General features: G+C 37.5%; 3 protein-coding genes and 1 long non-coding RNA gene across 7 annotated transcripts; 3 read left to right on the top strand and 1 right to left on the bottom strand.

Annotated features, from left to right (window-relative positions):
• The first annotated feature begins 5,878 nt into the window (after nucleotides 1–5,878).
• Nucleotides 5,879–7,113, top strand: LOC121242443 (50S ribosomal protein L33-like). The gene is made up of 2 exons (XM_041140298.1): nucleotides 5,879–6,222; nucleotides 6,804–7,113. The coding sequence occupies exon 2, from the start codon at nucleotides 6,809–6,811 to the stop codon at nucleotides 6,980–6,982; it is 174 nt and encodes a 57-aa protein (XP_040996232.1). The 5' UTR covers nucleotides 5,879–6,222; nucleotides 6,804–6,808; the 3' UTR covers nucleotides 6,983–7,113.
• A 2,537-nt stretch (nucleotides 7,114–9,650) lies between these two features.
• LOC121241657 (probable 1-deoxy-D-xylulose-5-phosphate synthase, chloroplastic) lies at nucleotides 9,651–14,814 on the top strand. 3 transcript variants are annotated; one of them, XM_041139533.1, is made up of 11 exons: nucleotides 9,651–10,106; nucleotides 10,404–10,538; nucleotides 10,641–10,805; nucleotides 11,028–11,178; nucleotides 11,575–11,846; nucleotides 11,939–12,212; nucleotides 12,599–12,906; nucleotides 13,182–13,463; nucleotides 13,557–13,841; nucleotides 13,987–14,152; nucleotides 14,326–14,814. In XM_041139533.1, exons 1-10 carry the CDS (start codon nucleotides 9,969–9,971, stop codon nucleotides 14,134–14,136), a joined length of 2,160 nt encoding a protein of 719 aa, XP_040995467.1. In that variant the 5' UTR covers nucleotides 9,651–9,968; the 3' UTR covers nucleotides 14,137–14,152; nucleotides 14,326–14,814. The 3 variants fall into 3 exon arrangements, with proteins under 3 accessions (XP_040995467.1, XP_040995476.1, XP_040995460.1); XM_041139542.1 differs by lacking the exon at nucleotides 14,326–14,814 and having other exon boundaries at nucleotides 10,410–10,538; nucleotides 13,987–14,295; XM_041139526.1 differs by lacking the exon at nucleotides 14,326–14,814 and having other exon boundaries at nucleotides 13,987–14,295.
• Nucleotides 14,815–17,216: 2,402 nt separating this feature from the next.
• Nucleotides 17,217–17,907, bottom strand: LOC121242409 (heavy metal-associated isoprenylated plant protein 19). The gene is made up of 3 exons (XM_041140276.1): nucleotides 17,869–17,907; nucleotides 17,638–17,722; nucleotides 17,217–17,512 (listed from the first exon to the last, which is right to left on the bottom strand). The coding sequence occupies exons 1-3, from the start codon at nucleotides 17,905–17,907 to the stop codon at nucleotides 17,217–17,219; spliced, it is 420 nt and encodes a 139-aa protein (XP_040996210.1).
• A 1,590-nt stretch (nucleotides 17,908–19,497) lies between these two features.
• Nucleotides 19,498–26,838, top strand: LOC121242456. 2 transcript variants are annotated; one of them, XR_005935896.1, is made up of 3 exons: nucleotides 19,597–19,767; nucleotides 25,892–25,955; nucleotides 26,482–26,838. It is a non-coding gene; the product is annotated as an uncharacterized LOC121242456 (long non-coding RNA). The 2 variants fall into 2 exon arrangements; XR_005935897.1 differs by lacking the exon at nucleotides 25,892–25,955 and having other exon boundaries at nucleotides 19,498–19,767.
• Nucleotides 26,839–52,498: the final 25,660 nt, after the last annotated feature.

Raw genomic sequence — 52,498 nt, 5'->3', positions numbered from 1 at the left:
TATTTTATTTTTTAAAAATATTTAAAAGTGTAAAAAAAATCTATATAAAAAATAAATTAAAAAATACACATAGAAAAGTACATGCTAAGCCCAGCGGGGTTGTAGCATGACCCTTTAAACTTTATGCTACAATTATATAAAAAAAAAAATACAATAAACATATAATAGCAACGTAAAAAGGAAATTAATTGTTTACAACAAAAAAAAAATTATTGAATTCAATTACTTACATAAGATTATAATGAATTTGTTAATGTCAACAAATTCATATATACAATTTTTTTTTTTTTTTATGTAATTTTTCTCCTAATCACCAGTTGTTGTCGATCTTATAAGAACTTTCATTGAAACAACAGTTTTGGCTCTTGATAATGCGACATATATTATCCATGAGAAAATACTAGTTGAGACAAATATATTCTAACATAATCTAATGTTTATCCTTGTGATTTATTTATTGTCATTGCAAATTTTAATTTGATAGAAAATTGTGTTATTTTAAATAGAAACCCATTACTTTTTTTGTATTTGGCAAGAATGGAGTTCTAGGTATAAAAATCATTTTCCCACTGTGATAACCAATTGAAAATTTTAAATCAGTGAAAAGGTTGCAACAAATTAACCATGCGCCATTGCATAAACCTTCTAAAAGATTTATATTTCTATGTAGCGTGATAAGACAATTTTTCTTAAACAATAATTCTTGTAGTAGAAGTCCATTTGGTGTTAAAGTATTTATAAAATCTTCCATAATGCTTTGTTCATATGCATTAACTTTTTCATCAAAACTGTAATATCACATCATTTTACTGGGAATGTCTTGAATGAGTATGGCACTTATTTCATCAACTGATTACTTCTTTGGTGGCTCGATTTGTTATTTAGATCACATTATCTGAGTAATTAGAAATATCTTCAAAAATAACATCCAATAAAGAATTTAAAGAATCGATATTGTTGTTGTAAGGAATAAGTATTTCTTTGAGAATTTTGATCTTTTAATCAACAGTAATTGGTGTTGTACCATTGTCAACTTGAATTAAGTAATGAGAGAAATAATGATCTAATCTCACTCTCATATTTTCTGTTAATTTGATTTTCTTCCAATAGGTCATAGTAACACCCCGGTCCCCAATAAAGTCTTTTCAAAATTTTCGAGGAACCGATGTGTTTCTAAACTTGAACTAAAAAAAAACTTTTTTTCTAACAAAACATCTGGTACAAAGATTCCTTATAATACCATCTTTATTAAATACTTAAAATCTAAAAAAGAGTCTGGGGAAACACTTATCTAAAATAATAAAATCTCTTGTACTTGTCAAAATAAATTATTAAACTAAAATCATGAAACTATGTATAACATAAACTGTCTAGACTTGTGTTGCGCTTCCCTGTGTCAAGTCATGTCTTGTAGTCTCATTCTCATAAAGATCATCACATAGGTTAGTTAAAACATAAAACATACAAAAAAAAAAAAGTCGAATACTCAATAAACAACACATCATACAATAAATAAAATAAATATAAGGTTTCTTGAAAAATATGCATAATCATAAATACATATATAAATAACATGAATATGATGAACTTATCTTTCATTTGTCATACACCGTTACCTACTGTTGACTCATGTGAGTTAGTGTTAGTGAATCTAAGTAGATTCCAATTCTGCTCGTAACTGCGAGTTGTGAAATCTATATATAAGGAAGATACACTAGGTGCACTACCAGGATGTATAACCTAGCAATGCAATATGCCCATAACATATGGCACCGTCTTCATAACATAACATAGGCCGTTACGTATCTTATTATCTTATCATTCATACTTGCATACTTGTAATATCATAGATTTCAAATGAAATCTCATTCTTTAATAAAATGTCGTGATACATGTTTCTTCACATGAAATTATGATTTTCTTTTTGAATTATTTTTCATAAATCTTCGATGCATAATTCATTTAATAAAATCATGAATTTTTATAGATATTTTAATTCATAAATCATGAATTTTCATAAAATATTTGATGCATGTTTTGCAACTATTACAAAACTTATGCATAAAATCATGATATTTACAACTTTATCATGACTTGGGTACATAAAAGGGGCTTCCAATTGAGGGTGTACATGTATAATAATTTTATAAAAGACATCGTTTACTGTACATACGTGTAAGGATATGATCATGCTACTTACCTCATAGCATTGGCATTAATCTAATATTTCCGGCATGAAATCGATCACGTGAACTAGAAGAAAAGAGAAAACGTGAAGGATGCTGGTGGACTAGAGGTACCCTGCGTGATTTTGGGTAAGTAGAAACTATACTAGGGCTTGAAGAGGAATGTGAAACACGTAAAGTGCATAGGGCTGAGCATATATATAAGGAGTCGATTTAAGAGTTTTAATGTGAAGATGATTTGTAGAATTGTAAGAGAGTTCTATTGGGACATGGATCCTAGTGGAAGGTGGAGACGTGCATGGCTTCGAGTTTGAAAAGGCAATCAGTTAAAGAGTTTTAACATGAAAATGACTTGTAGAGTTGTATTCCTATTGGAATAGAATGCCGATAAATTCGAGTTCGAGTTGGACTCGATCATGATCATTCAAGAAAAGAACTTGAATTTAAAAATATGATCTAGTAGTTCATATGTATGAATGTAAAAGAAATAGTTTTCATTAAATCAACTGTTTTTGCAAGTGTAGAAACTTTTATTAATTTGTTCTTAACCATCTGAAGAGACAACAGTTAGAAGCAATTTTATTCATATTGTGTTAATAAATATTTACAAGAAATGTGAAAATATGTATTGTATATTTTGTTTAATTCATTACAATCATGCATTATAATTATTGTTTAAAATATGATCAAAACATTAATTACAATTAACTTGCATATACGTCAATAATAACATTTAAGTTATTTCTAAAATAATAACAATAATAACATTTAAGTTATTTCTAAGAAAAGTTATTATTTTGTGGCTAATCACAAAGATAAAGAATTTAAATGAACCAAAAAAAAAAAATTTAAGTATTACTATTTTCTTCAAAGAATAGGATATTATAGAGTTACAATGATGACAATGACAACATATAATAACATTATTAACAAACATATAGAATAAGTCGTTTTAACATGAGAATGAAAAAAACATATTAGAAAGTAGATGACAAATAAAAAAAACGGTGGAAGTGATGGAAACTAACAACAAGCGCAATAAAAAGGAGTGAATCACCAATAGAAGAAACATATGAGTGTCGTTTGGATTCGAAGATGAGTTAAGATGAGTTGAGATAAGTTGTGAATAGTAGTGAGATGAGTTGTGAATAGTAATGAGATTTGTGAGTTAAAGTTAATGAATAGTAATGAATAGTAGTGAGATGAGCTGAGATGAATTGAGATGAGTTGAGATGGGTTGCGAATACAAACCGGGCTCGAAAGAACACATTAAAAAAAGGACACATAATATTTTTATATTTACATTCATTAAATATCACTATATTAAAAACTATAAGAGATTTAGTGAATATGCATATTTAAATTATTAAAGAACTATAATTTTTTACCGGATCAAAATTTATGACTATAGTAATAAAATTATTATTGTTAATTTTAATAGTTATAATTCGATGCATATGTTGTATATTTGTTACTTCCAAAATAAATACATAACGTGATAATTTTAAACTTACAAACTACAATACTAAGTTTCAAATAATTTAATCATATAATTATAATATAGACTTTCATCATTTACAATTAAGAAAAAAAATTTAAACAAACTATACTACATTACAGATTTTAAATGTAACTAAAATAGTGTTATTAATTTCAGATTACCTATTAAATCAAAAATTAAAGGAAATAATATACTCCTAAAAATTTGAATTAAATTTTTTTAATATTTACTTTTGTTTTTAGAATTTTATGGACAGTTGGTATTAATTTAGAAGGAAAAAAGAACAAACTATAAGCAAAAGCCCAAAAAATCAAAACTAAAGCCCAACCCTCCCTCTCCAGTTTTACTCGACAAGCCCAACCCACATATACATTTCTTAAAGAACACAATATTAAGAACAATAAGAGATTTAATAAATATGTAGATCTATTAACAGGAAAAAAATAATATATAACTAACTACAGGTTTGTACTAAATTATAAAAATTAAATTAAACGAAATAAAATACTGCACAATATTAAAATTTAATTTTTAAAGATTTTTTTTATTAGAATTTTATGAACAATTGATATTAATTTGAAAGAAAAAAAAGAAAAGACTAATTTAATTGTTAAGTCCAAACTTATTTCTAGGATCATCAATTGTTCACTCTCTCTTGGCTACTTTTCTCATTTTAACAAATGACTATGGAAGTCAGGTCAAACCTCTCATTCACTCACGTTTTTGACAATTAACTTCTATTGGCACTTACTCACAAAAGTAAATGTGATCATTTTTCACTTTTGAACATTCATTTCATAGGTAGTATTGATACACTAAAAGTGAAAGGATTATCTTTAAAAACCTACATAGGATGGTCAGATCTTCAACAAAATGAACCACCACCATCATCATCCATATACAATAATAGAATAACAGATAAAATGCCAATAATCAAGACCCCCGAGAGAGGGAGAGATGATACCAGTGATCCAATGGCAACTAAAGCACGGAACTTTGAATCAACATCTACATTTTCCTCTTCTGCAATCTGCCAAAAACCATAGCTGCCTATAGCTAACATCCAAATTATTGGCCTTGAGCCCTTCTCTAAAATAATTAACATTAAGAATTCATTGAACATGTCCTATCTAATATAGTAAAATCCCCTCGCCACCAAAATAAGCTAGTTATATCACAAAAATGTCAACTAAAGTGCTAGCCATTGCTAAATGAAAAATCTGAATCATTCAAGGGTCATTGACTTCTAAATATAACCAGTCTTAACAAATAAAAATCAGAAATAACTTCTTTTTAGAAAGTTAGAAAATAACTACAAAAGAAAGTTAGAAAATAGCTTATGAATCATTCAAAAGAATATTGTCATTAGTTGCTGATGATGTAGATATTGTGGATAAAAATAGACTCAATGAAATTTTACAATTCCATCCACCAACTTTCCAATTTCAAATAAAATGTACCATATTCATCTAAGTTAAGATATTGGATATTATTTTCGACATAATGCCAAATGATAAAAAAAATATATTCTATTTTACTCTAATAAATGAATAGCATGAAACTGAGAGATTCTTAGAAATTAATACACGTATATTTGTTTATATACACGTATATAGGGTTAGGAAAGTTACCTAGGATGGCACCGCTTAGTGGATAGCTGGAGTGCGAATCTTCCTCGATGTCGCACAGGTGCGTTAGGGTTAGGTTTAGGTTTGGAAGAGAGATTGGGCAGGAGAGAGATTCTTGAAAGGAGAAACGAAGAAGAAGAAAGGGGAAGAAAAATTGAGAAAAGAAGAGGAGCAACGATGAAGAAGATCGAGTGAGTACGGGGAGGAACGAAGAAGAACTCAAAATCACCATGGAGAGAGCAAAGAGTTCTTGGGAGGGAGACGGATCGAAGAAGAATAAATCAAAACGCCGGATTTTGATTAAGCAAGGCAGCTATATGAGTGGAAACAAAGCGCACCGTTTTATTTACTCCAAAATAGTATATTTTATTTTCACGTAAAATGTCGTCCACGGAGAGGCCTCAATGTGCCTGTGTTTAGAATTTTCCCACATCTAAAATCCAAAAAATTAAAAGTGAAGCCCAACCCTCCCTTCCCAATTTTAAACGAAAAGCCCAGCCCATTCACCCCCTCACCCCAATTTCCATCGTTAACCACCAAACCCTTAAAACTTCATTTCTCTCTCTCTCTCTCCCCCCGTTAGTGAACAACACTGCCCCTTCTCTCCTCGCGTCGCCGGCTCGCCGTGGTTCCACTAACAAAAGCCGCCACTTTCTTCCTCTGTTGGTGTGTCTCCGTCTTAGAAACCCTCTGTTCCGCCTCCATCTCTTTTTTTCTCTCGCCGTCACTCAGTCCCATTTTCTCCTCCCTTTTCTCTGTTCCATCAGCTTTCCACCAAGAGCAACTGCAAGCTTCCAGAAATCACACAAAACAGCGTGTGATTTCAACAGAGACGACGAAAACGGCAGGCATTGGGTCTGGGTGTAAGGATCATTGAGATCTCCCGACTCTCTGTTTCTGTAATCATGTGAGGAATTTCTTATTTTCTTGTTTAGATTTAAACATATTACCGATGGTTTTTGAATTGTTTGCTCTCGTGTACACTGTACATCGGCATGATTTTTTTACTCAACTTGTAGAAATTCCAACATCGGTATGATTGTGTTTAGCTTTCGTTTTGTACAAATCCGAGTGTTCATTTTTGTAATGGTCTGAGGAATTTTTTTTTCCTATTCTTTAGATCTACACGTATTAGATTTTTTTTTGGATTTGGTTTCCTTTCGTGTATATGGGTATGTTTTATTTAGTGAATTTGTAGAAATTTCAACGGATTGTGTTTGGATTTGCCTTGCTTTCGTCTAAATGGGTATCATTTTTTTGCTGAACTTGCACAAATTCAAACAGAATCTGTTTACCCTGGATTCGCACTTATTTAATAGAGGTAGATGTTCTGAAGCTCAACTCCTAGAAATGCTTTGGTCACGTGAAGTTTGAAACTGTTGTGTGTGTATAGTGAAAGGTCATGTGCATGCAATGCTTTACAGAGTTTATAGCATGGGTAGTTTTACCTGTAAGTAATAAAATTCATTTTCATTTCTTGTGTATTAGTAAGCATGGGAAACAAGAAGAAGACTGCTTCAATTTTCATACGACTTGTATCGACTGCCGGGACTGGGTTCTTCTATGTAAAGAGGAAACCTACTAAGATCACCGAGAAGCTGGAATTCAGGAAATATGATCCTCGGGTTAATCGTCATGTTTTGTTCAAGGAAGCAAAAATGAAGTGAGAAATACATCTCTGTTTTTCTCATATACTCTTAGTGGTCAAACTTCTGTTTCTTTTTTCTGCGGACAGTTATGATTTAACTTGCGATAAATTAAGTATAATTTGTTGTTGAAGAATGATGATGCTTTTATTGCATTAAGATGCTCTCCATTTCACTTAGGCTGTAGTTTGGTTACTCAATTTAGATGAGATGAGATGTTTTGTTAAAAGTTGAATAAAATATTGTCAGAATATAATTTTTATTTTGGGATTCGAAAAAGTTTAATTGTTTATTATATTTTGTGTGAGAGTTTGAGAAAATTGTAATAATGAGATGAGATGAGATGGTTTTGTGTATTCAAACCAGGCCCTTAGGATCCATTTCATACTCCAGATTAGATTTCACAGATCCAACAAGTACAGGTTGTTGTTGCCTCTTTCCCATCCATCCTCTCTCTCTCTCTCTCTCAATGTCATTAATATAGCATTTGACACTTCGAAGACATGGCCCTCTGATGAATTTGCAATGATCATCATGGCTTAAGTGCTATGTAACTACATACACCATGGTATATGTAGGTGATGATTTTCACATGGGTGAAACTATGTTACTTTATGTATTAGGATCATTTAGTGTTACTTATAGAAAAATGAATGGGGGATCTAGTGTTACAATTATAATCTTTTAATAGAGTTTGTATTTGTATTGTTTTTGAATTTTATGATTGCAATCCAGATTCCAGCCCAGCGTTTATTCGAGTTGTTTCTAGGTTTTTCTCAAGGATGACCCTGAGAAAAGAGGTTTTCATAGGAAAAAAAATCATCGACACTTGTATGCATATTTGGAGTGCACTCTAACATTATCCTTATTTTTAATATCAAACCATTGAATCAATCAATAAAAAATAATTTGAGATATCGAATATTAATTTCCTCATGACGACTTGATAGATCACTTGCAAGGTTACGAGACATCGAACCTGATCTCACCGCAAATTTAAGAACAAAAATGGTTTGTTTCATTTAAGTCAGGTACCGCACTTTTTTTTTTCCTCCTCTTTTTTTTTTTTTTTTTGTTATCCTGAAGTCTACCCTTTAAAGTTTAACCTTTGAATGAGTTATTGGTCTTGAAACTGTTGAATTTATTTTTAGTGCAAAAAATAATCAATAAATGTGATTAATATTGTCCTTTCCTCTATCTTGTAAAAAAAAAAAAAAAATAGAAATGATATTTATAGTATAGAGTGTTTAAGTGTTGCATATTTTTTTTAAAAGTAAACAAATATAAGACAGACATAAAAAAAAATTATATTTTTATTAGTTGATACCCTTTATTTTTTTTATTAAAAAGTTCGATGCACATATTATGTTTATCATACTCTTGTTTATTTTGCATTGAAACTTGAAAGTCACGTTTAATCAATGTTTTGAATACCGTATTGGATGTCGTATTTGTCAAGACACTAGAACAAAATATTTCGATATCGATACTGTTTCGAAATAGTTGATATATGAATAAATTATATATATAAATATATATAAATTATATTTTAAAATAATAGTCTGTATATGAATAAATTATATATAAATACATATGTACATAAATTATAAATAGTTTAGTTTGAATTAAGAGTAAAAAAATAAACTTGTTATTTCAAAAAAAAATTATAGGCTGAAATACAAGTCAGTATGATCGGTATTTGAACCGTTACAAAATATATATAATACCTGTATTAGCTATTGATATGAAAAATTTCGGTCATATCAATTGGTATGGTACAAATTAAAAACACTGCATTTAATGCCGCCCGGCAACCACCACCTTCCATGGTCCCCACATCAATTGATTTCCTATTTGCTGATAACTTGTGTACCAGGCTCCAATTCAACAAGATGCCTGCATGAGTCTCACGTGTTTGCCTCATAATCAACTCATTTATTTTCTTTGAAAACGAGATCACATCCTTGGTCACGAGGAAGTTGTCGAGGAGGCCTATCCTATTATATGTACATTTCTGACCATGATTAGTGATTACAACAAATAAATAAATAAATAAATAAAATTTCGTATGCAGCACAAAATGAATGAATGATTCATACATAATTAGAGGTCCACAAGTCGATCGTCCCTACCCTATTTAGAACCTGTTAGCAATTTCAACATTCCCTGTATTTTAAAATGAAAACACCATCCTGTTATGGTACAGAAGCTACTAAGCTACGAACCCGCTCTATGGTCACTTTCCAGGCTAGCCGACCTAAAAAAAAATTTGCTTATTATTTTTTACTCCACGTATTAACATGTGATTTATTATTATTTTTATTCTATAAATATGTTTATTTAAATAGAAAATCATATTGCATTGTCAGAATTCCACCATTGTTTACGTGCTTAGACCCACCCAATCAAATTCAAATAACAAAAGGTGTGTTTTTTTTTTTTTGGCCCAATACCATGGTGTATTAGAACTTTGACACCTCACCTCCTCTCTCTCCTTTCCTGTCCTCCGAGTTAACGCGCATTCGTATCAATGAATAGATATGGCATCAATGAATAGATATGCCATATCCATCTATCTGTTCTATCCGTTTGTGATTTCTGATGACGTGGTCCAATCCAAATCGGCCCTCCAATACTTTGTCCCAAAACGTTGGTGCTTGCTGGTAAGAGTATAAATATGAAATCTGGGACTTTATAGGCCAGTTTGGTCTTGGTACAGCACCTTTATTTCCACTCACTGTCAGCCACACGCTCTCTCTCTCTCTCTCTCTCTCTCTCTATGTGTCTCTTGTTTATTCGACTCCACCAACGCCAGTTACGCCACCACCACTGCCAGCACATCTTAGTGGGGGAAGACTAGCACTGACCAGTTCACGCACTCTTCTTTGTGTGAGAAAGTGAATTCTACCTTTTTGCTTTTCTCGGTTCCTGATCATGTTTTGACCTCTAGGAAGAGTCTTGAACTTCTTGGGGTCCTTTCTGTGTTCTTGCTCTTCTTCTAGTTGCAATGGCTCTCTGTGCATTCTCATTTCCTGCCCATGTGAACCAGGCAACATCTCCTGACGCTCAAAGATCACCTTCGTTCTCATCTCACTTTACTCGGGGAACAAATCTGCTATGCCCATCTCAGGAAAAGCTCCATCATGTATGAATTATGTTTATATGTTGTTTGTCATTACGAAGCACCCTCATTACGTATATGAAAGAATACCCATGTTGCTGAACTAAGTTGGGAAAAATGGGTGGTGTTCATTTTGTCGAGTATTTTTCCTTTTGTTATTCTATACTTCGGTCGAACTTTAGTTATGTTCTGTTGGTGAGGAAAGCTCCTCGGGATGATATCTCCCTTTTGTTTGATTTGAATAATGTTGTTTTCAAGTTTTAAAAATATAAACTTGCTCAATGATAAGAGATGGTTCTTTATATTCTCCCTCATGACTAGGTACAGGTCAGGAAAAGGCCAGGAGGAATTTTTGCATCACTATCAGAGAGGGGGGAGTATCATTCACAGAGACCACCGACTCCACTCTTGGACACCATAAACTATCCGATTCACATGAAAAATCTATCAACTAAGGTATATCTTAAACGTATGTCTACGTCAATTTCATTTCAAGAGGAGGTTCCCATGTCTGTATACGGTTTTTATCCAAAATTTTCATACGAAGCCTCGATGCAGGAGTTGAAACAACTTGCTGATGAACTGCGGTCAGATGTCATCTTTAATGTTTCCAGAACTGGAGGTCACCTAGGCTCGAGCCTGGGTGTTGTCGAGCTCACTGTGGCTCTCCATTACGTCTTTAATGCTCCTCAAGATAAGGTGTTATGGGATGTTGGTCATCAGGTTCTAATCTTACCTCCTTGGGTTCTCCGTTGTTGTAGCTTTTGTTGCTGGCGACACCTGTCCAAACTGGCAAAAACATAAGAATATAATAGAATAATTTTTTGTGTAAACATAAGACTATAATAGAATAGTTTTGAGTCAATCAACTTTGTGGTTAAAGGTGTTTTTTTTTTTTTTTTTTTTTTTTTTTTTTTACTGATTGTTCCTTCTATGGATTTTCAGTCTTACCCACACAAGATCCTGACTGGGAGAAGAGATAAGATGCACACTATAAGGCAGACAAATGGGTTATCAGGATTCACAAAGCGCTCGGAGAGTGAATTCGATTGCTTTGGTACCGGCCACAGTTCTACCACCATCTCAGCAGGACTGGGTAATTCTCTGCTCTGCTCCAACTAAGTTAAAGAAAACATTAAATTGAATACGAAGAATACCAAAATCAGAACATCAACTGAGCTTAATTGTTCCAGCTTATGGCTCTGTTTGTCATATTTTTAGACTGTGGTGCGATGTGAGGAAGTTCCGGAAAACTCTTTAATCGTGAGATATTTATTAATTTAGAAACCTTCGAATGAGCGGATTTATATCATGCAGATTCTTCACAGAAGATGCTAACTTCAGTCATAATATCGCTCGAACTTTTTCTTGAAAATACAATCTAATTAATTCTCAATGGCTTGCTAGTCTCCCAATCTTAGTTGAAATTCATCGAGCATAAAGTGCAGAATCTCTTTGTGGTTTTAACCTTCAGATGTCGTTACGGTTACAGGAATGGCTGTAGGGAGGGATCTAAAGGGAAGGAATAATAATGTAGTTGCTGTTATTGGTGATGGCGCCATGACAGCGGGGCAAGCTTATGAAGCCATGAACAACGCCGGTTACCTTGATTCTGACATGATTGTTATTCTCAACGACAATAAACAGGTTTCTTTACCTACTGCTAGTCTAGATGGGCCCATACCACCTGTGGGAGCTTTGAGCAGTGCTCTCAGTAGGTTGCAGTCTAACAGGCCTCTTAGAGAATTAAGAGAGGTTGCCAAGGTACGTAACAATAAACAAGAGCAATATGGGAACTTCAATTCAAAGATCAGATTCAAATTGAGATTCCTTCTTTCTGACTGAGGTTGTTGTAGGGAGTTACAAAACAAATTGGTGGTCCAATGCATGAACTGGCTGCTAAAGTTGATGAATATGCTCGGGGAATGATCAGTGGCTCTGGATCAACTCTGTTCGAAGAGCTTGGACTTTATTATATAGGTCCTGTTGATGGTCACAACATCGATGATCTAGTTGCTATTCTCAAAGAGGTCAAAAGTACTAAAACAACAGGTCCGGTTCTGATCCACGTTGTCACTGAGAAAGGCCGAGGATACCCGTATGCAGAAAAAGCAGCAGACAAGTATCATGGTAAATACAGAACGCCAATTCAAGTTTATGGTTTTTTATTATTTTTTTTATAGAAAACTATTAAAAGGGGGGTTGGGTGAGAATCTTGTTATGGGAATTATGGATTTTGATTTTACCCTAAGCATTTTCTTTTCACTGGGGGTTTTCTTAGCATTTGAGTGCACAAATTGATGCTTTTAGTTCTTACTTGATATAAACAGTCTTTGAACCTAACGAGATATAAAGAGACTATTAAAACAATTTTATTATTCCAAATGCTATGAAGAGCAAAATTACCATCCTTTAAAAGAAGTTTAAAAGTTTTGTCATGAACACAGCGTGACAAAAGTTAGTTCTACTTGATTTATCTTGCTTGTTAATGAATATAATTATGTTCTCTTTTACAGGAGTGGCCAAATTTGATCCAGCAACTGGAAAGCAATTCAAGTCCAAGGCTCCTACACAGTCATACACAACATACTTTGCAGAAGCTTTGATTGCAGAAGCAGAAGTGGACAAAGATATTGTTGCAATCCATGCTGCAATGGGAGGTGGAACAGGCTTGAATCTCTTCCTTCGCCGTTTCCCAACAAGATGCTTTGATGTTGGGATAGCAGAACAGCATGCTGTTACCTTTGCCGCAGGTCTGGCCTGTGAGGGCATCAAACCATTCTGTACAATCTACTCATCTTTCATGCAGAGGGCTTATGACCAGGCAAGCCCGAAAACTTCTTTAACTTTCTCCTCATCACTGTTCAGTTGAGAACTTGATGTGATAACATTCTATAATTCCAAACTTCATATCATATATGTATATAGGATATTGCGGAAAGCTGTATTTGATGAAAGTCGTACTGGTACATATGGCTTAGAGGGGGATCTTACATATTTTTTGAGATCCACCCTTTAACAAAAAAGCCAACAACTCGGTTTGTCATGTCAAGACTCTGATTAGATTTCTAAGAATTTATGCTGCGGGTTCATACACAGGTAGTACATGATGTGGATCTGCAGAAGTTGCCAGTGAGATTTGCAATGGACAGAGCCGGACTGGTTGGAGCAGATGGTCCCACACATTGCGGGTCTTTTGACGTCACCTTTATGGCCTGCCTCCCCAATATGGTGGTCATGGCTCCTTCTGATGAGGCAGAGCTGTTTCACATGGTTGCCACTGCTGCTGCAATAGATGACCGGCCCAGTTGTTTCCGCTACCCAAGAGGGAATGGGATTGGTGTTCAGCTACCGACGGGGAATAAGGGCATTCCTATTGAGGTAAATTTCAACCAAGTCTTTACTGTATCAACAGTGAAGAAATATTTCAATGAACATCTAAACAAATTGGAAATGTTGGCACGTTTCTAACAGGTTGGGAAAGGCAGGATACTGCTAGAAGGGGAAAGAGTGGCACTCTTGGGCTATGGAACAGCAGTTCAAAGCTGTTTGGGTGCGGCATCTTTATTGGAATCCCATGGCTTAAGTCTAACAGTTGCAGATGCACGCTTTTGCAAGCCATTGGATCGTGCCCTTATTCGCAGTCTAGCAAAATCACATGAGGTCTTGATTACGGTTGAAGAAGGATCAATTGGGGGATTTGGGTCTCATGTTGCTCAGTTCATGGCCCTTGATGGCCTTCTTGACGGCAAAACAAAGGTATGAATTTAAATAATATTATGTCATGATCTACATATAGAGGATTGGAACACCAAGGTTATGAAATTTATTATATGAACTCACTAGTGGTGAACTCAACTTCTAGTAACTAACTGACTTTGTGCCCTCAATAATACCTTTGTAGTGGAGACCTCTGGTCCTGCCTGATCGGTACATCGACCATGGATCGCCTTCTTACCAACTGGCGGAAGCTGGTCTTACACCATCTCATATCGCAGCAACAGTGTTCAACATACTTGGGCAAACAAGAGAGGCACTGGAGATCATGTCATAAGAAATTTTACAAAGAGGTCCAGTTTCACTCCCAACAATGTACAAATTTATAAAGCTGCATTAGTTCATCATTTTACTAAAATAGTAGTCATGTCCCCGTACAAATTTAAGCTAGCCAAGCCAGTGCAATAAATAACAGCACGAACTATTTAAAAAGAAACAGGGATTTTCAGTTATACTCTAATTGCAGAAGTATCGATGATCGACGTGTAAAAAGAAAAGAAGAAAGCTATTGAAGCTGGCCTCTAGCATGCAGCTTGGTCAATTGATTAAGTGATCAGGTGTGGACCGTTTTACAATCCAGTTCTTAGCATTCAAGGTATAAATCAGGCCTATATTTCATTTCTAGTCACAAAATAAAGGATTCTCATCTGGTAACCTACAACTTGCGTCCAAATTTTTGAAGTGTGTGTCAAATAGGCCGCACTGCATCTCTAACAAGCTCATGTAGGCCGCCAGTGCGCCACCTTCAAATTATTAAGTGCATGCAAGCACCCTGATGATCAAATGATCATATCAACGGCCAGCCCATCTAAGAAAAGAGCAATGTGAATATATGGGAAAAGAAAATACTATATATATACATGTATTTATATATAGCTTCTATATATGTGTCGGCCTTCTTCAGTTCAAGAGGTTTATGAATTTGCTATACTACTAATAACATTAGTTTAACAATAAGATCATTGCATCTTGTTTGGGTATATTATATATATATATATATATATATATATATATATACACACGAATATCATCATGATGAGGTGGTTAACTAAAGAGGTACGTAGTATATATGATCAGGTTGGCAATGAATTGTTCTGTCTGTTACGCCTTTTTTGTGTGTCATGTCTTCACATGACTGCATTGTGATCACCCCTGTCCAAGTGTACGAGACTGTCAATAATAAGTGGAGGGTTGACATTTCCATGGCTTTGCAATACATGATGGTCAAGTGGCATGTCCACACCAAATTTAAATCATAGAAAAAGAAAGAAATCCTACTATAATTGACAGCATGCATTAATATACATACATATGGAGTCCCCACACACCTAATAATTTGTCTCGTCGAGTGGATATATAATGATCAACACGTACCAGTAGAGGTCCATTAATATTGAAGAATAATGCAGTCTGTTGCCGACACGGAATCCGCAAATAATATATCATGTACGTTCGTAATAATTCGTTCGTTCTTGGTGCTAGCTGATGGCAGCTTACACATGAGAAACTTTAGGGTCATTTCAGATTTGGCCAAAGGCATCCCCAGCTTCGTCACAGATTATTTTCCAGTGTCGATCGGTTCAAATGTAGTCATGTACGTACGCATCCAAACTGTTCCAAAGTCCAAAGTGGCCAACAAATTAAGAAAAAGACGTCTATCATCTCTTGATAAAACCAAACATTTAAGTGGGTTGGCCGCCCACCGCCGCCCACGGAAATATGTAGGCATTGCATGCATTGCCGTTTTGTCATGACTCGATCGCCGCCGTCTTGTTGAAATAAACCCTTCCGGTCCAAATTAATACATGCATGCAATCGGCCAACAAGCCGTCCAAAATCATGCATTAATTTGTTTGTTGAAATTAGCCCAACTTTGTAGACCAACACAGTTCAAATGATCGTGTCCACTCAATCAATCGATCGACCATGCAATAATATTAATGCATCAAACATGCATGCCCCAACGATAAGAACCACGCGCACATTCGCTGTCTCATTTACAATAGCATTCGGATAGTTGACTAATCAAAACATTCTCCAATTCAATTATTTCTTGCATGTGGCGGCCTACTTGTATGTCTTTAATTTCTATCGATACGTAGATGATCTCTTGGAGAATATATAATGGCGTTCCGAAGAAATAATTAGTATTTTGGGAAAAAAAATTTGAAAACAAAAAGGGAGTGGCTGGCAGCAGGAGTGGGTGCATTTACACCTTTTACACCATCTAATCAGAGATGACACATAAGAATTTCTTCAAAAGTGAAATAAAAATGGTTCCAGTGAATCCGTAGGAATTTTTGGCGAACTCTACCCGATACCTAGGTTTTTTCCCCTCTCTTCAGTGTTTTCACCTCTCTTTCTATAGTCGCCGCACCAGGAGCTTTCAAGAAGGGAGTAAAAAATCCATAGAAAAAATCCTAGGTTGTTGTCCTGTGGCCAACTCGAAGGGACGAAAGCGGTTGATGCCCATTTGAACAGGTTTTCCATGAGTTTTGAACCAATTTATTCTTATTTTGCAAATGCCATTGAACAATATGGTGTGTACGTTAGAATCAAGCTATATCATGTCTCAAGCCCATATATCTCGAAGGAGAAGTGCCTATCGGCCTTCGATCGGTCCCTCTTAATCGATTGCCCGATCATAAACATATGATCATATTCTAATTGTAGATCAGGATATCAACCTTCACCTAGTTCCCATGCACTTTAACCTCTTTTTTGGATAGAAAAATGGGAACTCTATTCCAACCTGAATCTGTTTGGATAGAGAGAGAGAATGCGAGAGAGGGAGAGAGACCAAGATTGAAAGGGCTTCTTCTGGAGAATGAGAAATACTACTGCTGCTTCCGTTGAACTGGCGACCTCATCGGCTGTACTAAGGTTCCGAGTGGGATCTGTTTGAATAGAGAGAGCGAGTGTTGAGAAATACTACGAACTAGATTTGTTTGGATAGAGAGAGAGAGAGAGAGAGAGAGAGAGTGCGAGAGAGGGAGAGAGACAACTGAAAGGAAGGTTTCTGGAAAATGAGAAAGAATTGCTTTCTGTGCACACCCATGCATGGTAAATTAAGTGAGTCTCCTACATAGCCATTGTTTATTGGCTGGTGTAATTCTAATTAAGTTTACACCGGTTCCGGCTTGAAACTTTTCTCAAACAAAAAAGGGTCAAATCAAACCAACCACTAGGGCTCCAAATGTATATTTCATGTTATTCTTGATTAGTAAATGAATGAAATCATGTACATCCGAAATACGTACGCACTGGTACTGCATAAATAAACACGTACCCGACGTCTGCCCGCATGCATGCATGCAGTTTCAATATCTCATGTGAAACTCGATCGATCGAACTGATCTACATAATGGTACATGCATTGGGGTTCTCATCGCTAAACATCATTAGCAGTTCGTTCTCTTTGCAATAATCAAACATTATTAATAGTGGATCATCCGGAGCAACCTTTGGTTGTACGGATAATTCTGATCCGTTTGATTCAGCAGTGCTGCTTGCAGGCGCCTTTTCCTTGTTAACTACGATCTCTGCTCTCTTCCCTGTCTTCTTTTTAAGTTTCTTCAACACTTTTTGAGGATCAAACTTGCCCGTTGCCACAACCTTGTGGTTGTTCATGTCTGTCGTAAACTTCTCCACCCCTTCAAACCATGCAAAACATTAATTAATCCAAGAAAAAAACTTAACATAAATAACTAACCGGTAATCGTTTATTAATTCGCTAAAAGAAAGAGATCAATGGAGAGAAGAAAGAGCACGTACGTACCTTTACACTTGGAGATGGCTTTGGCAACGGTTCTTTCACACGCATTGCAGTGCATTGAAACTTTAAATTCCGCATGAACAACTTCCTGATATTTGAGAACATAAAAAGAGATCAAGGACGAAATTATTTTGTACGTGATTCTTTGCCTCTAATATCTCAAAGATAAAGAAGAGGAAAAAGAAAAGATCTTAATTAATGGTGTTAAAAATAATATTTTAAAGAAATAATTACTTTGGTTGCTTCGACGTCCTTTTTCTTCTTCTTTGCCATCGAAACTAACTGTTGAAGAGAATAAGCAAATGATCAATGCAAGGAATTTTAATGTGGAAAATTAATTAGCCTTTTAAGTTAATTACACGATAAGGGTAATTTAGTAACTGACCAGCCATTGGTTGGGGGCAGTTAAAACTTAAAAGAGAGCAATTTACGAACAAGCCGACTATAATGCTGGGTCGGAAAATAATTTTGCCCCCGAATTACTCACTAATTTAAACTAAGACGGGTAATTAAGGAATTCCATTTCCTGAATTGCCCATCACGTATCAACTGCCGAATCAGAGAAAATTAGACAAGCAATATCAAATACAAATTACAGCCTATATTTTAGAAGTCAAACTCTCTCCTTAAGCATTAGTTTTTTGTGTAATCATGTACGGTTCATGAATTGTGCAAGTGACGCATATTCTTTCTAAAAGAGGAATGAGATATTATTAAAAAATTAATTTTTTTATGTTAGTTCCATATTTACTATTTTTTTTTTAAAAATGAGTGTGCGGCAATATTTGTCATTCTATAACTGTAAATATTATTTCTCTATTTTTTTTTAAAGATGTTGCTTAAATGCTTGGCAAAAGGTCACATTCATAAATGTTATTTAATAGATGAGTTATATACCACTACAACAAATTAGCCTTTTTCTCACGAGTGATTTTGTGACAATTAGTCTATATTTTTGTCTAAAATAATTTTTTTCCGCCATTTCAAGTTGTAGTTGACTCCTCAGAAATGCACGACAACTTATAGTACTTAAAGCTACGAGTGAAATTTATGTCAGAAATACTCTTTTCCCACAATTCTTTTCCTCGCAAAAGTGGAAACTTTCATCGTAAAAAATATGCCAACCATGGTTAACTGGGGTCGGAAATACTTATTTGTCGCAGTGGAAATTGCTAGAAATATGCATTTGCGACCAAAAAAATATTTCCGACGATTTACCTTTGTCGGAAATAGTCTTTTATGAAATAAAAAAAAAATACTAGTAAAACAGTATTATAACCTTATATGTAAAATACAAAAAATGTGCATAATATATTACCATTACACTAATATCGGTAATAATATACATTTAAGTAGAGATGAAAGCAAAAGAATCCCAAAGTAAAACTAAAAAAGCTTAACACTGCAGAAAATTAAAACTAGAAAAGTTTAGAACTATATTTGACCACATTGACTAAGTACACATATGTGGAAATCTCTAAGCTTACAAATAAGAGACGACAAAAAACTGAAAAAAAAAAAATACTCTAACACAAATTAGAGCACACTCTTCACATATGCAATTTACAACATAGCATAGCTTATAAAAAGTTGGGTATACCCTTGGTTTTGCATTTTAGAGAGTGATCACCAAATTTGATTTGGCAAACATTTGATTGCAAATTAGAACAAAGAAATTAAGATTCATGGTTGCACCTTTATGTCACTACAACATATTTGTCCATTTCCCACAAGTTTTTTTTCCAAGATTTACCTATGGTGGCAAATACTTAGCTAATGTCCTAAAAATTGTCCGTGAATAAAAAAAAAAAAAAAGCCCTTCGAAAAGAGATCACGTTCTGAGCAAAATTTGTCAATAAAAAGAATTTTTACGGTGACTTTTTTTGCCGCAAATAATTCTGCTGAAAAAACTACTAAAATCACAAACTTATAGTACTTGCGGCAATGATGAACCGCTACAAATAGTTTGAAGATAACCCCCATTATTTCTTTCTTCCCTAGCCGATACTCTCTCTCTCTCTCTCTCTCTCTCTCTCTCCCGAGTGTGACAGAGAGCCAGCTCCTTGATTAGGGTTCATCGAGTGAACAGTTAAATCCTATATGGATTTGGATGAGAACCAGCAACTCAAACAGGTATCAGGTCTTCTTGATTTTGAGATTTTGTTTGCTTTTTCCTGAATATTTTAGAATTTTAGGGTTAAACATAATGGTCTTTTGATTTTGTGGTTTTGTGTTATGATTTTGAGGTTTTTGTTGGACTAGCTTGTTGGAATTGCAGCTTGAGAGAAGAGAAAATGAGAAAGGGAATGAGAGAGAGAAACTGAGGTCAAAATCTTTGACACTTTTCATTAATCAATGTTCTGCATTACACATTGTCCCTTTATATATTATACAAAACATATGGGTACACAGATAAAGGAAAGAGGAAAAAGACAACTCAGTTTCTATTCCTAGTATACAAACAATTCTGCAAAATGTACATAAATGGTAGAGCAGTAGCGTGATCATCCTAAAGGCATGCTGCAGGTTCCTTATGCTTTATCATGGTGGCCGTTGGTCCTGCTTTTGCAGTGTGGTGGCTGCATGTCCCTCTGTTACAGTGCTGACAAAGTAGCCTTTTGTAGCAACATCATGGTACTTTTCATTCTTCATGGTCCTTAGATTATTCGAGTTTTGTGACTCCCCCTCAAGATGGGCATAGATATTTAAAATGCCCATCTTGGACAACAAAAAACTGAAAATTTGCAGTGCTTAGTGCCTTAGTGAAAATGTCTGCAAGTTGAAACCTTGAAGCAACATGTAAAGGAGTGATAACCTTGGCCAACACTTTTTCTCTAACAAAATAACAATCTAGCTCGATGTGTTTGGTACTTTCATGAAAAACTGGGTTCTTGGTTATTTGCAAAGCAGACTGGTTATCACAGTATAGGGTGGCAGGCTTGGTATGCATAATGTTAAAATCTTTTAATAAGGAAATTAACCATACTTGTGTGAGCTAGTGCTCGATGTTCTGCTTCTACAAAAGTGCGTGAGATTGTTGCTTGTTTCTTTGATTTCCAGCTAACCAAGGAATTACCAATGAAGACACAGAAACCTGTTATGGATCTCCTTGTTTCTGGGCAGGCTGCCCAATTTGAGTCACTAAAAGCCTTGAGGTGTAGATCACATTGAGAGGAGAAGAGTATACCTTGCCCTATTGAGCATTTCACATATCTCAAAATTCGATGGGTAGCTTGCATGTGCACCTCACTTGGTCTGTCCATAAATTGACTGAGTATGCCTACTGCATAAGTGATGTCAGGTCTAGTTATGGTGAGGTAAATCAGTCTTCCCACAAGTCTTCTGTAGCTTGAGGGATCATTCAGTGAATCTGAAGCTGAGTGTGAGAGTTTGTGATTTGTTTTAATGGGTGTGCTTGCTGGTTTGCACTTAAGGAGCCTTGTATCCTCTGAGATCTCTAGGCAGTATTTTCTTTGGCACAAATGGATCCCAGCAACTGACCTTGCAATTTCTAATCCTAAGAAAAATTTGAGGATGCCAAGGTCTTTAATTCTAAATTGAGAGTGAAGGTGGACCTTTACTTTATCAATTTCCTTGAGGTTGGAGCTGCCTATGATTATGTCATCAACATAGACAAGCAAGGCTATGAAACCATCCTCATTGTTTCTAGCGAAGAGAGAGTAATCTATTTTGAGGGTTGGAACCTAATGGAGGTAAGGGCTTCAGAAAATCTGGAGTGCCATTGCCTAGAAGCTTGCTTGAGTCCATAGAGTGATTTGTGGAGTTTGCAAACCAGCTTTCCCTTGGTGGTGGACTCCCCCTTACTATGATAACCAGGAGGAAATTCCATATATATTTCCTCATCCAACTTGCCATGAAGGAAGGCATTGTGCAAATCTAATTGATAAAGGTGCCAATTGAGAGTAGCATCTAAGGCAAGAAACACACGGACAATTGTGAGTTTTGCAAGATTTGTGGAGAGGTAGGTGATTGTGTGTAAGGTGAGGAGGGTGGAGGCAGGTTGTGTTCACCATTTTGTGAGGTAGACTCAGTGGTGCTGGTTTCAGTAGGGGTTGAGGGAGTGAAATGTTGGGATGTGAAGGGAGATGAGATGGATTCTTGTATAGAGATTGGAAGGACTAGGTTTTGAGCTGGTGGGGTGGTATCAAAAGTTTGGTGTTGAAAAGGGAAAAATGACTCATAAAAAAACACATCCCTTGAGACAAAACAAGAGTGATCTTCAAGATAAAAAACTTTGTGTCCTTTGATTACAGGGGGGTAACCTATGAAAATACATTTTCTTGCTCGAGGATCCAGCTTACTTCTATGGTTCTTGACAGTAGATGCAAAGCATAGACATCCAAAAACCTTCAAGTGAGAGTAGGAGAGAATAGATGAGAATAGGGTTTCATAAGGGGACTTATTGTTGATGACAGGTGTAGGAATTCTATTGATGATGTGTGCTGCAGTCAACATAGCATCTCCCCAAAATTTGAGTGGAAGGGAAGCTTGAAAAGAAGGGCACTGGCAGTGGAGAGAAGATGTTGATGCTTCATTTCCACTACCCCATTTTGTTGAGGGGTGTAGATGCAAGTTCTTTGGTGTAAAATGCCTTGTGAATTATAGAAGTTTGTCATTTGAAATTCTAGACCATTATCAGACCTCACTTGCTTAATTTTGGCATCGAATTGTTCTTAATCATGTGAATGAAATTTTGTAGGATATTTCTTGTTTCGGATTTGAACTTCATTAGGTAGACCCAAGTGACTCGAGTTTTGTCATCCACAATGGTTAGAAAGTACTGATTGCCTTGAATGGAAGGATGGGAGTATGGCCCCCAAATGTCATAGTGAATTAGTTCAAAAGGAGTAGATGTGGAAATGGAACTCAAATGGAAAGGTTCTCTTTTGTTTAGCCAAATGACATATTGTGCATTGCATATCACTATTACATTTTACATTAGGAATATGGGATTGAATAACATTCATCCTTTGGTGGGATACATGAAAAGTCTAAAATGCCATTGGAAACTTTAGCAAGACCAATTGTCATCCATGAAGATAGGTCCTATATGAAGCAAAATTTTTCAAGAAAAATGATGCAAAGAGAAGAATCTTGGGTGAGCTTGCTGGCAGATATGAGATTGAAGGCAAAACTGGGCACACATAAGACATTAGTGAGGGTGAGTTTATCTGAAATTTTAACAGTGCCTATATGTGTCACCTCAGCATATGTTTTGTTTGGAAGGTGCACCTGAGTGTGTTTCTTACAAGTGATGGTGATGAGCAGTGAAATGGAGTAGACCATGTGGTCTGTGGCTCCAGTGTTGAGGATCCATTGTGAGTGTGATTTTTGATTGTTTCTTGCAGGAAAAAGATGGCATGCTTGTAAGATAGTTTCTATGTGAGTGGTTATACCTGCCATGTTGGAGGAATGATAGCTAGGAGGCTTGGCATCTGTGGCTGTTTGGAGGTCAGTCTAGAGTGGTTGGTTGGCATGTTCCTCTCCCTTGAGTTGAGCTGAGAAGAGCTGCTATCTGCTGAATCTGTACCATAGTCAAGGGAAGTTGTGGGGCACTCGAGCTATTATTTTCTTGGTTTTGGGCAGTAACCTGGTTTGCTGAGTAAGTGTTTGATCCATTAGTTGAGTACCCAAGTTTGGACTTGGTGAATTTGAAGTTGGGTGGAAATCCAACTAGTCGATAGCATTTCTCTCTTGTATGGCCCATCTTGCCATAATGGTAACAAGTAATGTCTGTTTTGTCCTTCTTCTTGGCTTGATCATGGTAAGCAGCCAACACTGATGATTCATTTGGGGGCATCACAAGGGATCTAGCCTCCCTTTGCTTTCTTCCTGCAAAACTAGAGAGAAGACTCTATCTAATGAGGGTATGAGACTCATAAGAATAATCTGACCTCTAATGGCATCATATGTATCATTCAACCCCATTAAAAACTTGAAGATTGAATCTGTTTGTTGGACTTCTACTATGGATTCTAAGGTTTTACAAGTGCATGAACATTGGGGTAATGGCCTATAATTGTGCAGTTCTTCTCACACTGCATTGAGTTGGGTAAAGTAGTCACTCACGGATTGTGTTCCTTGAGTGATGGACCCTAGTTGCTGTTGTAATTGATAGATGTGCACATTGTCAGGTTGTGCAAACCTAGCTTTAAGCTTATCCCAAACTTCTTTGGTTGAGCTCACATATAGAACATTAGATGCAATTTCTTTTGAGATTGAGTTGAGAATCCAAGATAGGATCAAGTTGTTGCAGCGGAGCCAAGGCACATAGAGGGTGTTGGTGAGTGCAGAGGGTGTTGGTGAGTGCAGGAGTTTTAATGGATCCATCTAGAAAACCAAGTTTGTTTTTGATGGAAATGGCTAAGGTGAATGAGCAATTCCAAGAGAGGTAGTTAGGCCCTGTGAGATGAGGTGTGACCACCACGGTGTTGGCATTGTCACTGTGGTGCAAGAAGAAGGGGTTGTTGGGGTCCTCAAATGGGGAAGGTTTATGTTGTGTTGTAGCCTCAGCCATGGGAGCAATAAGCTACAAATAAGATGATGAAGATGATGTTTGATGATAGGAATGAAAGAAGCAGGTTAGACCCGCTCTGATACCATGTTGGAATTGTAGCTTGAGAGAAGAGAAAATGAGAAAGGGAACGAGAGAGAGCAAAATCTTTGACACTTTTCATTAATCAATGTTCTGCATTACACACTGTCCCTTTATATATTATACAAAACATATGGGTACACAGATAAAGGATAGAGGAAAAAGACAACTAAGATTCTATTCCTACTATACAAACAATTCTGCAAAATGTACATAAATGGTAGAGCATTAGCACGATCATCCTAAAGGCATGCTGCAGGTTCCTTATGCTTTATCATGGTGGCCGCTGGTCCTGTTTTTGCAGTGTGGTGGCTGCATGTCCCTCTGTTGCAGTGCTGGCAGAGTAGCCTTTTGTAGCAACAGCAGGGTACTTTTCATTCTTCATGGTCCTTAGATTATTTGAGTTTTGTGATAGCTTTTAGTGCAGTAACCACATAGCCCAAAATTACTTCTAATTAAAAAAGAAAATGAAGACAGATTTTCAAGGGCTGGAGTTTTCATCGATCTTGCTCTGCCATTCCTTATTTTTTGGACGTTGTTAGATAAAAGAAGGCGTGCCATCTACAATAGAATACTTTCGTATGCAGCCTGTATACCTTATTTCTGATTATTCAATAAGATTATACTTACTTTTTATTAAGAAGTAAAATAAATTGCTGGTTCTATTGATGTCATCTTCACCCTGCTGCATAACCTATAAAGTATTTCAAGACCCAGGCCTAGTAATAGCAGTAGTCATGTTTAACTCTTGATTGTGAGCAAGTCATACTTGTGTGGGTATTAAGTTGTTTTAAGACGTGCTTGGCTGTGCCTTTTTGAGAAGTACTCCTTATTTGTTTAGAAGTATAGACAGAAATCATAGACCTGCATCAAGGTAAATGGCCTTTCCATTTATATTATAATTCTCTAAATTCTAACAATATGCACTAAAATCTCATGATACTTCTAGCCTTTTACAGTTAGTCTTTAGATTTCTTTATTCTATTTTTTTTTAATTTTTTTTTTTTTTATGAATGAGATGCACTTGAATACGAGTTAGATAAAATATACTTTGGGTTCATTTTATTTGCTAACAATTAATGGTTCCATTGAAGAAAACAGGGACACACACATATATAATAATCAGTCTAGCATATGATGGGAGGATGGTTAAACAAACAAGAAGAGGGTTTCTTAGACGAGCTACCAATTAAACACAGTTGGCTTTTGGCCCAAAAAATTTTCTTGCACTCCATTTTCAGTATTTTAAATTTTCTCTAATCCTTCATGCACTCCATTTTCTGTTCACATTTTCACCTTCACTACCTCCATCTCAACTTGTGCCTTCTTTTAAGAAAAAATTAATTATACAAAGGAAAAGAAAGCAATACTACCAGAGAAAGTCATGGCTAAACAAAAGATATTTGAAACTTAATCGACAATTGCATAAAACTCAGCTTATTGTTCAAGTAATAAGTCAATATCCAACTAGATATAAGCACATCAAAGGTCAATGGTAAACGTTAAACTTTTGTATGTTTGGCTTCATTTACAATCGATTGGACAGCACCAAGAGATTTTAACTTATCTTTCATGTTGGTTTCTACACAGTTTATAATAGTTTACATTTTTCAGAACTTGATATGCCCGCGCACTACTCAGATTTGGTGAGTTACATCTTGTGCTTTTCATAAATAAGCCATGCCGTCGCCACTGAGGGAAGCGGGTAAGTTTTCTGTTACTCTCCAGCTATTATTTCACAGTTGGCACGTTATAGCCCTGCTGTAATATTTTTCACAGATGTAATGAGTAAATATAATATTATATAGGTCTGAGTAGGTGGGGAAGTGGGGGAAGTTAGAGTTGCATTAATTAAGGAAAAATTCATCTGCTAGTGCAAGGGTGATGCTCTGCTTTTGGAGACTAGCTTTTGCTTGTGCAATCAATCATGCTCTGCTCCACATATATAGGTGATGTGTGGGCATTGGTGATGATGCCCCTGCTCTACATGAGGCTTGAAAACATATGTGCTGCTTTGCTTGTGTACACTTATGTTTTGGTTTGCTGTTGACATGCTATACCCTTTTACTCTACATGTTCATCGTAGAATGGGTCATCGTTTTACCTATAACTTGCGTAAGTAATCTTTTGTTTGTGCATATATGCCTCTAACATAATATACATATATAAAGGAATTTTATTCAGTTTCCTAATGCCCCCTCTAATATATATACGTATGTTGTGTGCAGCAGCCTTATTATTGGATAATGTATGAGCATTCTATGAACCAAAAGAGGCTGAGGCAGGAGCAATTGACAGGGGAATACCATAAGATTGCATGCAGATGTAGACTTTTTAGAGAACATTCTCCTATCAATTTCTTTGTTCTATGTAATTAATATGTTATCTTAGTTTCTTATTTGTTGTAATTAAGATTAATATGTGAACTTAAGTTGGTGAAATTGTTTCCCCAGTTGTTATGTTGTAACGACCAAATTCTTTGTCTAGAACATATTTGTTCTATAAAGATATAATTTGTTTAAACTTTCTGCTTGTGTAATTGTGTTTTTTGGTTGAAATATAATGATTGATTGTGTGTTTTTTGTGTATTCTGTTCTAGTATTTTTATTTTTATTTAGTAAAAGACTATTTTCGGGGATATTTTATTGTCGGTGTAAGGGGGTTCCCCCTTATCAGCCCGTATAACAAGCCCACGAGGGATCACGGGGAAGTAAGCTAGAGAGCCAGGCCAAGTCCAGCCAAGCCAAACAACCCTCCTCTAAAAGGAGTCAATAGGCATATGCAGAGTATTTGACTCACGAGTAAAATCCACCCACGAATCAACCCAATGACACTCTACCCTCAGAAACCTGCGTATGCAAGTGTCTGGAAAGTATGGAGAACCTTTGATCTCTTGACAGCAGACGTGGAGGGGTTTAACAGAGAGTGTCTGTAGGATAAAGTGAGTCGGGAAGTCACACCACATTAATGGCGCCACCCCCCAGACTCTACACCTCATTAATGACGCCATCCTAAACGCCACACAACATTAAAAGACTCTGACTAAGTGAATAGTTTAAGTGACATGGACTCCCTGAAGCCAGGTGTGAGCTATCCCACCCAGAAACCTAGTATAAAAGCTGACCCCTAGGTACGAAGAACTTTCTTGGATTCCTCTAAGCTCACGCAAGAACTACTAAGGAGATATACTAACCTTAGTATCAGAGACTCCTCGGCCTCCACCAAGGCCCCCTACTCTATATTTTCTTAAGTGTGCAAGTCAAACATGGAAGCGAGGCTCACTGTGATGGAACAATTGGTAGGAAAGCTAACTAACGAGGTGGAGACCATCCGAAAAGAAAATGAGACACTAAAAGTAGTCACCAACGAGCCAGAAAATGAAGCAGAACCAAGTAACAATGAGCATGTAGGATCTAGAAACGCAGGACGGTGGGGTGACGTAGAGGGAGAAAGAAAAAACATGCAGGATGAGCTGCGTAACCTTAAAGGGAAATAAGAAGCAATGGCGAGAAAGATGGGTACATTGTCATCAGTAGACTAGTTGCTCACCAGTATGGGCCTACCCTACAGCGAAGAGGTGATGGCTGTGACTCTACCTCCAAAGTTCCGGGTTCTTCTCATGGACATGTACGATGGGGCTAGAGACCTCCTTGAACACCTGGAAACCTTCAGAGCCCACATGACTCTGTATGGTTTCCCGAGAAAAGTAGCATGCAGAGCTTTCCCGCTGACCTTGAGGGGGCCAATGAGAGTATGGTTTGAGTCTTTGGCACCCAGGTCCATAGACGGCTTTGGGGAAATGGCCCGCCTGTTCCTCACTCAATTTATCGCTAGCCGGAGAAGAGTACGCCGTGAGAAGACGCCCCACGGCGTACTCTCACCATCAAGCAAGGGGAAGAAGAAAGTCTGAAGACATACCTATCCAGGTTCAACAAAAAACGAATGACTACAAATGACCAGAACAAGAAGATAACTTTGGCAGCGCTTTTAGGAGGAGTATGGCCCTTATCCCAGTTCATGGCAGAGTTGGCAAGGAGAACTTCTGCCACACTGCGAGAATTCATGGATCAATCCGACAACTTTATTAACACTGAGGACACACTTTCGACCTTGACCGAGTCGATGAGGAAATAATTGAACAAGCGGCAAAGAAAGTGAAAGCACCAACTAGAGGCAAGGCTCGAGATAAGCTGGAGAAATGACCACACGACAAAAGGAGAGAAGAAGCCCTTACAAAGTGCCTAGTGTTTCGACTTGATCGGCAGGTCCAACACTCATAACACTGAAGATTGCCTTTCCTTGAAGGAGGAAAGAGAGTAGGCTGGGCAGCTAAGGTCGTGATACCCACTTGCCCGGAGGCCAGAACAGGAGTGTAGGAAGAGATCGCGGGAAAGATGCGCGGAGAGAGTCAAAAGGCTAAGGAGGGAAGGGAGCCCGAGGCAAATGGTAGCTGCGCAGGGATCCCAACATGATTGCCCCGCGCAACACATCAAGAAGGGCTATCGTTGGGGGAAATCAGAACCGTCGCGGGAGGATTCACTGGTGAAGGCGCAACCTCATCCAGTCGAAAGATGCACGCTAAGCAAGTGAGATACAGAGAAGTGTATTTGGCTGAGTATCACCCTACCAAGTATAGGAGAAACGAACCTGCCCCATCATTTCCTTTGGAGAGGACGGTGAGGAGGGGGTCCTCTATCTGCACGACGATGCCCTAGTAGTGACTATGTTGGTCGCCAACTTCACCACTAGGAGGATCCTTATTGGCAATGGTAGCTCTGTAGACGTCCTATTCTGGGAAGCCTTTACTCGGATGGGGATAGATGCCACCTAACTCCAACCAACCCCCATGCCCTTGAAGGGTTTCTCTGGGGACACAGTCTAGCTGGTCGGAACCATCACACTATCCGTCTTGGCGGGCAGTGTTCCCTCGACGAATTTTGTTATGATCGACTTCATAGTGGTAAAGTCTCCTTCATCATATAACGCCATAATTGGCAGACCCACCCTCAACAGTCTAAGGGTGATAACGTCGACCTGCCACTTGAAGATGAAGTTTCCAATCTCTTAGGGGGCAGGAGAAACTCGAGGAGAACAGGTCTTAGCGCGGGAGTGTTACGCGCAAGAGTTGAAGCCAAGGGATGCCAGGGTGCACATGGTCCACACCCATAAGACACTGGGCATCTACGGAAGTTTTATCTTGAAAGAACCTTATGACTTGTAATTTATATTTACATGTTAATAGTGTAAATTCTATTAATGAAAGTGTGGCTTTTCAAAGGTAAAATACGTCTCGCCTATCTCGACTCCTTACTCCAACAACGTAATCTCCATCAATGTAATCTCCATCAACATAATCTCCATCAACGTATCTCCATCAATGAAATCTCCATCGACGACTACTTACCTCCCTGTGAGGCACTGAAGGGATGAGTTACACCTAAGGCTGCTTTATTCCTCTTGCGGTAGAGAGTGGGCCAACCCTTGGCTGCTCGATATTTACCTTCCTCGTGAGCGTCAACAGGTGGGAGTGGGTCCAGTCTCAAACTGCCCAGTAACTTACCTCCCCGCAGGAGGTAAAGAGCGAGATGTGCCTTAAGGCCATCTCGTCCATCTCACGACGGAGAGCGGGTCTAGCTACTCGGCTGCCTGGCAACTTATCCACCAGCGTCGACTTGACCCAACACTTACATTCCTTGTGATGTCAACAGGTGAGAGCGAATCCAGTCCCAAGCTGTCCGGCAACTTACTGCCCATGAGGATCAATAGATGGACAAACGGCTCAACCTCCCTCACATGGGAGAGTGGGTCCAACCTCTTGGCTACCTGACAGCTTACCCCACTCCCATCATGGTGAACTCAACTATTTGAAAAATTACCTCCTCGGGGGACCAAAGGGGCGGGCCTAGCCTAAGGCATCCCGACCGCCCGACATTAGCTATCTCTAACAAAGGAACGACAAACGAGCAACGCCTCACTCCTCGCCATGCTCCTTCTCCACCAAACAGAACTCCAAGCGACTAACGCCTCACGTCTCCTGCAAAACAGTCCAGGTTTGCAAATTTTATACTCATAGATCAAGGATGAGTTAAATTAACTTATTTATTTTTTCGAGCGGTACATTAGACGTCTCATATTCGCCTCATGGTAAAGTGCGGATTGGCTTCTCAGCTGTCCGATAAACTACCTCCTCGGGGGACCAAAGGGGCGGGTTTAGCCTAAGGCATCTCGATCCCTCCTCGGGTGGAGAGCGGGTTTAGTTCTTCGACTGCCTGACTTTATGCAATCTCTAATGACGAAACGCCAATGCTATTAAACATCTCAACTACGTGGCGACTCATGCCCTCCAGAGAGACCAAAGAGGAGTAAGGCATCCAGGCCTATCTACCTGTAGAATATGGGCCTGTTATCTCCACTACACAACGTAGGCTCCTGAGGGGTAGGTAGATAGTCGGTAGGGTTGACACTGGTGGAGTTGTCTGAAAATGCGCTGGAGATCAACTCCTTCCCTATCAAGACCCCATGCTTCAACATTGTTGGGTCTCGAGGGAGTCCTTGCACTTTCAGTGCCCTTAAATTACCTCAGGGACTCAGGAGCACATGATCTCTCATTCTCTCTAAACCCTCAAGATAGCTATGTCTCCACATACTTGCCTTAACCCTTGCCTCAGTTTATGAAGCCAACAAGAAAATTAAAGGAGACAAATGTCGTGTCTTCAAAGACTTGCCTTAACCATTACCTCAGTCTATGAGGCCGACGAGAAGATCAGGGAAGCCAAGTGCTGTGTCTCCACAAACTTGCTTTAACCCTTGCCTCTGTTTACAAGGTTGACGAGAAGATTAAGGGAGTCAAGTGTCATGTCTCCACAGACTTGACTTATCTATCGTATTAGCTATGCCAGACTGACAGAAGAAAAAGCAGAGGAAAAAGATCATTAAGGGAGAAACAAACATCCAAGGCTAGGCAACAAAGGAAAAAGACAATTGTATTGATAGTTAAACGTATACAAAGCACGAGCAAATGACTGCAAGGATGTCTACAAATACTTGGTCAGAGGTCTTTATTATGGCTGAGGAAAAATCCAAAAATTCGGCTCCGCCTCTAACTCTACACTGATTCTGCTCCGACTTCAATAAGTCGGAGTCAGAGTCGGAGTTGGAATTTTTTTAAACAAAAAAGTTGGAGTCGGAGTTAGAGTCCACTCCGACTCCGACTCCGATTGTCCGACTCTAACTTTGATATTGTACCTATTTTATAAAAATATATGTATTTTTTATATATTAATCATATATATTTTATATAATTATAACTTATATAGTTAATTAAATTCAATAATATACAAGTATGAGCAAATTATTATAAAATAATATGCTTATACTATAATATAAATAGACTAAATTCACTAATAATAATTTAGTATATGTAAACATCATACTATTAACTATTACTACCATGTAACACTAATGTATAATAACCTGTAATACTAATTATATCATAACTAATGTATAATAATATTTAATACTAATGTATTGTGTATAAACACAAATATATAAATTTATAATAACATGTAATACTAATATATAATAACTAAACTACAATAACATGTGCTAGTAATGTATAATAATCAATGTATAACATGTAATACTAATGTATAAACATTAACATATAATAACATGTATAATAGCAATAATTTGTACAATGATTTATTCTTTCGATTTTGGTTATGTTTTAATAAAATTGAAATTGAAAAATATTTTTTTTAAAAAAACTAAAATCTGGAAACCTAAATCCGATTAGTAAGAGCCCAGATTTTTAAATTGAAATTTCAAATGGGTTAAAAAAAAAAAGCCCAAATCCGACTTTGCTCTGACAAGTCGGAGTTGGAGTTGGATCGGAGGCTATGCGAATCGGAGTTGGAGGCCGAATCCAACCTCCGAAAAAGTTAGAGTCGGGGCACTTCGACTCCGACATTGTTGATGCTCAGCCTTAGTCTTTACAAGGAAAGGAAATAATGTATATAATTTTACAAATAGATAAACATGAACAAAAACTAAGGCGTGGGAGCGTCAGGATCCAACTCAGGAGCATTGGGGTCTGGCTCAGGCGCATTAGGATATGGATCAGAAACATCAAAATCAGGAGGGAAGGCATAAGAAATCATGTCTTTGCCCAGGGTGTAGCCATGCTCGAGCGCGTCAGGGTCTGGAGGGAGGTCGTGAGGAACAATGGCTCTTAAGTGTGCCTCGAGGGCTCTTGAGTTTGCCTGAGGGTTCTCCAGAATTTGGTCCTGCATCCTCTTGAGGCCTTCAATGTATCTGTACGACTAAGCCTAGTCACAGACGAACACAGCTGACCCGAGCTGCCCTTCTAAGCAGGGAACAACCTCCTAAACTTGAGACAGGTCGCTCCACAGATCTTCAATGACCACCCTTTGGGCAGCTAACCTTTTCTTAGCTCCCTTAAACTCTTTAGATGTTTGGTCGGCACACATCTTCTTTGGTTGGCACACATCTTCTCTTGGTCGGCAACAGCCTGGGCAACCACCAAAGAATCTTCCTGCCCTTCCAAGGCTTCAGAAAGGGGCTGGCAATCTTTGTCCAACTACTCAAGCCACTGAGCCTTATAATCTGAACGGCCCCTTACTTCAGCATTCTCCCCCTGCAACTGGCTCAGTGACTCCTCAAGAGTTGCCACATTTATAGTTAGTTTATCAACTGACCCCTAGGCCAAGATCCTTGCCACCGACTCAGTCAAGACATCATTGCAAGCCAACTCGGCTTGCTCCCAGCTTTTTTCGTGAGCAATCTGGGCTTTCACTAGCTCCATCTCCAGACGCTCCTCCTCCCTCTCCCCCAGGCGCACCACCGGGCTTTTCGTGCCAACGAGCAGGGGTCCTTGTTCTCCCATTCAACTACTTCTTGGCCATCCACATTGAAAGCGGCCAGCTGAGATGCGCCCTGTCGCCAACAAAAAAAACGTGGGAATATTCAGTAGAGGATTCCAAATCGATAAGATGGCAGAAAATAATAAACTAGTGTGAGAGACCTCAAAGAAGAAATCCATCAAAGACTTGGTCACCCGTTCAAGGGACTCTTCTCGAGCTCCGCCGGCCTCTGATCGAGGAATGGCCTCCATTGGGCTCTCTTCGAGGGATGGCTAGGTATCCATCTCCACATCTTCAAGTACACCTGCATCCCTCTCTGTAAGGTTGATGGAGGGCTGGGAGAGAAGGTGGCCCTAGGTGGCGGAAGAAAATTCCTCGCCAGGACTTTGAGGCTCCCTCTCTCACTGGAGCTCTTAGGATTTTTTTCCCCTCGGTTCTCGCCTCCATGACCATCTCAATTTCAGTAGCAGGTGACCTTACGACAAACACGAGAGAGAGAGAGCAGCGGTCGTCTTCTCAGCAGCGAGGTCAGGAACCACGACCAACTTTGGCTCCATTCCTTCCCCTCCATATGCTCTTCGATAGGTTCCTCGGTTGGGGCCATTGTGAGCTTGATGCCAGCGGCGGCAGAAGCAGGGCCCCCTTGTGATGGCTGGGCGCTAGGGGACTCGGGGGAAGACATCCTCTCCATGCCTGGGTTGGAACCTCCTGTGCAATCCTTAACAACACCCTCGAACACTTGCCATCGATGCTGGATTGTGCTGTGGATGGAAATGAGGGAATCATCTCCACGTTGAACTCAGAGGGAGGTTCTACCATGGTTGATCGACGAGGAGCAAGTTCCTAGAAGGCCCATAGAAGTGTGTTGAGAGCATGTTGGCCCCTGGGACAACCTGTGTGGGCCCATCGGCGCGACGGGTTGTAGGGCACCGCGATCGTGACGGGCTCCGAAATCAAAGTGGTTGTGGAAGGAGGAACACCCGGTGTCTGATACTCACTAAATGATGCTTCCAAGTATAAAAGCAAATGTAAAAGCAAAGGGAGCTTCCAAGGCCATCTCCACAGGGACAACTTTGTCAACACAATCAATCAACTAAAAAGAGCTCAAATGAAAAGTAGTAGAAAAATGAAAGTATATGGATAGAGTTTCGTTGTTGGATGCATTCGGAATTATTTACTGCGAAAATGGGATGGATTATGTGCACTGAATTTGTACAAAATGTAGGATGAGTTTGTAATGTGTCATTAGGAATGAGGGACTATAATTATTCTAAAAGAAAACATTAATTTCAAGTTAATCGTGAAAACTGTGTTTGCAACTTTTAATTTTTGGCAAATGGGTTTGTGAATAGAAACAATCAACACAGAGAAAATAGTTTAAAAACTTTGGGAATCGAAGATATAAATGCTAGGAAAGTAAACAATAGGGATACAGGGTTAGGGTTTCTTCAACCATCGAGATGTTGGTCACGGGGTGCATCTGCTTGTCTCAAACCATTCACGATATTAACACTTAAACTTAGAAAAACATGCATTCTCATATTATAGCACAAGTAAAAATAAACCCCTCACTACATTAATCATCATTTTCATTTTAAGACTCTAGGGTTGAGGGATCCTTGATTATTTCAAGGTCCTGTTGTGCCATGAGTCTACAACAGGTCAAGAATAAGAAATCCTTCAAACCCATAGTAAATCATGAATGAAAATACAGAGAAAGATTCTTGCTAAACATTGCAGCAACCAACAATACTCAGAAAGGGGGAGAAAACCCCAATCCCTGCAACCCTAGTTGCAGAAACTAGCCTAGAATCATCTTGTAAAAGATAATCCCAAAGCTTTATGAAAACCCAAACAGAGCAATGTTTATAATCAAAACAAAAAGAAATAGAAGACAATACAAACAAAACAACAATGATGATTCCCTGCAACCTCTCACCTCGACCCATTTTATCCCCACTTTCCTTCACCATTTCTCCCTCTCTCTCTTATCTAATCGTCACCTTCTCTTTTTCTCCATTCTACCCTCTGGAAGAACACGGCTCCTTCTTGCAAAAAGAGCTAAAGGGTTTGTGCGAATAGGCTTGGCTGAAAGTTAAGCTTCAATGGACTTGGGTTTCAAAAGCTGAGTTGGGCTTGGGTTTTTTGGGACTTCAACACCTACACATTCAAACCATCTATTAGCCCATGACAAAAAGTAAGTAAGTGTTGAAATATAACTTTTAAAACTTTTACAGCCCGTGAAACAAGGTCCATTTTATCAGTGTAATATTTAATTATATTTATATGACTAATCAACCTCAACTGTCTTATTTTAAATAGGTATTTTAAACAAAATGTCCTAACAATCAGTGCCTCTGGGATGGAAGGACTCTCCCCTTGCCTCCTTGGTGGATTCGAGGAATGGATAGATGGGGCTGGCCGTGGGGTAGGAACAAATGGATGGGGGTGTCATATCTTAATCAGCGTCGAGGGCTGCCCCAAAGGAAATCTAGGAGGGGACACTGGGCTGCTGTCAGCCCTGGCAACTTTCGTGTAGAGTTTATTCCCCTTACTTGCAGGAGAAGGACGTGGGGAACGATTCCGAGCCAGGGTGGCTTTAGGCTGCATAGCAATGGTGCGGTTGTAAAAAACGGTGTGACCAAGGGGATGTAAAAAGACCCTTATATTTTCCTCCCTGAGGAAAGCCTCTGAGGGGACATCAAATGGGTGATTCTGTACTCGTTCTTTGACCAAAGCAATACGGTGTAGCTTCTCGAGAGAGGCCTTCAACAGTATCGCTTTGTTGTTAGGAACCACCCTCCCATATGGCCCAAACAGGGAACTCACGAAGATTCACCTGTCCGACCAGAAATTTCCACCCTTAACCAAACATGAAGAAAAATTTAGGGGTCCAATCTTTGACCTTGCAATAACATGGTTCCAAAGAAACAAGGGCGTGCATTGCCCTGAAACTGCAAATGTTCCCCTCACGTTTTATGAGGTTGTGGGTCAGGAGAAAATCGCAGCCAGTAAGGCCAGCATGCTTCGGGTCTGATTTCAACAAAGCTCACTTTCAGAAGACACAACAACACATCAAGATCCTTCAAGCATTTGGATAGAGTTGAAAGGGGCCAATCTGAAACTGTCTAGTAGGGGATGGACAGGGTGAGGGAAGGGTAACCTTAGCCCACAAGAGAACATGCTGGGAAAGAGGGCAATGTTTGAGACATAACCGTCATTGTTGACAGCCCCTCCCGTGGTCCAGGAACCTCAAAAACCACCTTCTCTGGGACATGAAAGGTTTCCTAGTGATAACATGAACTCAGAGGTGACATCCGAACACCAATTGTGACTAATATAGAATTGCTCCATAGTGCGAACCTCAGGCTAGTCCAGTTCCTCGGGAATCTTGGGTTGAATGGTCTTCTTGGGAGCCATTGAGATTGAAGTTGAGAAAAGCGATAGAGACGAAAAGGAGTCGAGCGAGGAGAATGAGAAGGTTAGAGCACAAAGAGACAAGGACGTGGTTAAAGGGGAAAAAAAGAGGGCAAAACTGTGTTTATAAAAAGGGGAAGTGACAGTTGGCCTTCCATATTCGTGTGTCAGATGGGGGACGCAAAAGGGTTCGAATCTAGTAAAACGCACGACAAGACGTGACATAGGCTCCAACGGCGAAGGTTGGGATTTAAATAGACCCCGTTGAAGGCTAGCATCCCAAAGTCGTGGGGACGCACGCGCCCCACAAAGCTGTCAAGATATGCACAAATCTTGCAGCATGTACTATACGATGCGACGTGGAGAAAAAGAGATGCCTAACACCATCAATGCTGAGGGAACTGGAAAGATGCAATCAAGTGCAAATCCAACTGTTAGAAAACGTGCCAATAAATTCGGGAGGGGAGCTATCGCCTGACATCGGTAAAATAACAAAAAACCATACGGGCATAATTTACAACTCAAAACCTGGCAAGTAGAAGACGGGAGAGCAATACTCACCCATTTCTAGGGAATAGGACCTTAATGGTCGCCACTGCGAGAAAATATATAGCATAAAGGCGAAGGCGAGAAGGAATTCCCATCGGACTAGTCCGATAAGAATTGGCAGGATAACTGTAAGAGGTTTTTTCCCTTTTCGGCCTGTATAGCAAGCCCATGAGGGATCATAGGAGAAGTAAGCCAGAGAGCCCGGCTAAGCCTAGCCAAGCCCAACGACCCTCCACTTAAAGGAGTCAGTGGGCCTCTGCAAAGTACTCGGCCCACGAACAAAACCCACCCACGCCTGGTGAAAGCGGATGATAGGGACAGATGAGACTCGCTGCCCTGACACCTCCCCAATGACACCCTACTCTCGAAAACCTATGCAAGCAGGTGGGCGGGAAAATATGTAGAACTCTTGAACTCCTGACACTAGGCATGGAGGGGCTTAACAGGGAGAGTCTGCCGAGTAAAGTGAGTCAGGGAGCCTCACCGCATTAATGACGCCAACCCCCCGTACTCTACGCCGCCCTAGACGCCACGTCGGATTAAAGGACTTTGACTAAGTGAATAGTTGAATTGACATGGACTTCTTGAAGCCATATGTGAGCTGTCCTCACCCATAAACCTAATATAAAAGCTGACTCTCAAATACGAAGAACTTTCTTGGATTCCTCTAAGCTCACACATGAACTACTAAGGAGATATAATAACTTTAGTATCGGAGACTCCTCAGCCTCCACCAAGGCCCCCCACTCTCCATATTTTCTTAAGTGTGCTGGTGAATGACTCAAGACCCGAGTTGTTGGAATCCGACCCAAAAGCTTACAAAACACGACATTAACAACCGGAAATAGTTTTTTCACCAACTTACTTATTTGCCACTCATTTTCATTGCCGCAAAATAGACTGATTTTGCAATTTAATGTTTTGTCGAAAATAGTATTTGCTGCAAAACTATTTTGTGAGAAATATTTTTTTCTCATAATTCACAACCAAATGATATTATATTTCCCACCATAAAATTATTTTTCTCTGCGACTTGTCTCATAAGAAAAAGTCAGTAATTCCGATGAATAGTAGTTGTCATGGGTAACACAAATAATGGGGCTTTTTCCATGAGATACCTCCGCGACAAATTGGCATATCTGTGTTAGTGTATGTCAATTAGGCTACAAAGATTACAAGCAAGGGACGTAATAATGTCATGCCACATAAGCAATGTGCGGTGTATAAATCTTAGAATAACAATAATCGTAAGAGAATATATAGCAAGGGAATTAGAGTAAATCTTACAAACTTTGTTCGATCAGTGACTTACAAGCCCTTTATTATACAGTGTTCCAAAGTAATATTTATTAATTCTTTAACTTCTTCTAAAATTCAATAATTGATAGGAATCCATTAGTTACTAAAGTACTGTAAGTGTTTGAGTTGAAAGAATCAAAAGGACGTGTTGAGAAATTAACCTAAAACATTACTAACTTTAAATGAAAATTACTAACTTAATGAAATATATAATTACCTTTTAATAAATTTAACTCATTGGTATATAATATTATTTAATTTTAACTCAATAAATATAAAAGAAGAGTGGATGGCATGATTTCATAAGAGCAAATTGGCTTCATACTTCACGTGCTCCATGTATCACTACAAGAGATTGGGCTTTTGAGACAAATACTTTTGTCTAAAAAAACCCAATTTTCATCCCCAAATTGTTTTTGGAGATGAAAAACTTTCGTCTCTATTTTATTTCGAAAAGCCTGTCTCAAAAATTTTTTAAAGACATCTCAAAAAATTGATTTTAGGAATGAAATTGGGCAGAACCAATCGAAACTTTCGAACGAGATTTTTTTTTAGACGAACCAATTTCGTCCCAAAAAACCGTTCAAATGCAATCATTTTCAGTTCGAACCAACACGTCCGTTTGAGATATATGAAATTTTGATTTGAACTAATAACCATATTTGATCTTGTTCAAACAGACGAAGTTTTCAAACATATTTTACGCATTCAAACAAATAAAATTTTCAAATTACTTGTGTTCGAATATACATTCTGTCCATTCGAACAGACATTTTATTTTTGAAAATTATGTCTGTTCTACAGGAGTTTTGCATATTAATGTTGTTCGAAGAAATATTTTATTATTCGAACAGCCGTACAAACTGTATTTCTCGGTTGTCGTTCGGTCGGTTTGCCAGTTTGAACCAGGTTCGAACCGGACCGGTGTCAGTTTCTTCAAATCCCAACCGCATCCTAACCAGTTCTCCACCAGTTCCAGTCGGTGCTGGCCAATTCTATCGAGTCCTGTTCACCCCTAATAGTTTTAGTTTTTATTTGACTTTTTTATATTGCATCGAACGTACATTATATTTTTGGGATGTAATTAGTGTATGATTTTTATTTTTGGTGTTTCCTAGCTTGTTTATTGTCACAAATATTTTTTTCTTATTTTACTAAAGTAATATTTATTTAACTAAAAATCTTATTCAACATAAAAGGACTCATTCAAATATTTTTAAATTAATTAAATAAAATTAATTTATGAATATGAAATATTTTAATTCACCATAAATAATACTATATAATATATCTATGTTTTTTATATTTTGAAAATGCTAACCTAATACAATAAAAGATATTTATTTTTAATGTATTTTGGATGCCTTTCAATAAATTATTATAATTAAACAATCTCGTTCGAATGTTTATTTTGGGTTCAAACAAAGTTCATTCCCATTCGAACAGTAAACTTCCGTTCGAACAATATTGAATCACGTTCTCGCCAATTTTTTTTTAATTTCTCGTCAAACAAGTTGTTCAATTGAATAAATGTGGTGTTTAAATTAGTTCGAACGCAATTTCATTGAGTTTGAATTGTCTTGCAACCATCCGGCCAGATTTCCCCACCAAAAAATCCTGTTCGAACTGTTTTGAACTTCCCCCAATAAAATTATATGTACTTTCCTGTTAAGATTATTGTTGGAACAGATACTAAACCATTTGAACAAACGGTAATTCGTTGTTCGAACATATAATTATCCGTTCGAATATATTTCTAATTTTAAGACGATATATTTCATCACAAAAAATATAATTCGAAAGGATATTTATTCGTTGGAATGCTTTAAGAGCCTCATCCATATTTTGAGACAAAATTTAAATTTCTTACGAAATAAGTACGTTCCTAATAAATAGTCTTCAAAAGTAAAAGTTGTTGCAGTGTCAAATGCGCGCTTGAGGTAGAACTTGCTGGAATTCTCGTACGTAATTAAGGTTGTTTGAAATTTCCATATAAAAGCAAGAAGCTTTGGTGCATACAAAATAGTACCAAAGGTACTGGATGAGACAATTGATATATAACGAAGAAACACTGCAAATTTTCCCTGTTTTGTTTGGGAGATAAAAGCTTATCCAAATCTCAGACAATAAAAAAAAAAAAAAAAAATAGATAGATACCACTGATCATCAGATTACGTACTGTAAAAAACTCATCTCAACGTACGGACTTCACTAGAGATCTTGGGATTAGAGTCTGCAACAACTTAGATTTTTTGTTTTTGTTCTTTCCACAGAAAAAAGATCATGCACTTGAAAAAGAAATTAAAAAGAAAATAAAGAAACTTATATACGGTGGTGATTAACAATGGCAGGGTACGTACTAGCTAGCTGCGAGGAGGAGGAGGAGGAGGAGGAGGATGATGATGATCATGGGTATCCCTCTGCCATGCAAGTCTCCCAGAAGAGCCTATCCTCCATTTCATCCATGTTATTAAATTCACCAGTCTTTTCTTCCTCTTTTGAGAAATTACATTCTAATGCTACATCTGACATCGACGTGATCTCGCAGCAGCTATCCGCACTCTTCTCGCGGTGATCATCCCCATCATTTCCAAAATTGGAACAGCCATCAGAATCTTGATGATCATCACTATGATCAACAACTTTAGAAAAACCAAGTTTATTATAATCACTTGCACTGTCACAGCTGCACGACCCAGCGTCCTGCAGATCATCATCTGCATCATCATCACCAGCAATGGCAACCTCTGCTACATGTGTTTTAAGATCAGGAACAGCTTCGGTCTCATGAGAATCTGCAGTATCCTCGAGCAAATGAGAGTTATAAGACACGTCCACACCTATTTTCCAGTCCATTTTCTCGGGTCCCCTAGTGCAGGAAAGAGAAATTAAAGCGTTGCCCAATATTATATCGATATTTAGGTGAAGTTTGATCTTTGGTTGGTGTTTAAATATATGGTTGTAAACTTAAATATTGTTGCTGTTTATGAATGTGACAGTGACTATTCCCCCCCATTCATCTCACCTTAATTTCTAGTCAAAAGAGGTGGTTGGTTCTTGCTTGACATCCCAATTTGATAGTGGGTTTCATGTCATCTATCCACTTCCTTTTAAACTTGTCAATTTATCTTCTAAATTTTCATTTTTCTCCTCCTTTATGATCAAACTATCATGAAGATCGTGCCATGCACTTCTTTTTTTCACTTATGGTCATAAATATATATATATATATATATATATTAATAAACACATGCGGAAATAGAAATATATATAGAAGCAAAATAACACATTAATGGATGAAGAGGCCGTGATAATTAAGCTTCTCCCAGCCAGCTTGGCCGAGAGGCAAACGAAGTAGAGTTCTATTTCAAATTTTCACCATGTCTCGATCCCTTATACTAGACATGTTGGGGTTTGCCGACGTATCGTACACATCGCATCAAAAGTACGTACCACCATATATGCGTTGCTTTTTTACTTTTAATTAAGAAAAGATCATCATCTCTTGTACCAATCCTCTCGATCTGATCTAGATCTCTCTCTTATCTCTCTATCTTTTCTTTTTAATAAGAAAATTTCTACCTGTTGTCTCTTAATTTAGGTAGTACGTACTCTCTTAAGTATATATGAACCTCAGCGATGGATCGATGTTGGAAATGTCCCTCATGACACAAAAGGTTGAAGAGTAGTACTAGATATCCTATATTATTTGTCAGTCGAGAAGACCACAAATTAAAGGTTACCAGCTTTTAGAACCCAATTAAACCCAGTTTTTTAGGTGATCATTTTGTTCTATTCCAAACGAAATTTTAATTCTATGTATGAAAAATAGATAACGAAGATCAATATCTCAAACCTGCAGGTGACTATCAGACTAGACGATCGAATGTCATCCTGATGATCTGTGGCATTCAGTATGCTAATTAAATTTACTCTCAGTCTCAGACCAATTATTTCGATGGATTTCCAGTATTACATGGATCGGTTTTATACTTATATATAATTAGATTCCCAGAATTTAAACATCATTTTTTTTTTTAAGAAACGAAGGTCTATCAAGCTTTGAGCTTAATTACCAGTGAAATAGCTTAATTATTAATTCCAAGGCACTCGTGCAAAAGATTCTACTATGAGATGAATATATATATATATATATATATATATATATATATATTATTAAGCATTCTAAGATGATCATTCTTGACCTACATACTTTTCCCAAAAACCATGGCAGAAAGGTTCAAAAACCAATACAAGGAAGGATTATTACTTTTTATATAAATTGCATTTGTATATATATGCGATGATATATCGATCTTCACTACATGAGACGTTCTTCATCTCGATCCCTAGAAAAAAGCATTCTATCTCAAGCATTCTATTTACCATGCAAATTGCCCTTTAAGTTTCGAAAGCAATAATATAATGATCACTGGATAGGCTGGTATTTTCTAGTAATAAGTACTTTTCTAATTTGCTTGCTTTTCCTCTATTTCTCATATAGTGTAGCTTATCATCTTGAGAATCTTAGCAAGATTTCCAGTGGAGCTGACCCATCTAAAAATGACTACAACCTCGTTAAGTGGTCTAGGATGTGCACTTTATAGATTTCTCCAGGTGTTTTGGTGGTTTGAAACTGATTTTTTTTTTTTTTTTTTTTTGAGTAACAAGTTTGAAACTTGTTATTATTCAACAAGCTTTGTTGGGCAAGGGTTTTGGCTTATACCATGAAGATTGGAGAGAGATTCCTTTCGGAGATTTGTGCTATAAGTCAAGTAAGATGATATATAAAGAGATATATATAATAACGTTAGCAGGCCTTTCATTGGGGGGGGGGGGGGGGGGGGGGGGGGGGGGGGGGGGGGGGGGGGGGGGGGGGGGGGTGTCGCGGGGGTGTGGAAAAACATTAGGAGAGGATGGGGGACTTCTCTCATTTTATTAGTGGAAAAACATTAGGAGAGGATGGGGGACTTCTCTCATTTTATTAGTGGAAAAATGGGTATAAAATTAGATTATAGCACAATATGTTGTGTGTGATCAGCTTTAAGGACATTTTCCAGCATTATTTAGCACCTCCCACCATAAATAGGCATTGAATGGTTTAGTTCATGCAGATCTCTGAAAAATAGACCCCAATGAAATGTTGACGTTAGGGGTGAAAAACGGTCGGTCCGGACCGGAGAAACCAATCGGACTGGTCGTTTCTGTCCAGATTGAGATTGAGACCAGTCAGTCTCGATCCATGTTTTAGAGGATTGAAATGTTTCGATCCAATCCCAGTCCAGGGTTTTTCTACTGCAGATCGGAACGAATAAAAAATAAAAATAAAAAATACATTTTATATATATTATTTATATAATAATTATGCAATTTATTATATAATTTTCATCTAACCTATCACCATTAACAACATAAAATTTTAAATATGTTATTAACATTTATTAATATTCTATCAATTAACAAATATATAATATCAATTAGCTAAGTATATAGTAATTATATAAATTAATAATATAATTTTCATATAATTTATTATCATTGACCATATAATTTTTTTTTATTGAGTTAGTTACATAATCCACATTAATAAATCATTTAATTTTAATTTAGTATTTTAAATAATTTTTTTATTAATTGATTTAAAAATAATAATAATAATAATAATAATAATAATAATAATAATAATTAGGCTAGACCAACTGAACCGATAGCTACCAGTCCGGTTCGGTTCCTATGGGTATTCGGTCCAGTTTAGTAAAGAAAAAATGATGGGTCCATCACCAGACCGGACCAGACCGACCAATTTGCACCCTTAGTTGACATCTAAAATAAAATGCATGATTGAAGTGTAAAGATAAATCTCTTGGTTCCTCAATTGTATGTACTCTTTCAGATTGATAATGTGTAGATTCAACTCTTGAAATTTGCCATTTTCCATGCATGCATCATCCTACACGTTTACTTGTAGAATCTGATTTTAAACTTTGTTTCAATGTTGTTGGGGGAGATATTTCTTTTGAGAAAAGCTATTTTGCCTCTCTCATTTGACCGTTCAAGTTGACTGCTAGTTAATTTTTTTTTTTTACTTAGTGATTAAGGAAGTAATTTTAAGTGTATTGATGTATTTTTATTTTATTTTTTTAGAATATTTAAATGTATTAAAAAATGTGAAAAGAAAAAAGGAAAAAAAAAAAAAAAACAAGGTGGGGGCGACATAGTTGCCCCACTCATTTCTTTTTGATAGGTATGCTTTAGTGATCTATTTCTTGGCCAGTAGTGAAAGTTGATATATATATATATATATATATATATATATATCTATATGATTGGTTGACTTCGAGATTTGCCTAGATCTATTCCGATTTGCTGATATAATAAGTACTTCTCTATGATTATTATTAAATGCTAAGTATATAGTACTATTGCCATATGCATGACCTTGATTAGTGTTTATGCTTTTATTATCTGCCATAAATTTGTGTATATAGTCTGGAGCTTTTTAATTAAAACTTAGTGCAAGTATCCATCATGAAGAGTTTGATATTAGTTTTTATATTCACTATCTCAAAACATCCACTATCTCGACAAAAAGATACAAAATTGAGAAGATCCATGCACTAAATTTTTTCTGTTTTCTTGTCCAATATTTCCCTGGACAAGTGGAGTAGCCATTGTCTTCTGATTTGATCTTTTCCTCTTCTTGGCACCTTCCTTATTCAGCAACTCCATGGTGGCCGAGTCTAGGTCGATATTATACTTTTTAATTAAATGTGTATTTGGAAGATTCATAAACTGGTGGGACCATGCATGTTATGAATACTTGAGAATAGGTGTATGAAATCAAAGTAGTTGGATGTGGGGCCAGTTTTAATTAGGCGGTAGGGTTAATCTCCCATATTACTTATTATCCATCAGCTTTATTTTATTTTGTCATAGTAATCTCCTAGAAGTTAGGAAATAAATGTTTTCTATTGGCTAACACAGTTAAGTACATGGTTTTTTTAAGTAACTATGAGACACCATGTTTTGTGGATTAAGATGGTTTATAGAATGATATGAATTGGAGAACACAAGAGCAACATGTGTTTTTTGGAGTAATGTGTATATATGTCCCAAAATTATCATAAATGTACTTGGTACAAGGATTTTTTATATTCATTACTGACCATGATGGGTAATTCCCTCATGTACTTGAGGTCTATTTGCCAACATTGATATATTGTCATGGCCTTAATTGACTGGTTAACCTAGTGGATAGAATTGTAAATTAATGTATTAATTATGTTATATATAATGTTGGTTATCTGAATTTTTGGTTGGAATAATTTGATATGGTGTTGGTTTATTTGTTAATGGTTTGTTGAGTTGGAAGAGGTTCAATACAGTGATGTATGAGTATTTGATTGTATTTGTTTGTGGGATAATTAATTATACCACAAACATATTGTAGGAAACAGGTTTTTTTTTCTTTTTCTACAAGTACATTTTGGTAGCAATTTCTCTTCTTAAGAAGAGTTGATGTGGTCACAAATAAGTATGGAAAAACTGCATTTTCTAACTAATATTAGTAATAGATAATGCATATTCCTAACTGACCAAGTACTCTTGGTGATTGGTGGAAAATAACTCCACCAAATATTGTCATGAAAATAACTCTTTTCTCATGAATAGTGTGCATGAAAAATAAAGTTGATTCAACTTTTTGCGACCAAGAAACTTCATAAGGAATTAGTATTACCAATGACTGGTGTTCATGGTAAATGCATATTTCCGACCAATGTTAGCAATGGTAAGCCACTTTTCCCGACTGCCAAACTTTGGTGAAAAATACTAATTTCACCAAATTTCATCGTGGTAAAAAATCTATTTCCATGAATATTGTGCATGAGAAAAACATTATTAGACAACTTTCTTCATGAAAATATATCATGTGTTAACATTTTTTGCCACAACCTCTTCTCATAGAGAATGATATTATTTCCCACCACATCATACTAGATGAGACATTATTTGCCACGAAGAAAAAATGCTTTAACCGCCACAGATGTCACGAGAAAAAGAAAGTTTTTCCCATGAACTTGTGGTTTGATAGATAAAATATATATCTTTCCTCACCAATTATATGCCATGAGTCTCACACGAGATAAATTGGTGGGAAAGACTTATTTCCCACTAAAGATATACTTTTTTTCCACGACTATCACTCCCAAGAAAAAGTAATATTTGTTGTGGTGAATCTGTATATATATCAATAAAAAGAACAACAGGAAATCATAGCAATCAGTTCATGACTGTACCTGACATGTGCTCTTTACAGAAGACGTAATGGAAGGATGAATTAGATGACAGCATCCAATTAACATTAACATATTATGATAACAGCATTAATGTTATCATGACTAAATGCAGCTAACTTATATATATATATATATATATATATATACACACACACGCACACGCGCACACACATATATATAACAAGGCAGCTGAACATTGCGGAAAATCCTAATCATTTGGCAAAGACAAAGCTTTTTCAAAAAGTTAGAACAGGTGCGATGTGTTAACCAGTTTCTTTTACTACACCCAACGAGGGCATGATCTAGCTTAAGTTCCAAAGTAACCTAGTTCTAGCCTGCTACGTACGTGAGCCAACTAGTTAGTTTTGTGGAAATGCCACTTGTTTTCAGTACTAGTAGTACTTCATAATGGTACTAATAATGCAACAATCTCTCCCAATCATTCGAATCTTTAAGATTTGATATTTCGCAACCAAAATCTAATCTGCACTTACTATATATCCATTTTCAAAGTCTAATCCTACAAAATCAAAAAACACTTATTAGTGAAACGGACGATCTGCATGCAATATTGGTGCTAACATGGTGTTGCGCAATAAGCATGCATGTGAAACGGACGATCTGCATGCAATATTGGTTCCAACATGGTGTTGCGCAATAAGCATGCATGTGAAACGGACGATCTGCATGCAATATTGGTGCCAACATGGTGTTGCGCAATAAGTATGCATGATTCATTGATCAATATGTCGATAACTCATACAACTGATGTTATTGCAAATTATAAGTCATCATTATCTTCCGGATATAATATATATATCTATATATAAGAAATTCTATTTGTAGTCCTCACTTGAAGATTGTATATGCAAGTCCTTTATTAAATGAGAAAAAATATCATTTTAAGAGATATATTTTTATAATTTTAAAAAATTTTAAAGATAAAATTACCTAGACTTGTATTGTAATCCCTAATTGGAGACTGTACGTAGCATTGCTCTATATATATAGAGAGAGAAAGAGAGAGGAGGGAGCGGTTTATGGGATGAAAAAAAATTTTGTTCCTCTGCAGTGCACTACACGCTTGTTAATCTGTGTTGTCTACATGGAATATCTCTATTGGAGGCTGTTATTTAAGTGATCAAATCGATTCAAGCTGCGTGAAGATATTCTATAAATATATACATATATATATATATATATATTTATATATTATGTAACCATTTTAATATTCTCGGGGCCATCCCAGTCCGAAATGGCAAATTATACCCAGAAAATATTTCATAATTACTACTCTCCTCCGAACTAGCTACAAGTCTAGAATTGATATGATCTAAGAGCATTCTTAATACTTATGTATTATACAAGAAATGTAAATAATTTGAAGAATTGTTCAAAAAAGAGTTTCAATATATATCTCATTATGTAAAAGGAAATTTAAAATACAATTTGCTTTAGTAACCCACTACAGGTAGTGGATAATACTGTTCATCCTGTAAATATTTTTTATTATTTAAATTTCATTTACACTTTTTTTTATACCATGTAAGCAAATTCTTTTTATTGTTCATCATTTAAAACACCTTTATTTCATTTTCTTCTAAAAAAAATCTTGGAAATATTTTTTTGTCCACTTTTCTCATATTTTGATTTTATTTTAAATTCTTATTTGGCTCATATATTTTTATTTTGTGTATAGGACTTAACTAGATTACATTGTATATAAAAATATATTGCAAATATAAAAAATATATGGATTTTGCAAATTCATTGGTAGAAAGGAAATATTTAAAAAGAATAAAAAAATTATTTAAATGATATGAAGAAAAATAGATAAGTTGATGTATGATATATTGTAAAAATCAATATATAAAATATAAAAAATAAGATTTGGTAATGTATTTTAAATTAGGATAATGTAAATGACATGTTTCACACCACAAGCTACTCAAACGACCTACAAAGAACAATCCGACGACATTGATTGTCCAGGATAAACTCTGATGCTTAAATTAGAGAAGTGGTCTCAATATAATAACTCAATAATCATTAGAATTGCATTTGTTACCTTCGTGTACCATTTATAAAGATGTACAGGGGCGTGTCCAGGAAGTACATAATCATCCGTTCGCTATATTCATCTCTAATTATCCCTTAACAGGGATGAGGAGATAATTGCTCTGATTTATAGGGGTTATCCATTCAGGATAACTGTCTTCATCTTAGGGTGTTATCACCTTGCGAATGACATCGCTTCCCTTATTGATATCATGCTCCGGTGGGCTATTGGACCACAAGCACCGTAGGTCAACATAGCAAGTTGGGCCTGCTCATGGGCTTGGTATCCAGATGACCCAAATATCCCATCTAGTTACCTCGTTAATTTTCTTTGTGCCAGCACATAGGAAATTCATTAATTTCGCACCTTATCATGTGTCCACGTGACATTCTTACCCCGTTGGTTTGTAATATGTAATAGGCAATCGGTTAACCAGATTTCGACCTTTCCTACCCAGCCGAGGGTCCATGAGAGATAATGTATGGGCTAAAATTCAGACCTATTCTTCGAAGTGTAGCCCACGTTAGCCATAGACGTTCGTGCTAGTTTAACGTCCCTTATTTGAAAGAAATAGCAACTGTCGGCGCAGCCAACCTTTCGGATTTCCAAGAACCCTCATGATTATCCTTCCTGATCTTTCTTGATTCACTTACTTCTACCCATACTCCTTCTTTTCGCACTTCCTCTCCCTTCTATCTTTCCTTCTCCCTGTTTGAGTCCTCTATTTGTGTCATCTTCAAGAACGCATTTTTCTTATAATGGCCAACTGTGGTTCTTCCCGTACTCTCATCCGATCTTCTGGCCCAACTCTGGCTAGGGGCTCTCCTTCCTTTATTGCCGAATCTTCCCTTAGTCGAATCCCTACCTCCTTCAAAGTTTTTCTTGGCGTTCCAACCTGTCTGAGCAGGATTTGGTTAAGCTAAGATCCATTTACCGAATCCTAGATTCAATGAAGCTTTCTATTCCTAGGGAGTGATGTATCAATGAAGAAGGGTTTGCCGAAAATGTGGCCCTGACAGTGAGTGCCTTGACACACTGGCTGTCACTTCCTTTCATACGCCCTGTTCGTGACATTTTGGATTTCTTGGGGTTAGCCCCCGCCCAGCTTCACTTGCATGCTTGGCGTGTTCTTATGTGTTCGTGCGTAGTATTTTGCATGGTTTTAGAGCCCCTGAGGGATACTTGCCTAGATTTGACGGTGAAAGAATTTCTTTCTTTCTATGGAATGGAGTCGTTGCCAGGCAACGTTTGAAGTTTTCGTGTTAGGTCACAACGTTTGGCAGCCTTCGAGCCTCACTATTCCAATGCCAAGTAGTGGCAAAACAAATTCTTCTTTATTTTTGGTAGTAACTAGGACTATCCCGCCGATGAGATGCACTTCGGGACTACCTTGTCCATGCTAATTGGGGAAGGGTCCTTGATGACAAAAGCTTGATGTTGGATTTGATTGACAGGGAGCATTCTCTTGTTGACATAGTCCTTTAATGGGCAAATGGAAATGACAGGAGTGGTTTGGCGACGGAGGACTTGCTCTCTGCCGCCAATATTGACAGGGTTTTAGCGACACCCAGTCGGACCTATGTCAGGGGTTGTAAACTCAAGGCCATTATGCCCCTGGTGAAGAGACATGCTCCCCAGCCTGGGGAAAAAGGCAGGCTTCTCAAATTGATGGTTATTCACCCAAATGCCCTTGTGGCATTGTTGTTGAGGGCGAGGTTGCTGGATTTGCTGCGGGGGTGGATCGAGGAGTACATGGCGATTCTGATCTTTCTATTGGTGAGGGGGCTTCTGATGCTTCCCCCGGAGAGAAAATGCCTGAAGTTTCTCCAGTTATGGTCCCCCGCCCCCCCCCCCCCCCCCCCTCGGCATGTTGCCAGGTCTTAACTGGGCTCATGGGCCAAGCCCTCTTTGACTTGGCGACAACTTTTGATTTTGACTTGCTTGCCAAGGGCATTGAATCCGTGAGCACGCCGCCCTTCGAGTTTCCTTCTCTCCTCTCACTGACCTCGATGCCCAATGTTGACGACCTCTCTACAGATATGTAGAGCACCTTTTGTGAGATCCTTAAATTTGTTTTAATTATTTATTTAAATGTGTTATTTTATTTATTTTATTTATGTTATATCATTTTGGTGTGTTTTTGGTTTGGGATTTTTAATTAGTAGTGTTTTATTTTTGGTGGGTTGTGTGTGTGTATGTGTGTGTTTTGTTTGGGTCGTGTGTGATGTGGTAAACCTAGCCTGTGTAGCATTTGAAGCCCAAACCATGTGCACTGTGAGCCCAGCCGTGTGAGTTAGAAACCCAGCCCCCTTAAGTGTTAAACGACGCCGTTTTGGATAGAACCCTAGGGTTCCATCGTGCTCTTCATGTGCCGTTCCTCCCCTTTTTCTTCTTTTCTTCTTCTTTCTTCTATCTTCTTCTTCTTCCTTCTGGTTTCATCTTCTGCATAGTTGCTGCCGACACCAATCGAGCCACGCATTGCAATCCGCAAGCCACCACGCATTGCTGTCAAGACGTCGCTCCACTCAACCACCTCCTTCTTCCCTGATCAGCTCTGTGTCGACCGGTAGTGGACTTCGACTTGAGCTGTCAATCGCCACACCACACATCCACATCTCATCATTTCTCTTCTCCACGGCTTGCACTGTCGTTTTCTCTTCTTCTACCCATATGACACATGGCCACCTTCATTTCCACCTCGAGCTTCCATTGCATGTGAACCGTGTTGGTCATCTTCAATCAAAGCAACTTAGTCGATCTATAAATAGGCCACGGGTTCCTCAATTAAATCTTCTGATTTCTTCTTCCTCCCTCTTATGTTTAAGCTTTTCCCATCTCAATTCTTAGTTTATAATTTTGTATGGTGAGTTTTGGTTGTAAATTCGAGTGTGTTAGAGTAGGTTTGTTGTGCATCGCTGTGAGTTCCGCAGTGTGCACCACCTCAACCCACCATAGCAGAACCCTTTCTTCCATCTATTTACATCTTGATCGAATTGCCCTTGAGAGAAACTCACCAAAAAGGTCATTGTTTTACTCTTGAATCACTGTGTGCCGACACCTTTGGCGACACCTCTATTCATGTGATCTTCCAGAAATTGTCCAATCTTCAACTATGTAATTTTCCAATACAACCCATGAGTTTTAAAATAGCGTTATTATAATTGGTGTTTATTTATAAACTGTTGGTTTGTTGGAATTGGGCCTTGGGCCGTTGAAGTGTTGGGATTTAATTGTAGTTGATGTTGGTGTTGGGCCTTGGGCCGGATTAGGGGATGGGATTACGCATGTAGTTGATTGTGAAACTGTATATTTGCAATTGTTGATATTTTATGTAAATGAGTTATTTACGATGTCATCCAATATTTGCTGTTATAATGCATATTTATCGTTTTTAATAAATTATGATATGAAGTCATGTTGTCTGTTTGGAATTGAGACTGATTATGTGGTTGTGTGTGTATCAAGACCCCAAGCCGAGATGGGGTATTATCTCAGTAGAGCTCCTCTGGTTACTCGGGAGTGTAACAGACTGACGTGACGTCCACTGAGTTGTTGCAGGGCGACGACCGGAACGGACGAGATAGTAACGCTCTCGTATCGATTCTATGGCCTTTTGCTAGCGAGGTTAGAGGATGCTTGGCCATATATGAGTTAGGCACATAACTAGGCATCGCTCGTTACGAAGTCTCATGAATGGACATTACCTGTGGTGTGACGATTAGAGCCAGGGTGTGCGGACGGTCCA

The sequence above is a fragment of the Juglans microcarpa x Juglans regia genome, chromosome 1D (genome assembly GCF_004785595.1).
Source record: "Juglans microcarpa x Juglans regia isolate MS1-56 chromosome 1D, Jm3101_v1.0, whole genome shotgun sequence".
In the NCBI taxonomy this organism is placed as follows: Eukaryota; Viridiplantae; Streptophyta; class Magnoliopsida; order Fagales; family Juglandaceae; genus Juglans; species Juglans microcarpa x Juglans regia.
The sequence above is the reverse complement of the archived record's forward strand: the minus strand, read 5'-3'. Positions and strand labels throughout refer to the sequence as shown.

Excerpts from the sequence above, each read along its gene's own strand:
- LOC121242443 (XM_041140298.1), top strand. The coding sequence starts at position 6,809 with ATGGGAAACAAGAAGAAGACTGCTTCAATTTTCATACGACTTGTATCG.
- LOC121241657 (XM_041139533.1), top strand. The coding sequence starts at position 9,969 with ATGGCTCTCTGTGCATTCTCATTTCCTGCCCATGTGAACCAGGCAACA. Across the intron at positions 10,539-10,640 it reads TGAAAAATCTATCAACTAAG|GAGTTGAAACAACTTGCTGA; the intron begins GTATATCTTAAA and ends GCCTCGATGCAG. Across the intron at positions 11,847-11,938 it reads AATTAAGAGAGGTTGCCAAG|GGAGTTACAAAACAAATTGG; the intron begins GTACGTAACAAT and ends AGGTTGTTGTAG.
- LOC121242409 (XM_041140276.1), bottom strand. The coding sequence starts at position 17,907 with ATGGCAAAGAAGAAGAAAAAGGACGTCGAAGCAACCAAA. Across the intron at positions 17,723-17,868 it reads AGGACGTCGAAGCAACCAAA|GAAGTTGTTCATGCGGAATT; the intron begins GTAATTATTTCT and ends CTCAAATATCAG. Across the intron at positions 17,513-17,637 it reads AGCCATCTCCAAGTGTAAAG|GGGTGGAGAAGTTTACGACA; the intron begins GTACGTACGTGC and ends CATGGTTTGAAG.